General features: G+C 46.3%; 1 protein-coding gene across 9 annotated transcripts; it reads right to left on the reverse strand.

Moving 5' to 3' along the window:
* Window positions 1-17,328: 17,328 nt before the first annotated feature.
* Window positions 17,329-58,842, reverse strand: ELF3 (E74 like ETS transcription factor 3). 9 transcript variants are annotated; one of them, XM_085643119.1, is made up of 9 exons: window positions 58,554-58,842; window positions 28,897-29,037; window positions 28,388-28,618; window positions 27,580-27,675; window positions 26,780-26,905; window positions 26,157-26,246; window positions 23,409-23,522; window positions 19,840-20,035; window positions 17,329-18,564 (listed from the first exon to the last, which is right to left on the reverse strand). In XM_085643119.1, exons 2-9 carry the CDS (start codon window positions 29,027-29,029, stop codon window positions 18,450-18,452), a joined length of 1,101 nt encoding a protein of 366 aa, XP_085499245.1. In that variant the 5' UTR covers window positions 29,030-29,037; window positions 58,554-58,842; the 3' UTR covers window positions 17,329-18,449. The 9 variants fall into 9 exon arrangements, with proteins under 9 accessions (XP_085499245.1, XP_085499252.1, XP_085499247.1 ...); XM_085643126.1 differs by having other exon boundaries at window positions 27,580-27,663; window positions 28,388-28,615; window positions 58,554-58,751; XM_085643121.1 differs by having other exon boundaries at window positions 28,388-28,615; window positions 58,554-58,741.
* Window positions 58,843-72,089: the final 13,247 nt, after the last annotated feature.

The following is a 72,089-nucleotide window of genomic DNA, read 5'->3' on the forward strand; positions in this document are numbered from 1 at the left end:
ATTTGCGTGATATTCATTACAAGGCGACTATGCATTCAATGAATCCACGTGAAATGTATTTACACCGCTAGTGAAGCTCTGACATGTCCGACGCTCTACCATGCCTAATCCCGGTGCCCCCGCCGGTGGGTACTCTCCAAGTAGACACCCTTGTCGTTTATTTATACAAACATGGGTAGCTATTGACGGGCACATTTAATACACACGCACACCAAGCCATTCAAAGGGGATTTGACAAAAATTCGACCAAACTATGCAAGAAACCCCCCTCACGGTTAATAAAACACACATCCACCGCCGGATGTGTAATACTTTTTATTTTACTCTCTGGAAAGGAGACGAACCTCACTTGAGAGTCACAGCATGCTCCTGGCTGAGCCCAATGCTGTGTTACACCCACCAGTGCCCGCCGAGTGCCACCAGCTATTGCGTATTCTATGACACTCTCTAGCCCATGTGCACTGTAACACCACCCCATGAATATGTCATGCCACACTTGCCTTTGCACGGGTTATATTGCCCCATCTAACGTGCCTTCCTCGATGCCTATGTTATAACGCACACCGCTATGCCATACATATTACAATCTGGGATCCATATCTTTGTCACAGGACATATGAAACGTTACACTCCCTAGCACATATTTTATATTACAACTTTGGAGACTAGTTAGGTTACACAACACTGCCATGTGCATATTACACTCCAAGACGCATATCGCATAGCACGCGCTAGTGCCTGTGCTATCTCGCGCTCTCCAATGAATCTGTCATTGCGCACAATGTATTGCATATTATATTTCACGCCCGGTTCATCTTATATCACACTTTTTGGTGCATAGTTTATACCATATACTATATCTAGTTTTCATTTTCAATCATGCTCTCAGGACTAAGTTCTATATAACACTGGGTCCACCTACCCTTTTCACAGGCATTACATTTTGCGATGGGGGATGGAGGGTCATGGGGTGTTTCTGCCAAGTGAGCCCAGAGTCACAGTCACAGTCACAATGGTCCTCTTCTTCCTGAATAAAAGTGAGATTATGCTGCATACTTGGTCATATTTTAAGTAGTTCGCACAGACACACATTTTAAAAACAATAAAGTTCCTAATACCCACCTTCTCTGAACAGTTAGCTTGCTGCCCCATCCACCTCCTCCCTATCCTCTGTTGTCTGAATCCATGGACTAGCCTCCTCCCTCCTGCCATGCATGGTCTGATGTGCTGCCACTGCCCTCCATTTAGCATGATGTACCAGTCCACTCCTCCTGCCCTCCGTTGCCCAATTCTATGGCCCATCATTGACCTCCTGCTTAGCCACTGTGCTTAGCTTGCTGCCCCTATTCTCCTTCCCCCTGCCCTCTGATGTCTTTGTGCATGCCCCTGCTCCATCCTTTTTGCCCACCATGTTCCATGGACCTGCCACTCCTATCTACTCTTAGTGTTCTGTTGAGCTGCCACTCACCTCCCACCTGCCTAGCATTGTCAGATGACTGTAACCTGTCCCAGCCACCTCCACCCTGCCTGTCCCTATGCCATGCCCCTATCCCCTTCCTCCTGTCCTCCATGGTCCATTTTACTGCCACACCCTTCGGCCCTCCCTGGTCTGTTGTGCTGTAATTGCTCCACCTGCCTGCCCCATGTGGTCTGTCGTGAGGCCCCTTCCCCTGAACTCTCTTCTCTGTGCCCAGGTCCTGCCCCTCCCTTCTATCCTCCATGGTCCTTTGTGCATGCCCTTGCACCCTCCTTCTTGCCCATCATAGCCATTGTGCTGACCCTAATCCTCCCGCCTGCCATGCATGGTCTTCTGTGCTGCCATGGCCCCTCCCACCTTCCATGTGTGGTCAGCTTGCTGCCCCTGACCCCCTCTCACCTTCCCTCCATGGTCTGTGTGTATGCCATCATATCCTCACTGTTGCTCTCCATGGTGTGTCTTGTTTCTAGTGCCCATCCTGCCTGACCTCCATGGTCATCTTTCTGCTCCTGCCCTGCCCCCTTGCCCCCAGCCCTCTGTTTCCATGTGCAGACCCCTATTCCCTCCCTCCTGGCTTGTCTATTCAATTGTAATGCCCCTAATCCGTCCCTCCTGCCCTTTATGGTCTGTTATGCTGCAGCTTTCTCTCCTGTCTGTCCATTATGGTCCGCTAGCTACCACTGCCTCTTTCCCTTCTGTTCTCTGTTGTCCATGTGCATGGTCCTGTCCCCTCCCTATTGCTTTCTATGGATTGTTGTGCTGCACTCCCGTCCCGCATGACCTGTGTGGTGTATTGTGCTGCTGCAAACCCTGATGCCTGCCCTGTAGGGTCAGTTTGGTGCACTTCTCCATTTCCCTCCTGTCCTCTGTTATCCGAGTCCATGTCCCTACCCCAATTCCTCCTGCCTACCATGATCCAATGTACCATACTTGCGAACATTTTGAACTTGGTGAGAGGGAGATTTTGAAAAAAAACTGGGGTATTGATTTTCCCCTTTGAGTTACATTGAAAAAGAGATTGTAGACAGGAGACAGATCAAATAAAGCCCATTTGAGCTTAAAAACATTGGAAGTTTCCTGGCTGAAACAGGTCTGTTGGCATGTATGGTTGTACTACCACTGCCTCTTCCTTCTGCCCACAATGGTCTATTATATTGCCACAGCCTCTCTTGCCAGTCCTGTATTGTTGGTTTGTTGCCCCTGCCCCCCTTTCCACTGCCCTCCATAGTCTGTTGTGCTGCCACTGCCCTTCCTGCCTGCCCAGTGTGGTCAAATTGTTGCCTCTGCTCTCTCCTACCTGCCTTCAATTTTCAGAGTCCGTGCCCCTGGCCTCTGCCTCTCAACAGTATCCCAATGAACAACTAGATTGCTAACATTCTATATTTATTACAAAAGTGTGGAACGCCTGACGTCATCTTGATGTAATCAAAACTGTAATACCTAGAGCATTTCCTTTCGAAATTACATATATGAGAGGGTCTTATTTGCATCAAAATTATGGTTAGTGCTCTAAAAAACTAAAATGAGGACACATTTTCTGAGTTTTCAAATAGCGACAAAGAACTTTTAAATTATTTGTAATCTTTATGTTTTTTTATCCACTTGACCACTTGATTAAATGTTGCACTTAGGGGAGAGGATGTGGTGTTACTTCCAGAGCTGCAGACTTTGCAACTGGGGAACCAGGTTGGAGTTTCTTCTTCAGCTCAACATTCTGTGATTCTGGTCAAATCACTTAATCTCCCCATGTCTACAACCAAAATGAATTTGATCTTGTGTGATGTAACCAATGCTCATGTAAAGCACTCCAATACCTGACAAGTCTGCACTATATAAAACTGCAAATACACCAAAAATATGTGTTTTGCACACTTCTGTCATTGGGCTACATGTGGGCTACAGATTTATTTGTTATGAAGTTTCCTAATTTCCTCATTTACTGCAGTCTCCTCAGTAGGAAATGCTTTCAGTTTTTTACTTTGATTCCATCAAGAAGGTATTCAGATATGTCACACATTTGCCATAAATTCTGAATGTTAGCACTCTAGTTGCTCATTAGATCACTGTAGTAAAGCTACTGCTCATCACGGAAGTCTGCTGCTGGTATTAAAAGTGCATGTTTCAGTCTGCATATCAGAAATTTTTTAATGAAATAGAAGAGGATTTGAGAATTCACTCAAAATGTGCCCTAATTTTTCTTTCTTCAGCACTAATCATAATTTATATGGCAAAATGAACCCCCTCATTGTGTTCCTTTTTAAATTAAATGTTTTAAGTGTTACCAGTTTATTTCAATCAAGATGGCTTCAGGTGTGCCATACTTTTGTCATAAGTAAGACTGTTAGCGCTCTAGTTGTTCGTTAGAACACTCTGGGACATTCTGTCATTGGGCTATACTTGTGCTACATCTGAGTGATATTTGGGCTACATTTGGGCTCTTTTTTTAAAATGTATTTATTTATTTTTTTATTTATTTTTGTCCTCATTTACCAATTACCCTCATTATAAGAATCACCAGCCACCAAGTGTGTCGCAAACTGAGACAAGAACTCAGGTTCTCGGGCTACCTCGCATACCAGGACACAATTCACCAAATGGCGGAAGATAAATCCATGATGAGGGAAGCTAGTTAGCTTGATTACTCCATCGAAGGATCTTTTCAGCCTGAAGGGGCGAAATCATTGAACAGTGAGACCAGCGTGCAAGATCCAAAGGGTAACATAGGCATAATCATAGGACCCGGGGAGAAAAAAAAAAAAACCCGGCGTTCCTATTTCCAGTTTAACAAAAGGTCCCAGAAAGCCAAATTTTTTTTGTTAACACGTCTAGCCAGGTCCAGCTTGGATGTAATGTATAGGGATGTCAACCAGTCGCCATGTGATGGAGCTGAGGCATCTACCCAAAACCTACAAATTTGACGCCTTGCCAGAAGAATAGCGTAAAAAAGAAAAGATCTTGCCTGGCCCAGTATATCTTCGTCAATGCCAAATATTACCAGTGACAGGGTAATGGGCACGGTGTGATTAAGTATAGACTCCAACGTGTCCTTTATTTTGTCCCAGAAAGTACAGATGGAAGGGCAATCCTTAAACATGTGTGTATCTGACGCACCGAGGAGGTTGCACTTGTTACATCTCTTTCCTGGCTGACATTTTGATAGTCTTAAGGGAGAGAGGTATGCACGGTGAATGGTGAAAAGATGGTTGCGCCTTAGCCAAGCGGGTTTAACTAATCTATGTAAAATATTAAATGAAGTAAGCCATATTTGCTCACACTGTCGCCCCATCTCCTCTGCCCATAGTTGGTCCGGGAGGCTAAAATCTCCATCCACCTCCTTCAAAATACTCCAGTACCAAAAAGTCACCTCTTTACCGCCCGCCTGCCTTACGACAAGCTGTTGTTCCAAATTACTAAATTTACCCAGCGGGACAGCTTTCCTAGCTAGAGCCCGGGCCCAACTATCGAGCTGCATATATTTAAATCTTGATAGCCCAGGGCCGACCTTGTCGCGTAGTTCATCCCATGTCAGCAATGCGTCATTTACCAGCAGCTCTCCCCACCTTACGATTCCAACTTGTTTCAAGGGGGACGCCAACCCATCCCTCAAACACATTGGTGTACCCGGGGAGTCCCACACCAAATAAGACAGCCCTATTTTCTTTTTAATCTGGGCCCAGATTCTGGCCATAGCTTGAAGAGACTTTAATTTAACCTTCTTAAAAAACTTTTGGTCTCCAAACTTAAACATAAATCCCTGAGAGGGTAGTTCCGCCCAAACCAACATGGCTCTAAACATTAAACCTATCGAGGAGTTAGATGGGGCTTTCAGAAGCATTCTAGAGTAAGATAATTGGAAAGCCCAAGCATAGTACTGCAAATCGGGTAATGCCAACCCACCCTTTTCCCTCCTCCTTCGTAATTTCTTCCACGCCAATCTGGTGGATTTATACTTCCAAATAAAAGAATTAATTTCCCGCTGAAATGTGTCTATTTGTTTTGGATCAAAAGCAAGGGGAATAGTATTACATATAAAGGTAAACTTAGGAAGGATGGCCATTTTAACTAAATTAGTTCTACCCAGTATAGATAGTGGGAGATAGGACCACGCTTTTAATTTTTTTTGGCAGTCTTTAAAGACCCGATCCAAGTTGGTTTGCGCTATGTTCCCCACATCTTGGGTGATGTGGATACCGAGATACCTCATTGAGGGCGTCACCTTAAGATGAGTTTATATTCCACACCATTATTTCGGTTTTGCTCGCATTAATCTCGTATCCGGAGATCCGCCCGAATTCTTCTGCACGCTTAATTATGGTTGGAAATACTAAGACCGGGTCAACTGTGAAAATAAGGATATCATCCGCGTACAGAGCTACCCTCCTTTCCCACCCCTCATATTTAAAAGAGGGGATATTAACTTCCTCCCGTAGGACTTGAGCAAAAGGCTCAATATACAAATTAAAAAGAAGGGGAGAAAGGGGGCAGTCCTGTCTTGTCTCCCTTGTAATATTTACAGGTTCTGACAAGGTATTGTTTACTAAGAGTCTAGCAGATGGAGCCTTATACAAAAGAGAGATCACTTGACAAAAATTATCACCGAAATTAAATTTTTTCAGTACTGCAGCCAAATAATGCCAACTCACCCTGTCAAAGGCCTTAGTTGCGTCTAACGTGAAAGTAGCTAACGGCAGAGAGAAGCTAGAGGCAATATCAATGGCCCCAACTAAATCATGCATAAGGTCAGCCAACTGACGGCCTTTTATGAAACCTTTTTGATCTTGATTTATTATTGAGGCTATGACCTTCCCCAACCTGGTTGACATAATAGCCGCAAAAATTTTATAGTCGTTGATAAGAAGTGATATCGGGCGGTATGATCCGCATTCGGTCGGGTCTTTCCCAGGTTTAAGTATCAGAACTATGGTGGCATCACTCCATGATTTAGGAGGGTCATCCCCTTTTAAGAGAATACTATTAAAAAGAACCGTCAGCGTTGGTATTATAGCTTCACTCAAGGCACGATAAAGTTCAGGCTCTACAGATAATGTTTCCTCTCCAAAATGCCTTCAGAGCATCCCAAACAGTGGGAATTGAGGTGGAGCCTAGATTTACTTTAAAAAAAACTTAGTTTTGGCTATAAGAAAACTAATTTCCTCCTCATCTTGAAGGATGGACCGGTCGAATGACCAAGACACGTGTCCTGCCTGCTGGCCAGCATTCAAAGTAATACTAATTGCGGAATGATAAGAGAGGTGAGAGGGGAGATATGAAATCTCCGTTAATGAGTCATTAAGGCAGTAACTAAACAAAGCATAGTCGATTCTTGAGCTGTGCTTGTATTTAAGATTCTGAAATGAGACTCCCGGTTTATTACCCGCCCTCTCCCTCCATATGTCGGCTAGACCCAGTTGTGCCATTATTGATAATAGCATTTGCCGAGATTTAGAGGCCACGCTGGCCCTCGAATTTGGGGACTTATCGAGTTTTGGGTTGAGCACGACGTTAAAATCTCCACACCAGATAATAGGGTCGTTGACATTTAACAAATGATTCCGAATAAGGTCTAAATACGAGGGAACATCTTGGTTTGGGCCATAGTAGGCGACCAAAGAGTATGTACTCTCACCTAATGAGGCTCTTAACATAAGCCATCTCCCACTCTGGTCCTCCTTATGCTCTAATATTTTAACATTGACATTCTTTTTAAAAATAAAGACGATCCCTCTTATATTTGCTGATTGATCGGTAACAGCAAAATTATCAATCCATTTCTGATTTTTTAATATATCCGTAATCTCTGTTTTGAGAAGATGTGTCTCCTGTAAGGCAATGACCTGTGCGGGAGAGTCCCTTAGATATTGTAAAATACGATCTCTTCTAGCCTTACCGTGCAGGCCATTAACATTCCAGGATAAGTAATGCAAGGAACTCATATCAAGCCTGTCGCCCCCTGTAAGCCCCGGGACCCGCTGGCCAAACCTACAACACAAATCACTGCCTCAGAAAACAAGATTATCTGAAGGTAAAGTAGTGACACCTCCCCCTTACCTGCCCAAAAAAAACAGCCAAAGAAGGTTGGCTTTTGAGGATAATTTTGGTTTTTTCCCCCTTTTCCCATTGCACCCAGTGCCCCCATCCCTCTACCCCCTCCCCCCTTCCCCAAGAGAACCCCTCCCAGCTTGGACTGGCTAGCTGTATGGCCAGTTTAAGGTTGTCTGTTCGTCCTACCCCCCCCTAACACACCCGACGATACTAAGACTGCTTGTCGGAGAAATGAGGAATAATGAAGAATAAAAAATCGAATGATGGGAAAAATGAGAAGGCTACACTTCACTTATAACTTTTAGCTTTGCTGTAATATGCATTAGGTGTGTGTTTTTTTCTTTGTATTCTTTTTTTTTTTTTTGTCTCCTGCATATACTATAAATAGATTGTGTTCGTGTTTTCCCCCTTTTTTCCCTCTTTTTCCCATCATTGCTCCCTTCTAATCTAAATGTATTTTCCATTCTCCTTATCCCAACATTTCTTTGTTGACTTTTCCCTCCCTTTTCACCCAACTATACTTACAAGACAACCACCTCCCAAAAAAAACATTTTTTTTTTCTTCTTTATTTCTTTTCCTTCTCTTCTCTTTTCTTTTGAGTTTTTTTTTCTTTTTTTCCCCTTATAAAGTGACCCCAAATGTTATACCTTAATCACTGATACTCTCTCTTTGAGCATCCCCTTTATTTTTTTCTTTGTAATCTTTACACTAGGGCCCTGTATAGGAAATAGATAGATGGTTCCAGCATCTAATACAAAACTAAAAAAAAAAAAAGAAAAAAAGCTGACCCTATACCGGACTTACACCGAATATTACAGCAACCTGCTAAGGTCCACCATCAGAAGCCTTAATAGAGTCCAGTAATTGATCTGCGTCTGCTGGCGATCTAATATTATACATTTTGTTATTGAACATGATCCGCAGAAATGCGGGGAACCTCATTTGCACCGTTGCGCCCAATGATCTGAATTTGTCCATCCTTTGGCCAAGCTCCCACTGTCTCTCCAACGTAGATTTGGAAAGATCGGACCGAGCTTCATAGGATAAATCTGGGCCCTGTAATGATTTGACTTTAAGAGCCAAATTTAAGATCGTTTCTTTCAAGGTATATGTATTGAAGTTAATCAGGATCTTCCTAGGTTTGGTTCTGCCGGGGTTTAGCCGAAAAGGGTCTCTATGTATCCGCTAGATATCTTTCAGCAGAGCCTCCGGTGTCTCATCTAGTTTTAAAGAGTCTTTTAACAAGGAGACCACAAAGGATTTTAGATCGCCCCCTTCTTTACCCTCCGGAAACTTAAGGAGGCGAAGATTGTTACGGCGGGAGTAATTTTCCAGTGATTCAACTCTTTTCCCGCAGAGCGTCCCCTTCCTTATGGAGATCTTGAATCTTTGCCTCTGCTGACACCAAGGTGGCTTTAAGAACCCCCACCGAGCCCTCTAGAGATTCAGTTCTTGTATAAAGTTTGTCAACTTTCCTCTCCAATATTTCACAAGCAGCCCTGATCTCATTCTGATTTCCATTGGAGATCTGAAACCGTTCCTGATCTCTTCCCTCATAGAAGTGAGAATATCTTCTAATGACGATTCCCCCCCGTTCACCACCCCCGCCGCTGCGACCTCACCGTGCATATGCTGTCCCTCTGTATTGGCCGCCTCAACCGGGAAGAACGTTGGGGCAGATGCCTGTGCCGGTGAAAATGAAGAGGCTGGGATAGATTCGGCCATAGTGATGGCTTGGGAAAGAGAAGGGGTGGAGGAAACAAGAGGGCCTATATCTAATACCTGAGGCAGCACATTAAAGAAAGAACGCAGTGAGGGGGTAATGCGACCCACAGTATCGTCCTTTTTCGCACCTCTCAATGGCCCCCTTCTCTGGGATGATCGACACGAATTTGAACCTGGGACTCCACGTTCCTGAACTCTTGCCTTCGGCTAAGACTATGCCTACCCACCTCCTCCACAAAGTCTACATCAGCCACAAGGTTAGGACGTTGTTCTTGCCCGGAGAGCCCCCCCGAACTTTGTTGGATACTTGAGCCTCTGGAACCCTTTCCCTTCACCTTGCCATTTGCTGCCTTCTTAGCCACTTGTTTCTTTACTTGAAGCTTACCAAAAGTCGGGGGAGCACTCACCTTTCCTTTGACTTTATCACCCGCCCTACTTACACCTTCCACCAAGCAGTTTTTATAAACAACCACCTCCGCCTCCGTTGCAGCGCCTCCGTCCTCCGACGACCACGTCCTCTCCGCAGAGTGAAAAAACGAGCTACGAAACGCTGGGCACTGACCGGCTACGGTGCTTGTTCTGCCCCCGCCGCTGGTTACCCGGAAGAGGCCGCGAGACGCCACTCTGCGGCCGCGCCTCAGCTCCACGGCTGCACGCAACCAGCGAGGCAGTGAAGCGGGATAGAGGGGCTGGAGGGGCTGCAAACCCGTACCGGGACACATTGATGGCGTGCTGGTGCTGGTGCAGATGACAGAGTACGCGGGGAAATGCTCCGGTATCCTGGAATCGAGGAGGGGCCTGAAGCTTGTCGAAACCTCCGACCTAACAACACGAAAGAGAAATGTGGTAAGAGTGGGAGAGAGGGTGCGGACACAGACGTGCACACCGCCTAGCCTGCGGCCGCCATGTTCTCCTTCACTTGGGCTCTTTTGTCTCTGGTGGCCATCTTGAGAGATTTATTTGTTATGAAGTTTCCTAATTTCCTCATTTACTGCAGTCTCCTCAGTAGGAAATACTTTCAGTTTTTTACTTTGGTTCCATCAAGAAGGCATTCAGATGTGGTCACACATTTGCCATAAATTCTGAATGTTAGCACTCTAGTTGCTCATTAGATCACTGTAGTAAAGCTACTGCTCATCAGGGAAGTCTGCTGCTGGTATTCAAAGTGCATATTTCAGTCTGCATGTCAGAATTTTTTTATGAAATAGTAGAGGATTTGAGAAGTCAAAATGTGCCCTAATTTTTCTTTCTGCAGCACTACTCATAATTTCTACAGCAAAATGAACCCCCTCATTTTGTTCCTTTGTAAATTAAATGTTTTAAGTGTTACCACTTTATTCCAATCAAGATGGCTTCAGGTGTGCCATACTTTTGTCATAAGGAAGACTGTTAGCGCTCTAGTTGTTCGTTAGAACACTCTGGGACATTCTGTCATTGGGCTATACTTGGGCTACATCTGGGTGATATTTGGGCTCCATTTGGGCTATTTTGTCTCTGGTGGCCATCTTGGGAGATTTATTTGTTATGAAGTTTCCTAATTTCCTCATTTACTGCAGCCTCCTCAGTAGGAAATACTTTCTGTTTTTTACTTTGGTTACATCAAGAAGGCATTCAGATGTGTCACACATTTGCCATAAATTCTGAATGTTAGCACTCTAGTTGCTCATTAGATCACTGTAGTAAAGCTACTGCTCACCAGGGAAGTCTGCTGCTGGTATTCAAAGTGCATGTTTCAGTCTGCATGTCAGAATTTTTTATGAAATAGAAGAGGATTTGAAAAGTCAAAATGTGTCCTAATTTTTCTTTTTGCAGCACTAATCATAATTGCTATGGCAAAATGAACCCCCTCATTTTGTTCCTATGTAAATTAAATGTTTTAAGTGTTACCACTTTATTCCAATCAAGATGGCTTCAGGTGTGCCATACTTTTGTCATAAGTAAGACTGTTAGCACTTTAGTTGTTCGTTAGAATACTCTGGGACATTCTGTCATTGGGCTATACTTGGGCTACATCTGGGTGATATTTTGGCTACATTTGGGCTCTTTTGCCTCTGGTGGCCATTTTGGGAGACTTATTTGTTATGAAGTTTCCTAATTTCCTCATTTACTACAGTTTACTCAGTAGGAAATACTTTCAGTTTTTTACTTTGATTCCATCAAGAAGGCATTCAGATGTGTCACACATTTGCCATAAATTCAGAATGTTAGCACTCTAGTTGCTTATTAGATCACTGTAGTAAAGCTACTGCTCACCAGGGAAGTCTGCTGCTGGTATTGAAAGTGCATGTTTCAGTCTGCATGTCAGAATTTTTTAATGAAAAAGATGAGGATTTGAATAGTCACTCAAAATGTGCCCTAATTTTTCTTTCTGCAGCACTAATCATACTTTCTATGGCAAAATGAACCCCCTCATTTTGTTCCTTTTTAAATTAAATGTTTTAAGAGTTACCACTTTATTCCAATCAAGATGGCTTCAGGTGTGCAATACGTTTGTCATAAGTAGGACTGTTAGCGCTCTAGTTGTTCTTTAGAACACTCTGGGAAGCTGCAGTAGAACACAAAGGAATCAACTGACAGTCTCTGCCCTTGTTGGATGTACATGTTTTACTGAGAATGTCAGACTTCATTCTCACATGACTGAGAAAGATAATGTGAATTTACCGAAAATATGCTCTCAGTTTAGCTTATAGATCACCTTCCAAACCTCTGTGGGAAAAGCATGAGAAAATAGTTTTCTCTCAAACATGATTCATGATATCACAGCAGAAGTCTTTTTCACATGGTAAAATCACCTTAGAACACACCACAATTCCTAAAATGAGTATGGTACCATCAACAAATGATCTATAATGTAACTAAAGTCTTAAAACCTTCTATTAACTGCAATGCTTTTTAATGAGGTGCTATCATGTATATTTGTCCCAAGATGGCTGCCAACACTTCTTGGATGAAGTACTGACTGCCAATCAGATCTCACGATGAGATGTGTGGTTAGGCTCTGCCCAGACATATCTATCTTTTTAACTCTAATTTTCTCAGGAACTACTGAACGGATTTACACCATTTAAGCAAAAGGCACGAGTCTGAACTGAGGACTACCTCTTTGCCAAATTTGGTGTAATTCCGTTCAGCAGTTAGGGCTGTAGCTGCGTCAACAGGTCCTATGGGAAAATGCATGGGGAAAACCTGTTTTGGGACCCCCCTTTTTTCTCGGCCCCCGCTTGACAAATCACTGTGAAATTTTCAGGATAGGAGCGGACCGGAGCTGGTCAAAAGTTTGGAAAAGTTCGCGAAGATTCGTCGATCGGCGCCAACATTATTCCAAATAGAATGTTGCGGATTTTCTATGGAAAATTGGTCCTAACTATAACTGCCTACTGGCGACTTCCAGTAGGTATATATATATATATATATATATATATATATATATATATATATATATATATATATATCAAACACAGTTTGCTCAGCAAAACGAGGGCGCACTCTGACACAAGAATCATCCATCAAGCACTGCAGACGCTTTATTCATTGTTGTTGCCTGACGCGTTTCGGGAGAACATTCCCTTAATCATAGGCATAGTCCCAAAGTCTCGCAATGCTGCAGCAATTAATTTAAATACCCGCCCTCCAATGGGCTCCTCGAATGAGAACCCCAGTGTTTGCTGGGATATGTAGTGCTGCAGCCTACCTTCAACCCAAATGGGATGGGAGAAAAATGTTGCAAACGGCCCTTCAATGAGCCGCAAAAGTGTCCATCAGTGCTTGTAATCCAAGGCTTGTTTGTCCCCACCTATGGAGCAGCGGAAAATTCAGCGCCCCGTGGCCCCATGCAATCCGCTGGGTGGTGCGCCCTCCACGCCCTGAAGCCGGCGCGAAAACATCAAACACAGTTTGCTCAGCAAAACGAGGGCGCACTCTGACACAAGAATCATCCATCAAGCACTGCAGACGCTTTATTCATTGTTGTTGCCTGACGCGTTTCGGGAGAACATTCCCTTAATCATAGGCATAGTCCCAAAGTCTCGCAATGCTGCAGCAATTAATTTAAATACCCGCCCTCCAATGGGCTCCTCGAATGAGAACCCCAGTGTTTGCTGGGATATGTAGTGCTGCAGCCTACCTTCAACCCAAATGGGATGGGAGAAAAATGTTGCAAACGGCCCTTCAATGAGCCGCAAAAGTGTCCATCAGTGCTTGTAATCCAAGGCTTGTTTGTCCATCAAGCGTCTGCAGTGCTTGATGGATGATTCTTGTGTCAGAGTGCGCCCTCGTTTTGCTGAGCAAACTGTGTTTGATGTTTTCGCGCCGGCTTCAGGGCGTGGAGGGCGCACCACCCAGCGGATTGCATGGGGCCACGGGGCGCTGAATTTTCCGCTGCTCCATAGGTGGGGACAAACAAGCCTTGGATTACAAGCACTGATGGACACTTTTGCGGCTCATTGAAGGGCCGTTTGCAACATTTTTCTCCCATCCCATTTGGGTTGAAGGTAGGCTGCAGCACTACATATCCCAGCAAACACTGGGGTTCTCATTCGAGGAGCCCATTGGAGGGCGGGTATTTAAATTAATTGCTGCAGCATTGCGAGACTTTGGGACTATGCCTATGATTAAGGGAATGTTCTCCCGAAACGCGTCAGGCAACAACAATGAATAAAGCGTCTGCAGTGCTTGATGGATGATTCTTGTGTCAGAGTGCGCCCTCGTTTTGCTGAGCAAACTGTGTTTGATGTTTTCGCGCCGGCTTCAGGGCGTGGAGGGCGCACCACCCAGCGGATTGCATGGGGCCATGGGGCGCTGAATTTTCCGCTGCTCCATAGGTGGGGACAAACAAGCCTTGGATTACAAGCACTGATGGACACTTTTGCGGCTCATTGAAGGGCCGTTTGCAACATTTTTCTCCCATCCCATTTGGGTTGAAGGTAGGCTGCAGCACTACATATCCCAGCAAACACTGGGGTTCTCATTCGAGGAGCCCATTGGAGGGCGGGTATTTAAATTAATTGCTGCAGCATTGCGAGACTTTGGGACTATGCCTATGATTAAGGGAATGTTCTCCCGAAACGCGTCAGGCAACAACAATGAATAAAGCGTCAGCAGTGCTTGATGGATGATTCTTGTGTCAGAGTGCGCCCTCGTTTTGCTGAGCAAACTGTGTTTGATATATATATATATATATATATATTTTCACTTAAAAAACCATATCCACCTAACTATAACATGTGTGAAACTTATGGTTTTTTAAGTGAATTTGCAAGGTTTTTTAAATGCTAATTCTTAACTATAACGTGTGTGAAACCTATGGTTTTTTCAGTGAATTTGTACGTTTTTTTAAATGCTAAGTTATGTATGTATTATTATTTTTTTTATAAATTTTTTTTACAATAAACTACGTATTAAATTTTTTAATTTTTTTTATGGTTTTTCACCGTGCGCACGTTGCGCGAACCCCCGCGATTTTTTTAAAAAAAAATTAAAATGTTTTTTTCTGCCTTCGGGGTCCTTCAGGGACCCCCTGACAAAGGCTAGGGGGTCAGGAACTCTCTACCCTGCCCCCTTTTCACGTTCGCCACCTTCCTTTTCCACTCTCGCACTGAAAACAAACAAAATGGCGGCCGACACTTCCTGATTTCGACAGATTCGAACGTTGACTGACATGTAACCACCAATCAGAATTACGCTCGCGCACGTTAGGTTGCACGCACCGTGCGCGCACAGTGCGTGCACGGTGCGCGGCTATAGATATGTATGTGCTTTTAACTGCAATTTTCTCAGGAACTACTGAACAGATTGACTCCATATATGCAAAAGGCACATCCCTGACCTGAGGACTACCTCTCTGCCAAATTTCAAGTATTCTGTTCAGCCGTTCGGGCTGTACCTTCGACTAAAGGTCCTATGGAAAAATGCATGGGGAAAACGTGTTTTGGGACCCCCCTTTTTTATCGGCCCCCGCTTGACGAATCTCCCTGAGACTTTCAGGGTAGGAGCTGAGCGGAGCGCCCCATTAGTTTTGCAAATTTCGCGAAGATTCGTCAACCGGCGCCAAAGTTATTCAAAATAGAATTTTGAGATTTCCTATGGAAACACGGTCCTAACTATAACTAACTACTGGCGACCGCCAGTAGATAATATATATATATATATATATATATTCACTGAAAAAACCATAGGTTTCACACATGTTATAGTTAGCGGAAATTTTACTGATAAAAAACCAATGAAATTCCCCCGTTATAGTTAGTGCAGGCAACTATAACTCACGCGACCGCAATCCTCTGCTGATGCTAATACTGTATTTAGACACTTATTTGCCCATGTCTTCTTCCATACATTTTTAGCTATACATATATTACAAATATTTTTTTTTCATAAAGACACATATGTCATCAGCAGAAGATTGCGGTCGCGTGAGTTATAGTTGCCTGCACTAACTATAACGGGGGAATTTCATTGGTTTTTTATCAGTAAAATTTCCGCTAACTATAACATGTGTGAAACCTATGGTTTTTTCAGTGAATTTGCAAGGTTTTTTAAATGCTAATTCCTAACTATAACGTGTGTGAAACCTATGGTTTTTTCAGTGAATTTGTACGGTTTTTTAAATGCTAAGTTACTTTACGCCATTCGTGGCGTGCGCACCCACTTAACGCAGTTCGTTCCGTGCGCGCACGGTGCGCTTTGCGCACCGTGCGCGCACAGTGAGCACGCGGTGCGCTTCGCGCTCCGCGCGCCCACTTTACGCAGTTAGTGCCGTGCACGCACGGTGGGCACGCGGTGCGCTACGCGCACCGCGTGCCCACGTTACGCTAGATGGGCCATGTACGCAAGATGCGCTTCGCGCACCGTGCGCACATGGAGGACATATGATGCACTTCGTTTTGAAAGGTAATATTTTAATTTTTCGTATATGTTATAAGCCATGCACAAATGGTGCCCTTCGGGCACCATTTGCACACGGGGTGGAGAGAGTGTGGATAATTTTTTTTTTATTATTATTTTTTTTAATATTTTAATTTAACTCATCTTTAATAATCCATGCACAATTGGTGCCCTTCGGGCACCAATTGCACACGGGGTGGGGAGAGTGTGGATAATTTTTTTTTTTTTATAATTTTTTACCGTACGCGTACGGTAAGCGTAATCGGCGAAATTAGCGAAAAAATTAAAATTCCGTTTTTGGCCTTGGGGGATCTTTGGGGACTCCCTCAACATTGCTATGTGTGTGGGAGCTGTCTAAACAGCCCCTTTACATGTTTTTGTGCTTTATATTTTAAACATCACTCTCAGTGCGAGAGAGAAAATGGCGGCCGCCGCTTCCTGGTTTCGGCCGATTCGAATGTTTACTAAGATCTAAGAGCCAATCAGAATCGCGCTCGCGCACGCCACCGTACGCGTACGGTAAGCGTACCGTAAGCGCACCGTAAGCTGGCTCAGATATATATATTGATTTAAAGGCTATTTTCTCAGAATCTACTGAACAGATTTACACCAAACCTAAAGAAGGCACTTGACCTGAGGACTACCTCTCTGCCAAATTTCTAGTAATTCTGTTCAGCCGTTCGGGCTGTAGCCCTGTCTAAAGGTCCTATGGAAAAATGCATGGGAAAAGCGCGTTTTGGGACCCCCATTTTATCTCAGCCCCCGCTTGACGAATCCCCCCGAGACTTTCAGGGAAGGAGCGGAGCGTAGCGCCCCACATATTTTGAAAAATTCGCGAGGATTCGTCGACCGGCGCCAAAGTTATTCAAAATAGAATGTTGCGGATTTCCTATGGAAACGTGGTCCTAACTATAACTACCTACTGGCGACCGCCAGTAGGTAATATATATATATATATATATATATATGTTTCTCCAAACACTCTGTGACACAAAGGTGTGGTGCACACTCGAGTTGAACAAATCCAACTTTACTTTATTTTCGTACCTGGCTTGAGAAACACGTTTTGGCCATGACGGCCTTCGTCAATCTGTGATATATATGTATATATACATATATATATATATATATATAAATATGTGTGTATGTTCATGAATAAAACCCTCACGACCCACATCCCACAGAAATGACAATCAACATCTTTTTTTCTGTTGTCTTTTCATATTTATTTGCAAATTCTTCATTTAACTACAGAGGAGAGCCTGTACAATGTGTCTTCGAACTTCATTAACATATTACCATGTTATCACAAGTTTTTAGATGCATAGTCTGTCCTGTATTTGAGAAAAAATAATTAATACAAAATTAATTAAACAAATTAATTACGCCAGCCCAGCTGTTTACAAATGTTTTCTTTACGTATAGGTATACACATAATCCGAGAATAGGTAGAATCTCTTAGGAAATGATAAGTGCCTTCACAGAATAATAAATCATAAGCAAACAATGATATATTTTAACAAAAAATAACTATTTACAATATGCTTACTCTTTTTCAGAGCGGGTCAACCCCATTGATGTTCAATGTCATGATCAGGAATTTCAAAATAAAACTCCTCAACACACTTCATGTCCCCTGGCCATGCTACATTCTAATGGCCACTGACGCACTGAGCACAAGGTATGGGATTGATGAAAGAAAGTGGCCCATAGTCTTTACCTCAAGTATGTCAATGAGCCTCATTTCTACCAAATGACAACAAATACGTTTAAGAATTTGTGGTGCACTCCAAAAGGCTTGGGAGGAGGAAATACAAAACATATATGTCTTTGTAAGGCAAAATATGACATGTTATCCTCTCACACATCGTTAGCTCGTCCATGGAAGTCCCTGGTTTGATAGCCCTGCCCTGCCAGTGGTTGCTTTCTCCATAGGTGGTTAATGCACAGCCTCATCTCCTGCCCCACATACATAGCTAGTGAACAAATCTATTTACAATGCTATTTACAATATTAACAATAAAAATAATAATGGTTTACAACAACCTACGTAAGCCAAAATATCAGCTCAAGGTAAAAGCGCCTCAATAAGTGGCGCACACAATGCTGCCCTTAAGAAAAGGCGAGGAGTCTGAGAAACACTATACAGGAGGAAGACAATGCAGCTCCTTATTATGTCTTCTATACCGGCACAGTCACTGCACTGAAAGACCCGCTTTCGTTTAGTGCAGGCTATGCCCTGTTTCCGTTTTATGAGTGTGCTGAGTCTGATCAGCTGAGTCCATGTGGCGCACGTACTCCCGCGCCCTGAGTGCTGCCCACTCAGCTTTGGTTCAACTGTGTCTCCTCCTCTTTCCAGCCGCTAGAGTTCTTGCCGAACTTGTACACCAGCCTTCTTCCATCGACTCGCTCCAGGATTTCCCGCTTGTAGTAATACCTATAAGTGTCAATAAAGCAGTGCATTAGAAGGGTGGTTTCAATTTCTAATTTGTTTGGTCTGTGGTGGTATTCTAGTAGCACTTCATGAACCTGGCCTAGCTCCAAAGACAGTATTCAGGTAATCCCATCCACCAATATGGTGTATTTGAGGATGTAAATGGGTACCCTGACCATTTACAGTCTCACTCATAGTGGCAAGTTTAGGTGTTTTTTAATATTCCAACTGCCCTGGTTACCACAGAGAATAGAAAAGATGGAGCGAAAATGGTTTTGCAAAACAATTTTCAGATTCCAATAGAGAAATTAGAACATAAAAGCAAAACTTACAAAGTATCTTAATTTCTGTGCAATCTAAACTGTTATTTGAAAATAACCTGAAAAGTTCCTCACTAGTGCACATTACCGATAGGATGTTGTTGTTTACTTAGTTACAAGGTGGACACCAAGCCCGAGCTTCAAAGCACAGAAGGTAAGAGAATGGTGTTTTCTGCTAATTTTTAATGAACAGAGGAAGCTTTCCGAAAGGATTATCACGAGCCAAGTTTTAAAGCCAGTTTTCATTTAATTACATATTTATTATTTTGCTAATTTGATGCTGTGTTTTTTAGGCGAGTTTGGGCCAAATGCAAAGGTCGGTATAATATTTTGCCCTACATCATCTTTTATGACAGAAAAAGTGCAAAAAGTTTCACAAATACCATTTATAGGCATAGTTGCCCTATTGCCAGGGTCCAAAACGACCCCAGAAGTTACTTCATGGTGTATAATATGAGGACTACTTGTAAGGGCAGACAATGGGTTAAAGAAATGACAGAGAATACGTGCCTGATCTATAATTGACAGTGGGTGCATTTATGAGCTCTTCCACACTTTGCCGCTACAATTTTACAAGCTACCTGGTTATGTGTGATTGATGTGTCATTTACCCAGCGTGCAACTTTGCAGCCCCATAAAAAGACAAAACTGACAGAAATAAAATATTGGCGAATGACTTGACATTTTAGGGCACAACTTGTCTTCTTATTTCAATTTGACGGCATTGGCCTAAAGTATCCCACACAAATTATACTCTGTGGGACAATACAGAGGTATTGGGTGGGAGAAACTGATACGAAGACAATACTCGGCCAATCACCTATAGGGTAGGAAGCTATGCGTAGGTGATATAAACCCGCCCCATTGATATACAGCAGGTTGTGCTGTTTAAAGTCCTCTGTCTACAAACCAAATGGAAGGGAGGCGGGAGAACCAATGTAAGGTTTTGTGATCTTACCTCATGGCCCGGCTTAGTTTCTCGTAGGTCATGCTGGTGTTCTTTTTCTTCTGCCCCCAGAGTTGAGCAACTGCCTCCGACCTCAGAAATTTGAAGATGCCATCACTGCGATCCTCCCACTTCATTAACCCCTCGTTCAGTTCGGGGTGAATGAGAATGTCGCGTATAAATTCCCAAAGGTGTGACCCTCTGGCTGCTGCAAGATGAAGAGAAGATGCACACGTTAAGACTCATACAAAAGGCATATATGTGTCACTAAAATATAAAAACGAACACCTCACTACAGCATAATGGGCAGAAATCCCATAGGATTGCTTCTAGAAGGCTTTATGGGACATCTTTCTGCTTCACAATGCCAGTTTGATAAAAGCTGTATTTAATCCAACACTCCTACACTCTCACCGTGATATTACATTGGAACCTGATTTAGGATTAGTGATACCAGCAGTACAGGAAAGAGTAAGGCATGCTCATATGACATGTTAGGAGAGTCAAAGTTCGAACCCAGGATGATAACTCATTGAGATGAGTAGCCTACAGAAGAGGCTAACACTGCAGGTTACATGGATGAATTCTGGGTACTGACTCAAAATGTCATGTTTTCAAAGTCGACGAGAACGAACTATGTAGCATCCTACTCCAGACTTTGCACGGCAGTGAAACGTTTTGGGAGGAGAACTGTGCATTCCAATCTGACCAATAGCAGAGCCTTGATTTAGAAACAAAAAATGAAATGCTAGGATTGGAGGTAACTAAACAAGGCTCCGTGCATGTATTGACAATCTTTTGGAAGAACTGGTATAGGGAGCTAAATACAGAGGAGGACCTTTCTCCCTCTTTTAGCAGAATGCATCTTTCGTATGTTACTACAGAATAAATGCGCCCTATGTTTCAAAGCTGGTGTAGAGACCTGAGTTTACCTAGATGTCATGGGACTCAGTAACCAGTAAAGCCCTGCTCCAAGGTTCCTATTCTCCTAGATCAGGGGTACTCACAAACTTTCTCTCGGGGGCCAAATTTACAGTGTGGTTTGTGGCCGAGGGCCGCACCTGTGGGGGCGGGGTCAGTGGTGGAGGGGGCGGGGCTAGAGCAACTAAAAAAAACTGACCATGAGGTTGAACACAGACCCCTGCAGCGGACGCAATCGTCCACTGAGCCACCAGACCCAGCATACACACACACACATATGTATACAGTTCATTGGGGATTTGTCCATCAGAAGAACCGCACTTGAACACAAGCTGCTTTTCCCCACAAGCTTTTATTAGGTATGGTTCGTCGCGCTTGCCTGTAATTATTCACACCTGACTGAGCCCGACGCGTTTCGATGACTCTCTTCCTCAGAGGCTCACACAGTCAGTAGTATGCGAATGAAAGTTCCCCGAGTCCTTGTTTGGCAGTATATCGTACGCAACGTGCTGTCTCATATAGAGCAGCCCATTTGGTCATACGACATACTGCCAAACAGGGACTCTCTCTCTCCCGGTCTCACTCTCTCTCGCCCGGTCTCCCTCTCTCTCTCTGTCTCCCTCTGTCTGTGTCCCTTTGTCTCCCTCCCTCTCTGTCTCCCTCCCTCCCTGTCTCACTCCCTCACTCTCTGTCTCACTCTCTGTCTCCCCCTCTCTCTGTCTCCCCCTCCCTCTGTCTCCCTCCCTTTGTCTCCCTCTGTCTCCCTCCATCTCCCTCTGTCTCCCTCCATCTCCCTCCCTTTGTCTCCCTCTCTCTCTCCCTGTTTCCCTCTCTCTCTCCCTGTTTCCCTCTCTCTCTCCCTCTCTCTCTCCCTGTCTCCCTCTCTCTCTCCCTGTCTCCCTCTCTCTCTCCCTGTCTCCCTCTCTGTCTCCCTCTTTCTGTCACCCTGTCTCCCTCTGTGTCCCTCTGTCTCCCTCCCCCTCTCTCTCCCTCCCTCTCTCCCTCCCTCTGTCTCCCTCCCTCTCGGTCTCGCTCTCTCTCTGTCTCCCTCCCTCTCGCTGTCTCCCTCCCTCTCGCTGTCTCCCTCCCTCTCTCTGTGTGGCAGCTCGGGATGAGACAGCTTCCCGGGCTTGGGTGGGTTTGGGGAGGCCGCATTGTGAGGCCGCAGGTAGGGCAGCACCAGCGATGCTAGCCTGTTCGCCACAGAGGGGTAGGAGCAAATCGAGGCTCGTGGGCCCTGGTGAGAGGCATAAGAGATGCCTACGGTGGTGTGCGGCCCGCAGAGGAGAGACTGCTGAAAAAGCAGGTCCTTGCGTTGCTGTTCACTCGTCTTATCTCCCATCGAGTTTTAAGGGCAGAGGATCTGCGAGAGGTTGCTTGGGTAACACAGGCCATCAGGCGCGCAACACCCATTGGACTCAAAGGGCTTCAGCCCCCCCCCCCACCCCCGTCGCGTGTGGCAGCCGGGATGAGACAGCCTCGCTGCGCACACACAGCCGCACCCGAGCACTTCACAGGTCTTTAAAAGACCATTTGCATGTTAATGAGGCCTCGCTGTTTCACCCCTTCTAAGAGGCCCTGCAGCGCCACTCTGCCTATTGCTTAAAGATTCAGGCCCCCCCCCTCCCCCGAAATCAGCTCCACTCTGCCTAAAGCTTAAAGATTCAAGCCCCCCCCTCCCCCCGCCGCCGAAATTTAGCTCTAGTTGCGCCTCTGCTTGCAAGGCACTGGTTTTGCGGATGCTTCTTTACCCAGTGAATGCGGCCCCCGAGGAATAACAACAGGCGGAATTGCAGTTGATTGCCAACGAGGGCCGCATGGAAAGGGCTGGCGGGCCGCAACTGGCCCGCGGGCCGTACTTTGAGTACCGCTGTCCTAGATGATCCCCAGTTCAGCGGCCCTCTTTGTTTCACTTATTCTGTTGAGTAGTTGCAGCATTTGTTCACTTCAGTCCAAACGATTGTGGTAAATTCTTATGGCATGAGGCCCAAAAACCAGTAATAAATATACATGTGCACATGAGGACAGATGGAACTTTACTGCCAAGTGTATATGAACATGCATGCTTGTTTCATTTTTCTCTGCCGGGATTTTTTTCCCTCTTGTAAATACCTTTGTCGCTATCAGGGGTGTTCCCGTCCCTTTCTCACGCTGGATACAGATTCACTCTTGCCCATCACAAGCATAAATATCCAGGTGTATTTTCAAACGTTTGGGAACACAGACACACTCCAAGGTTTGTGGGTGTTCAATTCATCTACTTTGCAAGGGATTCCTCACCCAGGAGCATCAACCGTTTTCCCGGGCTCATATTAGCTCCCACACAAGATCACATCATACTGGTGCAGGATTATTGGTGAGTGCATCAATTTCTGAGTATACAGTCAGGTTTTGAATTGCAAATATGAATTTTGCTTACAAATGTTGACATTTGCAAAACTTGTCTGAACTTTGGTGGGATATGGTTTTGTGAGTCAAGCCGACAGTGTTCGATGGTTTGCAAAAGAAAGACCAGATTAAAGGCTTTCGTGGTTGATGACATGGGACCCTCCAATAACGCAATATGGGCTTCGACTTACTGCCACAATCTACATCCTCATACACTCCCTCATGAACCCCAGCAGTAGGCACAAGCACCAGACACCGGAGGCATCACTTACAGTGCTTGTTTTTCTTGCTCTCCAGGCAGTCCCGGTTATCCTTGATTATCTTCCTTGGTCTACCCCTCTTGCGTTTCTGTTGCTTCAAGATATTTTCATCAAAATTTGACATATCTATTCAAAGAGGAAAGGAAAGGGATGAATGTTAAAATAAAACTTCCCATCTTGGAAATTCAAATAAGCACCACTAACAGTCAACATTTCATACAGGTGCAATATATAGTTATGGGGTGTATTTTTCATTGTCAAACTGTTATTTTTAAATTAACACTACTAAAGACTATATATTTTTTATTTTTACTGCATAAAACCATACAGTTTTCAATGTGTTTGACGAAATAGGCAATCCTAATATATAGGGGGAAAAAACTAAATGATTATTATTATTATTATTATTATTAAGCATTTGTAAAGCACTTAGCTACCCCATTTTCATATATGTCAATTCGAAAACATGTAGTCTTTCTAAACAAAATGACTGAAAATTTAAGCAAGGTTTAGAATTATTGTGATGTTTAGGCCAGCGTTTTGGCTTTAGTCTTAGGGTCAGGGCACAAAACGTGTGGCAGTTTTATGGTAAGTATTAGGCTTAAGTCAGGGCTACATTAAAGTTTATGGTTAAGTTTAGCATTAGGCTTATGCACAGAGCTTAAATTTGGCTTAAAGTTAGCTTTATCTTTATGTTCAAAGCTCATGGTTAGTGTTAGGCTTCTGGTATTTTGGTTTAGTGTTATGTTTAGAATTAGCATTAGGGCTGAGATAAGCTACACTGTTACTGTTGGGTTATACTCAAAGCTAGAGTTAGTTTTAGGCTCAAGATTACCATTAGTCTTAGGATCTGGGTTTAAGGAGAACTTTAGCCTCACGATCGCATCATTTGTTTCTTCATATTGTATGTATTCTGAAATCAAATTTTTTTGTTTTTAGTTATACTCGTTGCTGCCGTGTTTTAGGTTCTTTCAATGTTTTGCTTCAATATATATCTTTGTAAGCTTTTCATTTTAGGTATTGTGTCCTACAACTGTTTTACAAATAAGCTGAATAAGACCATTTTGTAATCATTTGATCTCTGTAAACGTGAGGGGCAATGAACCGACTCAAACTCAACCCTGTACCTATTTCCTCTATTATAGCAGAATTTCCCTACTTTTACAAGACCAAGAAGTTGTCTTTCAGTCAACTTTTCCTGAATCATTTAAAGAGGGCCTTCAGTAGAATTCAAATGTGCCAAAAAGTGTTTTAGATTTATTGATTATTCCAATGAATGTTTGCATTGTACATATAAGATATTTATTTAATTTACACTTCTAAATTGATTAAATGTGAAACTATAAATCCAGTGATGAAATTAATATATTGTACATGGGTAATTTTTAGGTGGTCTTGAGTAGAGGTAGGTGTGTTACGATGTGCTTTCCTAAGCCGTGCTATGTTACGGACCAATATGTGTGCCAATGGTACGTCCCTCAACCACCCCTACTGTAATTGGTTTGTCCGAAGTCCCTGAAGGCGACATTAGAATGTTGGTGTGAGATTGCATGCTAGTGGAGAGAGGAGTCAGGAATAAAGGACATTACTCTTACCTTCTTGGAGTTTTTATCTTCATTGTATCAGGGTGTAACTCATGTAATTCAGTATAGCATAATCACGCAGAATTACCTACAAATTACTGAAGATTACGTATGAAGTACGCAAAAATGCCCCTTGAGTCCAAAATGGATGCAAGGATGCAGTTTGCGCTAAGTAATAGCACTAAATGCAACTGAACACAAATAGTGAGCCTGAGTGGCTGCTCATGCTCACTAAATGTACTCTTGGGGTAGGATTTTCCCCCAACTTACTAATGACATTTAGTGCTGTTTTCATAAAGCAAAATGCACCCTTGCGTACAAAATGAAAGCAAAGATGCAATTTGCACTAAGAAGTAGTGCTAGATGCAGCAGAGCACAAATAGTGATCTCCTGCTCGTGCTCACTAAATGTGCCCTTGCTGTACTTTTTTCCCCAAAATTACTCTTCAATACTTGAGAAGGAGTAATTGTGTAATTATTGGTATTTCCACATCAAAGAGATTTGCCGAATTACTGAAATTACTCCCATTACACTGGCGTAATTGAATTTCCGCGCAGGCCCAGTCTTGAGGCTGCTGAAGAGTATGTGCACTGTTACAGGGGAATTCTTTTTGACATCCTTAATAGGTTCCTTCAATAGACATAGTAAAATTGCTAAACATTTGAAATGATCAATTACAACGTTACTAGTAGTGCTTTATAGTGTCACTCAGGCCTGGTATCAATGGGGTGCCTCTTCTTGTATCACAATCTGGGGGACGTGTCCATGCCTAATGTTATACTTAAAATAATGGATACCTGCAGATCAGTGTTTTATTGCGGGGCTTATGTCGCAGTTGGATTTGACACTCTTTTACAGTTGGGTGATAATATAAAATCCTCAAATGTATGGGAGAAATGCCAAATCCAGGCAGATGTCAAATTCTGTCAAGACCATCTCGAGCTGTATTCAAGCACACGATACAGATATGGCCTATTTATACAGCATGTTGTAGGCTTTTACTGGACTGGAAAAGTCCCTTGGCCACATGTGGAGACAATGAGCTCCATCTTATTTGGTCTTTCTTTCCCTGACTTGAGTATAGATTCCGACTGCTCTATGTCCTCGCACTGCTTTACTTAGATGGAACATTGAGGATGCCTGGTGTTACCTTGTGCAGATATTGGAAGCCACTCACCTACTGAAAGGTCAGATTTGGAGTCAGCACGTTCGAGATCTGATTCACTTCCACCAGAGCCATCAGAATGGGGACTGTTGATTGCCACGCCTGTTAAGACACAAACAGCCATAGGCTCAACTTTATGACTTCTTCAGCAGTGAACGGCAAACATTACAAGACATTGAAATGGCGACTCCTGCTCTAGAACTCACAGTTCTGCCTCATAAACTCACAAGTTGAAATATCGCATTTTCATTTGCCCTTTTACAGCTTTCTGCTTTCATCAACAGAACTTTCCAGAAGAACTGCGAAAGCAAACAAGATGTTCAACCAACATGTGGCTATTGTAAACTGTTTTACATGCCAGGCCCATGTTTTTAATTAAGCAAGCATGCAATAGAAAATGTGAATCTTGGCTGGTTCCTCTAAGCCATGCATGTGATAGCACAATATAAAGCTATGTATCCATTTTTGGAGCGTCTGTTGTCTAGAGTCAAGTCAATATTACTTTAGGTTGTATCAACGACGTCTTAAGCAGCACCAAGAACTACACAAAATGCAGAGCAGCATAAGAAGATAAATGAAATGACAGGCCTAGAGAGTAGCAGTTTGAAGGCAAGCATAAAGGAAGAGACACTTACTTGAGCTGGAGCCGTCAGAGCTTGAGGAATATGTCTGAAGGTATTCGTTTTCAAACGCGAATTGCAGATGCATATCCCATAATGTGGAGCCATTGGTGGATGTCTCGATGTATGAAAGTTCCCCATCTGCAAATAAAAAGAGAAACAACATGGAAATGGTAAGAAACAAATTCCAATAAAACAACCTTGTAGAACAAAAACAAAGCTCTTGACTTACAACTGCACTAGAGAACTGCACAGCGCAATAGAAACATCTTTACTGTGCATGATATCATTATCTTATAGGTACATATGTAGCTGTGATACACTTAAATGCTTTCGCAGGAGCAAGTTCACACTCAAAAATATTTGAAATGGCTGTGCAAATATTTAACATGCACAATGAGCAGTCTGTGTGAGGTAAATGTCCATCAAGGGACCAATTGGGCTGTATCCATGGGAGAATTTGCGATCATCCACATAACATAAATGTACAAACAATGAATTCCATTGGGTTCCTTTATGCAGTCAATGGTTACCCCAAAAATCTGACAAGAATCTAGCCTGTTTGTACATACTTTGGACATAGCAAAATACACACTTAAATATGTCATTCTTTCAGATGGGCAACTTCAGCTGCCCAAAAAGGTTGGGCGGAGCCTTGAGCCAGTTGGAGTTCTGATGTCCCTATGTAAAACCACATGCGGCAAGTGACCATAGGATATTTCCCCTCAGGCAACAAACAGTAATAGAACTTGCCAGCTCCCGTCACTCCAGTGACAATGGTGAACGCTCTGCTGAATTTCAGCCGGTGCACTCACCTGAACTGCTGTTTTGGCTAAAGGTGTCTTGTGGTTTATCAAATTGTACATCATCAGGGAAGATGTCAGACAGCTGCTTCCAATCTGAAAGGGAAGCTGACAATGAACACAAATATAGGTACACATCCCAACTTCCATTACTGCGACATCTGGCTTGCAGACAGGTGCTGAGAAGTGGTATCAAGGAGACAGGTAATGCTCAGCAAATGACTTACATAATATATGAGCACCATACAAAGCGTTCTGTGAGCAAAGATGGCACCGTGACCCTAACCATTCTGCAGCATTGGTAAGAGCAGCTGTGGCTGTCCTTAGGCACCACAAAATAAGACAGCATTGCAGTGGATGTGAAGACAACTCATACGTGTAGTAGGATTTCAACTATGAAGACCCTCAATTGCAGACCAACCTTATACAAATACTACATACATATATACAAACATACAATCCTACAGTGGTGCTAAGCTCCAGGCTTCCCATCACAAAGGGGAAGAGCCATGCACACATTCTAGTGCAGATATCAGGTAAAGCGGAAATCTCCAATTGGGGTACAGTAGTCTTGCTCTATAGGCGCCAATAGAAGTTAACATTATGAGCAAGGCGTGACCACTACACAAGGTAGAACTACGCAAAGTCTATGTTCACTGATGCCAGTTCAATGCCTTTACACATTTTCCCACCACCCACTCAGGCCCTTAACTCTAGTTAACAAGCACATATTGCTTGGAACACCTGCTTCTGCAGTCAAATTGAATATCACCAACTTTCCTTCCACATGCCTTCAGGATCGCTTGAAAAAAATACTCACAGCTGTTGAGCTCCCAAAGGTGGCTGTAGAGCTTTTCCCCAAGACCTCTGAAGAGGGTGAGAAAGTACTCGCGGCTCAGCTGGCACAGCAGGTTCCCATCCATGTTGCAACAGGTGAAGTCAATGGTGCTGGCGTCCCACTCACTCTTCTCCACGTGATAACCGATCCATTCCAGCACATGCTGCCTGGTCCAGAGCATCGGTAGCTCACTCGACCAACTGGACTTGTCTACTGGGGCAGCAAAGCTCTGATTAGTGTAATAGTTCTCTTGCACTATTGCAACTTTCATATTGAGTATTTGGAATAGTACAGGCATAGGGACAAGAAGCAGTAGAACTCTTTACAGATAATTTTTTTTTTAACTGAAGGAGTGGATGCTGTACTTTAAAATAAGCACTGGTTGAGACCGGATTACAGAAGCAATGGAAGGGTGCATGCAATTGGGGTAGTACAGTTGCTTTTCATATATGTGCACTAAACACGGCTACATGCTGCCATCCGGCACCTACCTGTCAGTTCAAAGGGTAGATCTGCGATGGACAGTGAGAGGACATTCTCTGCCTCGTAGGGCGCCTGCTCCTGCATGTACAAAATGTTTGCATAGTTGTTTAGGATATGGCTCATCTCACAGGTGGTGGACATTGAAGCGCCTATCAGAGAGAAAAGGACACACGTCAGTACGTGAAATAAATGACCAATGCTGCATCTTCACTCTATATTGTCACTAGCTCTCTAATTATGTATTGAGCGAAAAACGTAATGTAGATCGGTTTCTATATCGACCAACAAAAACATGTATATCCCAAAAATTAACTACAACGGTATCATTAAGGTAAATACACTGTCTAGATTCAATATTTTTATAAGTTGATAAAAACTGAATGTCTTGACGTTATACTCGAGCTGATCTCTACTGTAACAGTGGACTTAACAGAAGTGACAATGTTTGTTTCTCTCAATCCCTACAGGTATGGATAAAATATCTGAACGCTCCTACAGCTGCCTTCAACCTCCCCAAAGAGTTCCTTCTCGCAATTTGTTTTTCGTTCGTAGGGCATTAGTGTTGTGTGTGGCTCTCATCCAATCCTGCTATTGTCACCAGTGTGTTTCTGATTGCTCATGCTTGTGACGTCACACCATTGAAATACGTAACTGAGGGTCCCCGCCGTTGTGTTACAGAGCTCTGCTAGATGCCAGTGGAAGAATGGCAGGTGTTGTCTTGCCGTCTCTCCTATCTCCCCTGACCTCCTGGATTCCTGCATGTCTACTACCTCATGCGTACAACATCCTATGGGGCATATTAACAAGCCAGGCGATAAAATTATCGCCGCTTTAGCGGCAGTTACTGGTCTTGATAATATGCTCTATGGAATTCCAAATGAAACCCATGTTAGATGCGAAGGACATCTAACATGGGCTTCAATTGGAATTCCATAGAGCATATTATCAAGCCCATTATCGCCGTTTTAGCGGCAGTTTTCTCCCGCTAAAGCGGCGATAATTTTATCGCCTGGCTTGTTAATATGCCCCTAGAGAAGTAGTGGATAGGGTCTGCAGTAGCGTTTCTCATAAACATCACACAGAATGAGAGTGGGGAGCAGCGTGCCTAGGGAGGTGCGGGGGAATCAGAGTGCTGCGTATCACTTTCGTTGTGAGGAAGGGGCGAGCAGGTCTGAGGGAGGTAGAAGAGGATGACAGCACACTTATTGTATTAAATAAATATATGAAACTTTGAGGGATGGACGGGGAGAGTCTCACGGGAAACAGGTATATTTTTATAAATAAAGCAGAAAATAGGTTGTGTCTTTTTTGGAGTGCATTATATTTTGTCGAGGTATCCCATTGCCCGTCTCGCCTCCATGTGACTTGAATCCCATTACTGGGAAACATGACAGCTGCCATACCTTTCCATGTTCCTTTCTACAAGTTATGATAGGGTCACATACACAGTCATTTCCAAGTGCACAGTTTTGTAAATCCAGTTATTCTCTGCTCTGGCACCTCAGCAGTCATGGTGGTAGAGCTGTAGAAAAAGGGTGTCATTTGAGAATGGGTTGAGAACATGGGGCCCTATTTATAAAGGCCAGTTCGATCATGAACAAATGTTGATGACCAAATTGAACTCTTTTACACCTGCCAGAAATTCACAAATGGATTCCTAGCAGGCGTAACCACATTATAGGGGTGGAGCTCTCCACTACAACTGCAGAGAACTCCACAGCCAAAAATCCTACTCAATGGGTGGGAAATAGGAATTTGAAGGAGTGGTTTGCCATGGAAATTTTGGAATGCACACAAACAAGCACATTGGTGGTCACTCCCAAACTCCTCTCCCTCCTATTTCCACACTCGAAATTGTAGCAATTGTACTTGCAGAGCGAGAAGGAAAACGGGCCAAATGCCCACCACCACCTCTCCCATTTGGTGGGGTTGCAGGATAAAGGCTTTCTCTACAGGGAAAAATATTTTGCCTGCTGAGAAAAAAATCACACAAAACGATGCGTTTAAACAGATAATTCTGTTCTCCCATCTCGACCCTGGAGACCTTCACACTGTGAGAATGGAATCAAGCGTAAATGTCCACTTGACCCTACCAGGTGTACGTCTTAAACCCCGCACCAGGTACAGCGTTCAAGGCATACTCTTTGGAATGTTGGTGAGAAGGTTTTTGGCGGAGGAAGATGGCGACCGACTGACATCACCGCGAGGAGGCTCCGCTGAGTCTCCCCCTACGAGACGGCATCGAGATGCTGAGACATTATTGATGATCTTTTTAAGCAGCAGATGTACGCAGAAAACTAAAGGCAGCAAACTTTACTAAGAAGGGAAAAGAATGTGGCAAGAAAACAGGCTCGTACAAAACTCACCTCCGCTTCTTATCGTTGTAATCTATCCCTACCGCGAGGATGCTGTTGCCGCTCGGAGATCACGGATGAGAGCTGACCTGCGTGAATCTCCCTTGGTACAGCGGGGCAGCGGAAGGCGGCTTCACAGGTGGTTTGAAGCGGAGAAGACTCGCCCAGGGGCTGCGTTGTATTCATCCCGGGAATAGAGAAGGATCAAGGTGCAGGATCAGCGCGGAGATACTTGGACGCATCCAGCGCGCCTGCCGACAAACTGCCCAAGTAAGGATGACCGTCAAGGGGGCGAGAGCAGTCAATGGTAAGACTGCCCTGGCACCCATACAGACAGCGCAGTCAAACTCCTCACTTGCACTTACTCGTCTAGGGAAGAGGATAGATGCTGTGAGCATGAAATGCAAAAGTGGGGGTGAGAAGGGTGATGGTGTGAACAAGAACCCACAAGAGAAAGATCTAACTTCCAACCCCATGGGGAAAAGAGGCAGCACTCAAACACTTAAGGAAGCTACTGGCTCACAACCCCTAATCTCCAGTAGCTTTGCGGTAGCAAGTGGGCCTGTAAACAGTGTGCGGATCGACAGGCAGAATTTTGCCACCTCAGCAGGCTCCGATATTCCTACTTTTGATGGCGTAGATCAAATAGATAAAATCCTTACCAAGGTGCCAGTGGTCTCGGCGGCAGTTGACATCAATGGCACTGATGGCACCGATGGGATCATGATTAGCACACACTTATGTCCCTCTATTCTAGCAAACACCATGCCCACCCCTAATGATTTTAAGGATACTACCGGCAGTGCCACTCTTCCTCCACCCGTACCACACGACAATCGGACACTTACAAACTGGAGCCAAAAAACGCCCGATAATCAGGATAAGTTTTACTCACTAACAGAGGACTCCGAAATGTCAGATATTAGCATTTCACTGTCAAGTGGGGAAGAAGGCAAGAAGTGGTATAGTAGTCCTAATACTGATACCCAGAGATCTAAAATGGGCGCTAAAAAACTACTTAAAAGGAGAAGCAGAGACCGGGCGCAAAGAGGCGATGACTTATCTGAAAACGAGAGTGTTAGAGAGCTGAAATGGGACTACAACAACACCCCTCTCACTCTAGCCCCAGCTGCCATAGCTTCGGGGGGCACCCCATAAAGTAACATTTCAACAAGCATTGGCCACGGCAGCTATAAAGTGGGAGATAATGGTGATCCAAGAAGCGAACCTGCCCTAGCAGTTATTCTGCAGTCCATTAGAAGCTTCCAGTCAGACAGTCGAAGATCCCGCATGGCAGCTCAAAAACTACAAGGGGCAGTCAGAAAGGTTGGTAAAACCTGTGCCGATATAGCGGATTGAATGGCTATGGTGGAGGGAAGGACTGAACAGCTTGAAAAAGATGTGACTACGCTTCAGAAGCAGCAAGAGGAACATGAGGGGGTGGTAAAAGACTTGATGTGGAAAATGGAGGAGCAAGAAAATCGACAGAGACGCAACAACCTTCGCTTTTTGGGAATTCCAGAAGGGGCAGAGAAGCATGACCCCAGGAAGTTTATGATTAACTTACTGAGAGGCGCATTTCCAGAGCTACAATCTTGGGATCTGGATAGGGAAATTCAAAAAGTCCATAGATTCCCCCTGTTTCCTGGCAAACATGCATCAACATCACAACACCCTCGTGCCATGCTCTTATTCTACGGAAACTTTCTTCTTCGCCAAACCCTCTTCGATCTGGCCCGGCCAACAAAGAAGCGAACATTCGAGGGAATAACATTCCTTACTAGACCAGATTTCGCTCATGCCACAGTGGAGCGCAGGTGGAGGCTTCGGCAGCTCTTTGATCCATTTAAAAAACTGGGGGCCGAAGTATATCTGCAGAACCCTGCTAGGCTGAAAATAATTTTCAAGGGGGTCATCCGCAGTTTTGTTTCTGAAATCCAGGCGCAAAAATATCTTGAAGAGCTCTCGAGACATAATTAATATAACTTGTGACTTATGAACTCTTTGATTATACGGGAGGACGCATTTCTCAATGTCCCTAGTTAATAATGTGTTAACTATAGCTATAATAGCTTACTGTTATTACTGTTATTAAGAGTGGGTTGTTGGGCTCAGCGGCTCAGCGGATCTCTTTTTTTGGTATGAAGCGCTCTGTTGTTCAGTAAGGGTGTACCTATCTTCTCTCCTTCTTTTGCTTCGTGGTTCCCTTTTATTCTTCTTTTCCCTCTTTCTGTTGAATGGAGGGGTGCATGCCCGCTATTTCATTTTTTTTTTTTCTCCCTTTAAAAATTTTTTTTTCTCTCTCTCTGTTTTGGGTTTGGGGTTACTGCTGCCTGGAGATATGACTCTTTTTCTGCTCTCTTCTTTCTCTAGATTATGGTTATATGCGGTGTTGGGGGAGGGCCCGGCGGGCTCGCGGGGCTCTGCGCGTCGGATGCCACACTCCTGGCTCTGCCAGGTAACCTCAAAAAGTGGTGGAGGGTGGGGGGGATGGTCGAGAGGGGTGGGGGGGAGGGGCGGGACAAACAGGACAAAATGCAAAAAAAGGGGGCTCAAAAAAACTAAAACAAAAACAAAAAATGGTGATTATGTATACGGAGCACTTTAGTACAACAAGATGGGTCTGCTAAGAATTCTACCGATGAATGTCTGTGGCCTGAATGATATCAAGAAAAGACAGATGGTGGTGGTGGGTCTTCAAACCTGGGGCACGAATATTGTTTGTTTACAAGAGACGCACATTGAGAGGTCACAGATGCATATTTTAAAAACACTAGGATATTGATTGATATGCGCTACATCACAAGGGGCCAGGGTAAGAGGGATTGCCATTTTAGCTAAAGGAAGTGGGCTTATCTTTAGTCACTCTAAAGCTGACAAATTCGGTCGCTGGGTAATCACAGAATGTCAATATGGGGGCGGGCAAAGGATGACTCTATGTGCCATATATGGTAATAATCATGATAAGCCTTCAGTTTTTGAAGAGATTTCAAATGAATTGATGCATTGGTCCTTGCCTCTAATGGTCTGCGGGGATCTCAATATAAATCTCCCCAACAATTGGTCCTTAAAAGAAGGCTGGCAATACACCGGTCGTAAACCAAAAGTTTTTAAAGCACTAAGACAAATGTGTAGTATTCATGGCTTAGTGGATGGCTGGCAGACCTCAAATCCTGTTGATCCAGGGTTCACATACTTTTCTAACCCTCATCTCACCCATGCTAGATTGGATTATTTTTTAATTTCTAACTCAATTAAATCCAAGTGTCAAACTATGAAACTTCCCCGGATCCTATCGGATCATAATCCTCTCATTTGCTCCCTAGAAATCAGTAATTACAATTGCACACCTAATTCATGGACCTTCGAGAAATCTCTGCTCTTAGATGAGAATTATTGCAATCATATAAGGGAGTGGATTCCAAATTTTTTATCTGACAATGAGGGGAGTGCTTCAGTCGAAATAATATGGGATACGCTAAAAGCCGGGATCCATGGGGAGACTATGCAATATTCTTTAAAAACTAACAAACAATCTAAGGAAGCCATGCAGCGGCTACAAGATAACTTGAGGAAGACTGAGGAAGGTTTATTAACTATTACCATGGGCAATAGTCTAGCTAAGAGAGAAGTAATCGAACAAGCGCAACATCAACTGGCAATCGCGAAAGCTCAAATTACAAATATCTTTACAGAAAAACCAATTAAAAAGGCACTCACCCAAAAAGAGAGGGTATACGAAGTCAATGAACAACTCGAACACCAGTTAGCCGTTCGTATGAGGCAACAGGCCACCTCAAACCTAATCTGGGAAATTCAGGATTCTCATGGAACCCGCTTAGAGTACCATAAACTTATAAGAAATGCTTTCTGGCGATACTACCAAGACTTATACTCTGAAACGGGGGGAGGTGATCAGACGAGTATTGAGGATTACCTAGATAAATCCAGTCTGGTAAAATTTGAAGCTGAAGATGCAAATATATTAGAAGTGCCCCCCCACAAAAGATGAAATCATTGGCATAGTTAAAGACCTACCAAGAGGGAAAGCTACTGGGCTAGATTGTATTCCATTGGAATTCTATGCCCTTTTTCTAAATCAAATTAAAAACACTCTGGTTAATCTCATCACGCATATTTTTAAACGAGGTCATCCCCCGGAGTCCTGGTCTCGGGCTAAAATAATAATTTTCCCTAAAAAAAAAAACCTCCGGAACAGCTCGGGTCATATCGCCCCATCACTCTCATTAACACCGACTCCAAAATTTATGCGAAAGTTCTGGCAAATAGATTAGCCCCCTTAATCCACAAGGTGATCGCTCTGAGCCAACATGACTTTATTCCCAGCAGATCTACTACTAATCACATCCATCGAGTAATCACCTTGTTTGATGGTATGGAAGTATCAGGAGACCCTATGGTTCTAATTTTACTCGATGCGGAAAAAGCTTTTGATAGGGTCTGCTGGCACTTCCTATGGGCTGCTATGTCCAGAATTGGGATTCAGGGAGGGTATATTCAAGCAGTTCAAAAATTAAACGTTGATCCTAAAGCTGTAGTGATGGTAAACGGTAGTCTAACAGAAGAGCTGATAATTTCGCGCAGAACACGGCAGGGTTGCCCCTGCTCACCATTGCTCTTTGCAATTTATATAGACTCTTTTATTAGACGATTAGAGGAGGATAGAGTGATTAATCCTATAATATCAAAAGGCTAGTCCACTAAAACTCTGGCCTATGCGGATGACATTGCTATTGTGACCACCTATCCAAATTCGGCCATTTCCGCAATAGAGAATGAGGCGAAACAATTTGGAAATGTGTCAGGATATGCACTCAATCAGGGGAAAACCCAGATTGTGTTAAATAAGAAATGCGTGATGAGGGATACTCGGGTGGTGGAACAAGCTACCTATCTAGGTGTCTGCATTACATCTGATCTGGATAACTTGGTTAATATAAACTTGAAACCAATAACAGCTGCAATCAAGAAAGATCTGCAACGTTTGGATAATCTACATCTCTCTATCATTGGCAGAGTAAATGCGATTAAAATGGTATTCTTCCCCAAAATTCTATATTTGCTTAGAGCAATCTGCTTAGAATTTTCTATACCTTGGCTTAAGTCGATAGAACGGATATTCTCTAGTTTTATTTGGGCTTACTCACAACCACGGCGGGCCTATAAATTCCTTACTCTCCAGAAGGACCGTGAGGGATTAGCTCATCCAAATTTACAGGCGTACTACTGGGCAACCGTGTTATTCTATAGTAAGGAATTACTGCATAATGACTCGGAAGGTCGGGAGGGGGAGGACTATACGCCTTCTACTTTTCAACTACTCCTGGGTAGTGAGAGCAGAGGGTACTGGTGGAGACATCTTCACGACAGCTACCACAAAAAAGTTACGTTTAAAACATTACTTAGTGGATTTAAGGTTTGGAAGACCGTCGGGAAATTGCTCGGGATTGGAAGATTCTCTTTCTATACACCCATAAAGAACAATCGAGATCTTCACGAAATTTTTAATGATAAATATATGCACAAATGGCACAATACAGGAATCAGTCATATAGGTTACTTCTTCTCCCCTGCCGGGATATATTCTTCTGAAGAATTAAAAAATACATTTGGATTAGATTGGCGGGATTTTTTTAAGTACCTGCAAATTAGAGACTTTTTGTTACAGAAAATAAGCGGGACGGCGGGGGTGGTAAAAGTTAATCTAGTAGACACATTGTTATCTGACACAAGAAACACGATTGGGGGCATTTATTCTCATATCAATGCTATGTTTCCTGATAATATGGAGAAAGTTGCGCAGAAATGGCTAGAGAAGGCTGAAATTTCCAACGAAGAGTTTAATTACGCTTATGAAATGTCACAAACAACTTTAACGTCAACCAAACTCCAAGCACAATTTTTTAAAACCTGCTTCTTTTTATACTATACACTGGATAGAATTGCAAAGTGGGGCAGTGGTCCGAGCTCTTGCTGTCCTAGATGTATGCTTTACAAGGCTGACTGTATACATATCTTCTCTACCTGTGTAGGAGTTTATTTTATTATGATAAGGAACTCTTTATGAGGTCCACATAAAACAACATATACATACAAAACAAGAAATACATAAAATATTATTCCATCACAAATACACGAAACATCTTAATACAGGTCCAAAAAACATTTAAAAAAGTTGTACAGTTTAAAAGCAAACATTTCATTAGGTGGGTTAATCAAGGCTACCTTAAATAAAGAAGCAGATAATATGTTGAGTTGTAAGCAAATTGGTCTTAACCATCTACGCCTGCAAGACATCAATGCAGGACAAACAAACATGACATGATCTAAGTCCTGATCATACAATTGACAAAGATCACAGCATGCCGAATGACCATACCAGCTGGCATGTAGAACTTTCAGCGGAAGCAAATTATGTCTTAATAAGTACACAAGGCGTCTGACGCCATGGGAAATGTTCCAATACATATATGGTTGAGCTTTCCGCAGGGTATAAGATTCGATAACAGGCGTACCACCTTTTTTCGCTAAACAGAAGTCTCTATCCTGACAAAACCCCAATTCCCAGGAGGCTGACTTCAGAACAGTTTTTAATTGATGAGAGGATAATAAAAATAAAGTCTCCTCATCCAATTTCAATTGCAGCACGGCAAATCTGAAGTTTTTTACAATCAGGGAGAAATCATTAAAAGATCCTAATAATTCATTTTTTATAAGATCTCTTAAGGTATTAGGTTCACCTTTAGATAAAGCTACTACCCAACGTATGATACTTGCCAGACCTTGAACCCAGCTGCTACGTAAACCCAGTTCCTGTCTCAAGGAAGCAGTCGAACTTGCTGTACCTACAGACATTAAACTGCGTAAAATTTTTCCTTCCGCAGAGTTTAAAAAACTCCACTTTTTTACATCAATTAACTCAATTCCGTATAACAGGGAGGCCGGAACTTTCGCTCTGAAAACATCTAAAAGAATAGAAAAATGCCTTCTACCTGTGGCTTTATACAGGGAAACTAAACTCTTTCCCTGAGAAATAGCCTTCCGAGAGTTATTGTCAATGTGTAATTTGACACTTAAATTATAAGTGACAATTTTACCTAGGAAGGTATAAGATTTCACACATTCCAGTTTTTTCCCCCCCACAACCCATGGATAATTAAGGCATTTAGGCTTCTTTCTACCAGAGAAGCAAATCACTTTGCTTTTTGCCGTGTTTATTGATAAGAAATGACTTTCCGCATATTCAGAGAGTGCTTGCAACCGATTGTTCAGGCCCTTTGGGGTGAGATCCAAAATCAGGATGTCGTCTGCATACATAAGGCATGCAATTGGAACTCCACCCAAGGACTGGGCAATACCTGCGCAAGCAGAAAGTGTGACGGGTAAATCAACTGTATATAAGGAAAATAGCAATGGAGCCAAAAGGCAACCTTGCTTCAACCCATTGGAAGTGGGAATTAATTTAGATACACCACGTTCACCTCCAAGTAGAACTCTGCACCAGGTGTCAGAGTAAAGGGCGCGAATTAACTTAATCAGGAATGGGGACATACCTAAGTTAAATAACTTTCTCCACAGCAAAATTCTATCTACTTTATCAAAGGCGGTGGAGAAGTCAATAAAGGCGCCATATACCTGACCACCACGGACTTTCACATATTTTTCATTAATAACTTGCAATGCAGTCAGGTTATCTAAAGTTCCATGATTTTGTCTGAAACCTGTTTGCTCCATGGGAAGGATTTTATGTTCAGATACCCATTGATTCATTAAAGTAAGCACACATTTTGCGAAAACCTTACCAATGGCATCAAGCAAAGCGATTTGACGGTAATTTTGCGGTAGATCTCTTGCCCCTTTTTTATATAAAGGGACAATAATACTTCCTTTCCAGGAGGGAGGGACTGTTCCACTAGAAAAACAAAATTTAAACACTGGAAAGAGTATTTTACTCCAAAGTTCACTCTGGTGTTTTAATACTGAAATTGGGATTTTATCAGGACCCATCGCACCAGAGGAGCGCATATTCTTAATTGCACATTTAATTTCCTTTTCCGTTGGACAGTCAAGTATACGTGAGACGTTATCAGATTCAACATTAAAAACTTGAGAATTATTGTTACTGTACAACTTCTCGATATAATGAACCCACACCTGTTCCTCAATGTCAATAGGCATAGGACTGGCTCTGGTACCACAGCCTTTGCCAATTAAGGACCAGAATGTCTTGGCTTGGCCATTATAAGAAGCTTCCCTCAATTGAATCCAGAGGGCGTTTTCCTTAGAACGTTTTAAACGGGCCTTAAGCCTAACTCTCCTTCTTTTTAAGAGAAACAACTTAGACTTAGCTTCTTGGGTAAAGAATAAAAATTGTCCCCTTACCACTTTGTTTATTTCTCTATTTATAGCCCGTAGAGGATGAGGGACTACGAGGGATTGTTTCACACCTGGTTTCTTTTTTGCACTAGCAGTTACAGAATCTAAAAAATTAATAAAACTCAACAGCTCTCTCCCTTCCCAAAGGGGTAAATTCTCAACAGTAAAATACAAAAGAGGCACCACATTTTCAACAGAACAAGGGTTCCAAAAACATTTCCCTGAGCTGGAATCAAAATTCACAGAATCTGTATCCAGACTCCACGAATCCACTTTCTGAAGATTAACGGAGACAGAAAGCATCAATGCATTATGGTCACTAAGAATAGACTCAATGACCTTCATGTCCTTCAGTAGGTGAAAACCGGCATAATCTACCATGATAAAATCAATAATAGATTTTCCCTTATTAGATTTACGAGTATAAGCTGCCGGGGTGTCAGACGGAAGCCTCCCATTTACTATTAAGCATTCAACTTTAAGTAAACCATCTAAGATAAGTTTACCTCTTTTGTTAGTTTTAATTTTAGAGGGAAACTGGGCAGAAGGTATATTCCAAGACTCTTCCAATTGAATATTTCTAAACAACTCCGACCCACAGTTAGATATATTACAATTTAAGTCCCCAAACATTAACACATGCGGAGTTGGGGAAACATCCAACGCTTTAGTTAAAAAAGTGAACAAAGTTTTTACACCAGCATTAAAACTACAATTGGGGGGAATATAAATATTAACCACAATCAACAATCTATTAGGGCAATCCTCAAATACATCTTTTAGGGTTATTGCTTGAAACAGTTTCCCTGGATCTAGATAGTGTGAATAGTTCCATTGCAATCTGTTAGATAACAAGCATGCTAACCCTCCCTTAGCATGGCCTCTTCTAGTGCTGGTTGCGCTATATTCCAAAACAAAATAGTCTTTTTCCAAAGCTAATCTTCCTTCAACCCAGGTTTCTTGCAAACAGATTATATCTGCCTTTTGAGAATGCAAGAAATCCAATTTCTCCTTATAATCCTTGAATCCGGCAGTGTTCCATGAGATAAATTTCAGCTCTCTGTTAAAAATTGGAATGTTGTTTAGAACAGGGAGCAGATTTACTCGCTAGAACTCCAGGTAACCAACTCCATTTAGATTGGTCATCCTTGACTGTCTGCTTAGGGGGAGGGTTTTTGTATGAAACTAGCCTTTCATTCCTAGCCACACAAATTTTTAGGTCCTCTAATCTGAGATTAGACCAATCCGACAACAGCACACCCGTATTAGAGGGAAGTGATAGTGAAGAATTGGCGAGAATACTTTGAGTACATTTTTCCCCAAAGTGTGGCATGACATCTATCCCTCTAACTTGTAATTCCTCTGCCCACTGTAGAACAAGATTTAACACAACTTTCGAATGAAATTTCACCCTTGTTGATCTTATTGGTTTCCCCACGAAGGAGTTAAGGAGAAATACAATATCTAAATCGGACGTTTGAATTAATTTCAAACTTTCGGTCTCTTTAAAACAGATCAGTAGGGCAGATCTATTTAAAATTAAATCTGGTTCAAATAAGGGAGAAAAATCAAGATATAAAGTATCCACATTTATTTTTTCTTTTGGGAGAATAACTGTCCTTGAGGATGGAGCCTGAAAGGGTCTTGCTGAAGGATTTAGGGAAGTATGGGACGGGATGACAGAAGAAGAGGTAACCTTAGAAATAACTTGGCAAGATCCTGCTTTAACATTACAATATGCTGAAAAAGGATTGGCGGAAGGGTGGGAAACCTTGGGGAGGAAAGGATTAGTAAAGCTTATAGGACCTAAACCAGAGGAAGGGGCGTCTTCTTTAGGCGAGACAACCCTAGTTTCTACATGAGAGGTAGGAGACTGCCCCATCTGCGGAGAATCTTCTCGACTTAATTCAACATTCTTATCAAAAAGAAGTTTCCTCTGTCTTTTTTTAGCGAATCTTCGGATAGGTTTCCTCTTCTTCATTCTAATCTTTTTGTGTTTCAGGGGACTCACTTTTCCCATCAATCCAGTATTTACTGTGGGAATCTCCTCTTCTTTGCTTGATGGCAAGGAGAATATCGGAAAGAGAGATGGAATTTCGGATTTGGAAATGAGAGGAGATGTTGCTAATACCTCTATCTTGTCACTGATTGGGGCTATACAATTAGCGCCAGCCGAAACCACTTTGGAAGGATTGGGGACAGCAGGAAGAACTACAGGCTTCCTTTCCTTTTGACCTTCTGTCAAAGGAGAAGACTGAGCTAAATCCAAAGCTGCCGAAGCGGAAGGAGCGCTTATTTTTGGGGGCACCAACAGAGAAGCCGATGGTATGGGAAGATCTGACACTAACTCATTTTTACTTAGCAAGAGAACTTGCAAAATTTGCGTTACAGTGTCAAAAATACATTCCGAACCTCCCACAAACTTTTCAAGTAAACTCAAAATCGAAGAAAGAATTGATTCCAAAGAGGACAAAGAATTAGAAATTAGCCTCCCATTAATATTTGGAGAACCCTCAGCTAAATTGTTCAACACTGGACCTGAGCAAGACGTAAAATTTAATTGTGGAAGGGAAAAATCTAGTTTATTAGAAGGTGTGCTACTTAGAGGATCGGTACTCGAAATAGTTATTGCTTCCTCTAAAGGCACACCTTTAGGGTTCCCATGTAACGATCCCACCCGCGCCCTATGAGCTGTTAAATCAATGTCAGGCAGTGTAAAATCATTCCCTACTACCGGGGATTTAACTAACGCGGCTGACAAAAGATCAGTATTCACTGAAACTTTAGGAACATCCATTAATGCAACTTGGGAGGGGACAATTTTATCAGATTTTGAGGGCATATTACCCGAAGATTCAAGGGGAGCATTCTGTTTCAGATGTACATTGTTTGACGCCGAAGGCGAGCCCCTTAGTACTTCGGGACTAACTAGAATAGGCAAAGATTGACTAGCAACCAAGCTTAAACTAGAGGAAACATCGATGACCCCATTAACAGGCACCGAATCGTTAAACCCTGGGATTTCATTCGGGGGCTGCAGATCAGTGGGTTTATCTTTCCCTTTGTCCCATAAATTGAAAAGCTGATATTGACCTTTCAATTGCATGGAAGTTGCAATTTTGTTCCGTAGGGGGTTAGATTTGGTTTTAGACCCAGATCTCCCTACAATCACTCGCCCAGAGCGTAGTTTTTTAGCCGTCATGAGACTGTATTAAAAGGGGAGTAAGAATCAATTAATAACAATTGTAGAATAAGAAACCTAAGAATCCTAAAATACAATACGAATCTAAAGAGGCAGTGTCACACAAATTTAATACCGGAGAACCAAGGGAGGTGGCCCAGCCCAGCCTTCTTCAGCCTCTGACGGCCTCAGACGGTCCCGCCCTTGTCCCGGGCTTCTCCCGGCGCACTCCCGCGCGCTCCCGCGTTGCGGTGTCACAAGGGAGGGTTATAGCCGCGCTGAGGCGGGGGAGGAGCCAGCAGGGAGAGCGGGTCAGCTGCTGGTGATGCCGAGGGTCAGGCGCTCCTGGGACTTGAAGTCCTCGCCTGACCACGCTCGCAGCCCTGCCCACACCACCGCCACAGAGGCTCTGTCAGATAAAATACCTCGCAGTCACAGCGCACTTCCAGCAGCGCTATACAGAGAACCAGAGGCGAAGCGGGACCCGCGAAGCGGGTTCCGCGAGGAGTAGTTTGAGGAGATTAAAAGAAGAGCAGCTCCAGCGTGCTCGCAGTCCAAAGCTCCCTCTTCAATCCACAAAGGCAACAGGTGAGAAAACCAACAGTGAAACTGACGTGCTGGTTTTAGCCGCGCTGAGGCGGGGGAGGAGCCAGCAGGGAGAGCGGGTCAGCTGCTGGTGATGCCGAGGGTCAGGCGCTCCTGGGACTTGAAGTCCTCGCCTGACCACGCTCGCAGCCCTGCCCACACCACCGCCACAGAGGCTCTGTCAGATAAAATACCTCGCAGTCACAGCGCACTTCCAGCAGCGCTATACAGAGAACCAGAGGCGAAGCGGGACCCGCGAAGCGGGTTCCGCGAGGAGTAGTTTGAGGAGATTAAAAGAAGAGCAGCTCCAGCGTGCTCGCAGTCCAAAGCTCCCTCTTAAATCCACACAGGCAACAGGTGAGAAAACCAACAGTGAAACTGACGCGCTGGTTTTAGCCGCGCTGAGGCGGGGGAGGAGCCAGCAGGGAGAGCGGGTCAGCTGCTGGTGATGCCGAGGGTCAGGCGCTCCTGGGACTTGAAGTCCTCGCCTGACCACGCTCGCAGCCCTGCCCACACCACCGCCACAGAGGCTCTGTCAGATAAAATACCTCGCAGTCACAGCGCACTTCCAGCAGCGCTATACAGAGAACCAGAGGCGAAGCGGGACCCGCGAAGCGGGTTCCGCGAGGAGTAGTTTGAGGAGATTAAAAGAAGAGCAGCTCCAGCGTGCTCGCAGTCCAAAGCTCCCTCTTCAATCCACACAGGCAACAGGTGAGAAAACCAACAGTGAAACTGACGCGCTGGTTTTAGCCGCGCTGAGGCGGGGGAGGAGCCAGCAGGGAGAGCGGGTCAGCTGCTGGTGATGCCGAGGGTCAGGCGCTCCTGGGACTTGAAGTCCTCGCCTGACCACGCTCGCAGCCCTGCCCACACCACCGCCACAGAGGCTCTGTCAGATAAAATACCTCGCAGTCACAGCGCACTTCCAGCAGCGCTATACAGAGAACCAGAGGCGAAGTGGGACCCGCGAAGCGGGTTCCGCGAGGAGTAGTTTGAGGAGATTAAAAGAAGAGCAGCTCCAGCGTGCTCGCAGTCCAAAGCTCCCTCTTCAATCCACACAGGCAACAGGTGAGGACTAAAATCTGTCAAACAAGACATAGGGAAATTTGTATCCACAATCTTGCATAACACTACTGCTCTATCCAGTGGGGTTATTTTACTGGGGGCAGTAGACCCCGGAAACACCAGGGCAGGCCATGAACTTATCTTTATCCATTGCCGTTTTCAGGCTATATATTGCCTCAGCGTGGCAAGATAATTCTGCCCCCACCTTCCAACAATGGTTGGCCAGATTTCTGGCCATCGCAATCACCGAAATTGCTATTTATAAACGCAAGGGCAATAGGCGACGAAAAAGAGGGTTAAAAATGTGGTCCCCGTTGATTTTATGGCGACAGACTTTAGGCTTTCTGGAATGTATTGTAGGTTTAACGTGTAATCAGATGTGGATACCTTAATATGTGTATTTCTTTTTTTTTGTTGATGAAACTTTATGCTTTATAACTGTATGTATTCCTGTCTGTCCGGGGGGGGGGGGGAGGGTTGGGAGGAGTTGGGAAAAACCTAGGTTGTAAAATTCTGAATAAAGATATTTAAAAAAAATGTTTTAAAAAGGAATGTTGGTGAAAAGCAAAAAGTGGGAAAAGTAAGTGCAGACTGAGATCTCCGCCCACACTTTTCATATATTTTCTGTGAGTCTGGCCGAACGTAAGACACAGAGCTCAAAAAAGTATAAACTGTGCACATGGGAGCACCAGCATGCGATCACTATCATGAAGTATTCCAATAATGTCCTAAAACAAGAGCACAGTGAGATGTGTTGGGAAGTCCGCTGTTCATTGAGTGTGCTTTGTAATAAACGTTAGAGAATGTGAGCTGGTGCTCTAGTCCCATGACAAGAAGCAAAGAAATCTGACAGGGTCACATCTGTGAGATTATCAATGCAATATATGCAATATATGCAAACCCAGCATTAAATAACACAATAGAAAGAAAGAGACTCAAAATATGGCAATATATCCAGCAAAAATGTAGCCTTATTAATTTTCCCTTTGCAATCAAGTTGCCCCCTGGTTATAGCGTCAACTTCAAAGTGCTATGTAGACTGGGAGAAATAATGTCAAGAGTCAGACCCTACCAGGTATTATTATAATACCTGAGACCAAAATTTGAACTGGCAAAGCCAGGTCTTCTAAACTAAATATAATCACCTGGAGGTGCAGGCGTTAACAGTAAGAATGTGCCTGATTCCCACAGCAAAGGAGGAACCTCTGAAATTGGCCAAGAGAAATTACCTCCTGCAAGTATCCATTTAAAGCCAACGAGTTGTGCCTTCGAAAGGTCCGGTAGTGGCGGGTGGGCCCTCCTCAGAGAGAGCGAAAGAGACTCAGAAGTTCAAACTCCACAACCAGTCAGCTCCCGAGAGCTCCAGTGAGGCTACTAAGACCCAAGTGAACAGGTGGTGCATGTGGAGGGATGTTAGTTAAACTAGCTCTACTAGTCTTGGGAAATAGACGGGTATTCCCTATAGCTGCTGACCAGCAAAAAGCACAGTCAGTTATGTGAAACCCAGTCTTGTAGCGACAGAGCCACTCAGAAGCAAGATGTAGAGCATTGTGGCCAGGGTGCTGTCCACGAGCACCACAGGTATTAAATTAGGTATGTGTGACATCCAGCTCCCTCATTTTCAACCAAGCCTAAACCAGCAATCGATAATGGGAAAGCACAAACCAACAGGCTAACATGAGAAAGCACAAACCAACATGAGAAAGCACAAACCAACAGGGTAACATAAGAATGCACAAACCAACAGGCTAACATAAGAATGCACACACCAACAGGCTAACATGAGACAGCACACACCAACAGGCTAACTTGAGAAAGCACAAACCAACAGGCTAACATAAGAATGTACAAACCAACAGGCTAACATAAGAATGCACACACCAACAGGCTAACATGAGAAAGCACACTCCAACAGGCTAACTTGAGAAAGCCCAAACCAAGCAGCTACCTTGAGAAAGCACAAACCAACAGGCTAACATGAGAAAGCACAAACCAACAGGCTAACATGAGAAAGCCCAAACCAAGCAGCTACCTTGAGAAAGCACAAACCAAGCTGCTACCTAAGGACGACTGCACTAGGCAACTAAGGTAATGAAGCCTGTTCCAAGCAGCTGAAGGGTGTGAAAGCCTAAACCAAGCGCCAGGCAGTGAGAACGCCTAATCCAAACTGGTACTGGCAAAATAAGGTCAATAGAACAGAGGAAGAGCTAGTCACTTTACAGGTAGGTGCCTGTGAAATTATTTTAGCATGATCTCTGCTAGGCCTCTCCACGCATGCCTTGGACACATGTTTGGTTCAACATCCACCCTTACTCAAAGACTTGCTCGCCCCGCACCAGGAGGGCTCACCGAGTCAGAAGCACCTTGGTCTCGAGAAACACATTTTGATGGTGGGCTTCTCTTTCAAATAAAAAACTAGAGTGCCTGCTGCCTTGGCCCCTCTCCAGACCGATCCATTGCTCTCGCTGAACTCTGGAGAAGGCTATATTTAGAAACACGTGTGTCTATTTCAAAATCAGTCTATGATGGAGAATTCCAAACGTCAACAGAAGCCCGCACTCAACTGTGTCTTTGGCGCCTTTTTTAATGGATTCAAACGCACTGCCACCCCCTGGTATCCCGAGTTAGTCAAACAAAAACTTTGTTTTGGGCCCAGAGTCGCAGGCCCAGCCTTCATTGTAAGTATATTCAGCACAAAAGGTTTATAAAAGAACAGCGAGACAAGCGAAAAACAATTGGACATCTTCCTTTAGGGCTTGCTACCCTTTCGTAGCACTTTGCATCGCACTTGTTACTGTCACTCAGCTCAAGAACTCATGTTATGTACCTCGGAAGGGTGAAAAACAGATTTACATTTTGTGACCTTCAGGTACAAGAGGTTTCACCAATGAACTCAGTAATCTACTGTTCTTGTAAACGTGCATGCGATTTTCAAAACATAATCGTCCAGGAGACGATCGGACTCGCTCGGTACGCTCACTCTGCGTTTCTGCAGGGCAGATATAAACACATTTTCCGAGGCAACTTTTAGCTCCCGGTCCACCACTGCCCCTCCTGGAAGACAGGTGTAACTTTAAGACTGGCAGCATGGTGACTGCGGCAATCTGCTACCCTGAAGTCTGACCATTTGATTTTACCCAAAATTACTGTCCTTTCAGTGGGGCTAACTTGGGAGGGAGGGGTGGGGGGAGGGAGCAGACCACAGACCCAGAAAATGTGTGAAAAAGGCCGCTTTATTGAAACAGGTGCACATAACATAAACATTCCTCGGCAAATGCCTTACAAAACTAAACCTCACTAACCAACCATATACTTAACCCCTGGCCCCGCCCCTAAAATGTTCTTTACCCCGCCCCCCACCCGCACATTACAACATTACAACAATACACATCAATGCAACAAAAATTATATTACCCCCAAAAACCAATCCTTCCGTTAAACAACTTCCCCTGCCTGCCTCTTTACCCTTGACAAACCCCAAACTTGCGTAACCTATATATAACATAACTTGCCTACCCATTCCCTGTCGATACTCCAACTCCAACCATAACCAAAAAACCTCTTTTAAACCTGGCAAACCTCGAATAACCCCAGCCACCCAGAAAGGGGGTGGACGCAGACTACCCCCCCCCTTCTGCCCCCCCCCAACTTGGCCAGCTGCTTTTCCCCTCCCTGGACCGCGCCTATCCTTGCAAACATCTTGCCAACCAGCCGCGGCCCGTGGAGGGTGTTCCATGGGGCGGAAAGGCGGGGCGGGAGAGTGGCAGGGTGGGGGGGGTACTAAAAACCGGAATATGGATAATTAGAGGTAAGTAAACAAATAAATAAATAAAACAAATTTCGTAGCGCGCCCTGCATCGCAAATTGCGATGCATTTTACTTACCTCCAATTATCCATATTCCGGTTTTTAGTACTCCCCACCCTGCCCCTCCCCTGCCTTTCCGCCCCACGGAACACCCTCCACGGGCCGCGGCTGTTGCCAACACCTCCCTAATCTCAAGCAGATAAAGGTCCATGCCCATCCTGGACAAATGCACCCCGTCGTCTCTAAAAAAGTTCAACAGCTTCAAAACAAAGCTCCCTATGCACCACTCGCCCAAAACCAAGGTGACGGCAAAACCGAGAAATTTCTGCGTTCACCTTCCTACACGCCCTGTCAATCGCTCTCGGATTCAAAGCACCTCTCCACACTCTGCGCGGAACCAACTCTGTCCACAAAACATGGCACCCAGCCCATTGCTCCTTCAATCTCGCTAAGTCCTTCTTCATGGCCCTCATCAATACCACGCCTTTTACACCGACCAGATTGTTCTCCCCCAGGTGAATCAGCAACACGTCCGGGCACTGTACCCCAACCATCCATCGATTAAGACACGGAATCAGTTCTTTCCACAACATCCCACCCTTACCCTTCCAAACAACTCTAAACTTTTGTCCATTAAAACCCAACATTACACCAAAGTAACAACTGCGTGCCTGAAACTGCGCCCATTTTACAAATGAATGCCCCACAATCCAAATGGTCAGCTCCGATGCCTGGGGCCCCGCCACAGAACCTGTAACGAGAAAGGAAAAGTGAGACTCAAACCAAAGATGATGACGCATGCGCCTCCTCTGCATTCTTCCTTACGTAGTGCTAAAAGCAATCAGATGACCAGCGCCCCAACCTCATTATCTCCCCTCGTGACCAGCCCCTCTTATGGGCCTCTGTTGCCACCCCAAACCTGAAGGAGTGCGTCCCATACCCTGTCCCGTCCAACCCCATACTGAACAAAGCCTTCCTCAACACCATCCGCAGCTGGTAATCTGTTACCTTCTTCCCATTAGCATGCTCAAAAACCGCTTCTGACCCCACACCCTGCAAAATTGCACGCCATCGGCGCGCCCAGTTAAGGGGGCACGTTACGGCAGGCACAGCCATCTCCAACCGTACTCCCTTTCCCAAACCCCTCTGGTCCGTTTTAGAGCTGGCTAACCAAATATGAATCCCGTCCTCCCCGATGGACACATCCTCCCAGCGCACACCCCGTTTTAGCCTGTTGCCCAGAAGTTCAGACACCCGGATCGCTCCGAAGAACATCCACACCATAAGGGTTGAGAATAGACAGGCCTCAAAATCATCCGTGCAGACTGCTGACAACTCCTCCAATATACGATATAGCTTCTGCCAGGTGAGGGGGGTACGCGCTGCTCTCTTCCCCCCTCTCCCTAGCCCAACCTTCCAACATCCTCCTTCCCACTTCCCCTGCCGACGGAGCATAACCCCATAGAAGTTTCCCCATGAAATCAATACCTGCCAACTTGCCCGCAATGGTAACCTTCGTCAGACCTCTTTCCATGATTACCAAAATGAACTGACTAACATCCTCTGCCCGATGCCAGACCTCGGCCCGTCTGCAAGCCCCAGATGCCAACAAATCCCTCCAAGCCAGATTGTATGCAGCCCATGTCGAAGCCGACAGGGATCATAACACCAGCTGTAGCACCCTACGTCGCCTACATACCAAAGATGCTCTGGCATTGGGGTCGGTGTCCTGTCCGCCTCCTTGGCGAGCCCACGGAATCTCCCCCACTGTGAATGAGACAAAGCATCAGCTATGTCATTGTCCACGCCTGGTATATGCAAGGCCCTAAAAGCAATGTCATGTCTGAGGCAACCAAGCACAAAAACCCGCAGCAACTTCAGAATTTGTTCATCTCTAATGGACTGTCTGTTAATGACCTCCACCACCGCCATGTTGTGCACCCGAAACAAGACTTTCTTATGTGCCAACTCTTCGCTTCACAGCGTCAATGCTACTAGTAGCGGGAAAAGCTCCAGGAAAGCTATACTCCTCCCACCATCTTTCCACTGCTGTGGCCACTGCTCAATGCACCACATGCCCTGCCAATAAAGGCCAAATCCTGCGTCGCCTGCTGCATCTGAAAAGATTTGCCCATCCCACTGCACATCCTCCTCCCTGGCCAATGGCACCCCATTGAAAGAGTGCAGAAAAACTGTCCACATGCGCAAATCCTCCTTTACCCCTGCTGATAGGTGAACATGGTGGTAAGGTAGATGATGACTTGCCAGCGCCCGTCCCAACCGCCTGCAAAATGTCCTCCCTGCTCTGACCTCCCTGCAAGCAAAGTTAAGATGACTGAGTGGCACCTGTATGTCTTTCACCGTCACCTTCTGTTTGGACAGCATACATTTTACCTTTCTTGTCATCTGGCAAGCGAGCCCGCATTGCCACTGAGTCAATTTCAATCCCTAAAAAGGACATAGTCGTACAAGGACCCATTGTCTTCTCGGGTGCCAACGGCACTCCCATGTCACCCATGAGCTCATGGAAGGTGTCCAGGGCTGCCTGGCACTCCGTGGAGCCCGGTGAACCTACAAAGTAGAAATCATCTAAGTAGTGCGTCACCCATGTGTGACCCGTGCGCTGCGAGAAGTACCACTGCAAAAATGAGTTAAAACATTCAAATAAAGCACATGACATTGAACAACCCATCGGTAGATCTTTGTCCACGTACCATTTCCCCTCAAACTGGATACCTAGCAAGTTCCAATCATCGGGATGGACTGGAAGTAACTGAAAAGCCGACTTTATGTCACACTTTGCCATCTCTGCAGTCGCGCCCGGGGTCACCACTAGTGACATGGCCACGTCAACTGAGGAATAAGAAACTGAGGCTGCCTCCTCATCAATGAAATCATTAACTGAAGACCCCTCGGGCCATGAAAGGTGCTGAATCAACCTGTATTGACCCTCCTCCTTTTTGGGCACCACCCCGATCGGTGATATGATCAGGTTCTCTGTTGGCCAATCATTAAAGGGGCCTGCCATTCTCCCTTCGCTCAACTCCTTGCACCACCACCCTGTGTCCGTCTGCTGATTTCAAATTGTCCGCCCACTGTCTCTGTCGAGGTCCCTGATAGCCCAAACGAAACCCGCACTGAAACCCCTCAATCAAAACCTTTTTCGCCCCCAAATCCCCATACCCCTGCAGGCCCTCCACCAATTTCGCCAGCCTAACTGGCGTAGGAGCTTTTGGGCCCAGTACCCTGCAGACCCTTACCCCCCTATTGCTCTGGAATGGGTGTGAGGGGCCTGGGGTGCTGTTACCTGGATGTTGCCATTGCTGGTTCACCCCAACAGTTAACAAGGGGGTGGCGCTTCCCACACTTCGAACATTCATGCTTGAACTTGCAATATTCCCTCATGCACAAGCCTTTATTAAAGTCCCAGCATGCCCCTGTCCCAGTTTGCGTTGACCCTGTGCCTCCCACCCCTCCCCGGGTGGGCTTCCCCTGAAAGGGCCGGTACACCAATGGCAGCCCGCTTGCTGTAAATACCGTCTTCCCACCTGTTGCCGACCCCATGGTGTGCTGTCACAAATCTGTGTCTAGCTCCCCCCATTTGGCCTCCGGGTCCCATGCCATACACGCGCAGCGCTTGGGGAACTTCTCACAGTACACACTGGGGTATATGAGAAATGCCACCATCCAGTTTTCTATTGTCACTGGCACCCTCGGTCTCTTAGTCAGCTCGTATTCTTCCTCCTTGGAGCCCTCTTTGGATCTCACCTCCCTATGTAAGAGCTTCAATAATTCCACGTATTCCCCTTTCCAGATACGCTCCTTGGTAGCCAACATTAAATGCGCCCCCAAAGGCTTTGTCACCCCCATATATGGCAGCTTCTTAATCTTCAACTCCTTGCTCTGTAAGGGCTCTGTGCCCCCCCCAGCCTCCATGTTTGGCCCGCTTTCCACCTTGGTACCCTGTGGCGCCCCCCCGGCAGCAGGTCCCACTCCTGTATCTTTAACGTATTTCCCTTTATGCAGTCTCCCCTCCGGCCCCCCCACCCCTTCACCCCTCCCGTCCCCACAGACACCATTTTCGGTTTGGCCTGTGGTCTGTTAGTCTCACCTGGCTCTAAGGAGGGTGCTCGGACAGGCGCCGACCGCCTTGCCACCGCTTCCAAAGAATCCACTTGCCGAGGAGCCCTCACCATGGAGCCGCAGTCTCTCCTGGACCTAGACTCTGCTATCTGTCTAATCGGCGCCACCGTCGGAGCCTGCAACAAACTACGAACAATGTGAGAGCCCCCCCTCCTCCACCTCCCGCAACTCCCCCTCTTCGGGGGTATCTTCATCGTAATCAAGCACAATGGGCTCCTCCTCCTGGAGCGCTTCAGGGTCAAAACCTACACACCGGGTGTTAGACCTGGCATCTTTTGGCGTGGTTACCCCTGACTTTTTGCCTCTAACTCCTGTATTTTTGATGCTATGCTGGATGCCGTTTTTACTGGTATAGATGATTTGGGCACTTTGCCACTGCTGATCAGTGTCAAAGTGCAAGTGCTCCCTAGGGAAATTGTGATGTAATTGGCTATACATGTTTGGCATATTGGTTCTAGCTGTAAGGCCCTAGTAAAGTGCACTGAGAGGGCCAGGGCTGGTAGTACAAATGCTACTAGTGGGATGCAGCACTGATTGTGCCACCCACAGGAGTAGCGCTAAAATGATGTCTTAGGCCTGCTTGCAGTGCCTATGTGCAGTCCAGGACTGCCATGACGACCTGGCCAGTTCACCCACTGACCAGGCCTTATCCTTCCCTTTCTGTACATGTAAGGCATCCCTTTGGTGGCCCTAGGTATCCCCCTGGGCTGGGTGCAGTGTATCTGAAAGGTAGGGCATGTACTGAGGTGTGTAACATGCCCTGGTAGTGAATTACAGCCATTGTCTCTTGTCACTGCTGAGAGGCTATCTTGCCCATAGGACAGAATGGGGGAGGCTGTTTACATGCCTATCTTCCCCTAAAGGCAAGATAGAAAATCCAAGTTTGGTATCTTTGTGTTCAGAATTTAATTATACATCTTTTTAGAAAGATGGTTTTTAAATTCACTGTGTGAGAATAGAACTTTTTAGAAAGTAGCTATTCTCCTGTTTAACCTTCCTGTGTGCCGGTGTGCAGATTGGCTGACTGGTGTCATGTGATGGGCTAGGTGGCTCCAGGAGTCTGGATGAGTCAGCAGCAGGGTGAATAGGGAGATCTGCTCTAGATGGGTGGGAGGAGTAGCCCCTGGGTTTGAATAGGGCTGCCTCTGCCAGCACAATGCCGGCTCCACCCCCTGCTGGCCAGGCTGAGGACTCTGCCTCTGCCAGCACAAAGAAGGCTCTACCTCCTGCTGAGTGTCTAACGACCCTGCCCCTCACTCTGAAAGGAACCAGGTGCTCCCGGGCAGAGCTCACCCAGGAACCGGTTTGAGCAGGGGAATCCCCCCACTGGAACAAAGAGAGACAAAGACTTGGAGGGGTATAAGAAGAGGACCCCAGACACCTAAACTTTAGATCACTGTGGAACTAAGAAGGAACCTCTGCCAAGGAGAAAGCTGGAAGGAACTGAAGAGGAGAAGACTGCCTGCTTGCTGTTTTGCTTTGCTGCCAAGGAGAGGGGAAGGACTCTGCTGTGTCCCCTTCTTTAAATTCTGATCTCCAAGGGCCTGAGGAGAGCTGGCTCCCTGTTAAGATGTCCCAGGAACAAAAGGACTTCTCCACCAGCTCCCCTGGAACTCTGCTGAGGGAGTTCTGACCTGCCTTGGAGTGCTTGCCTAGTCTCGGGGCCTCAGGAGGTCGTTTTGCTGTGTTTGGGAGCTGGAAAGCAGAAAGCGTGAACAAGAGAAACTGGTACCCATCGCATCATCCGTTTGAGGGTCGCATCATCCGGTTGCGAGTCGCAAGATCGAGAGTGCGCGAAGAATTTCATTGCGGCATCATCGCAGCACCCGGAGTTCCCGCATCGCCGAGTGCGTCGAGCATCGTCCCGGTGCGTGAATATTCCTGACACTGCGAAGGTCGTCGCAGAACCAGTTTGCGGGCCGCACCACTGCCGGTGCGTGAAAGTATCCAGTCGCTGCGTGCGTCGACACAGAGTCCCGTCCCGTGGCGCATCGAGGGTTGCGGCGCCAGAAGTCAATGCCGCACCGCGCATCGCGCCCCATCGAAGAGCATCGCACCGTACCTGTGCGTGAAGCTTCCCCCTAAGAAACCTACGCAACGAAAGCCAAAGTAATCGCATCCTCCCCCTACAGATCGGAACCGGCGCATCCACCTCTGCTGCGTGAAGCAGGGCTGCTGCAAAGCCTCCCCAAGGTCTCAGGAGTATCGCATCGCCTTTGCCATCTTCATTGTTATAGCTTTTGGGAACCTTAGCGCAACTACAGGTACTGTTGGGCACGAGAGTGTCGCATTTTGTGCATTGAGAGTCGCATTGTGCAGGACACAGATTTTTACATCCTGGAGTACTTTCTACAAACTCTTGAACTATCTTTAAAGTAACATTTTTAATTGTATGTTGGTTTTTCTGTAGTATTTGGTCTTGTGAAGTTTTTAGTAAAGATACCTTATTTTTCTAAAACTGGTGTAGAGTAAATCTGTGGTGTTTTCACTGTGTTACTGTGAGTATTGGTACAAATACTTTACACATTGCCTTTGATAGCCTAGACTGCTCAGGCCAAGCTACCTAGAGGGTGAGCAGGGGTTATCCTAACAGTGTATCCCCCTTTCCCTGACTAGAAGCAAGGGTCCCTACTTGGACAGTAGTACCTACCCTGCCAACCAGAGACCCCCAGATCTAACACCGGGCCTTACTGACTCCCACCTGTCCAGCGCTGGCCCCAACGGCCACATGACCCCCATGCGGGGGAACCGACTGTACACGCCGGTGCTCCCCCATGCGTTGAACTCCTTGAAAATCCTTCTCCGCTGGTAAAGCTGACCAAAGTGCTCCACTAGACGTTGGGGCCAGCGAGGCCGTGCGGGGCCTTCATGCGCTGGCCGCGACGGGATCCCCCGCTGATACGGGATGTGCCGTGCAGGGCTCTAGCCTCCCTTCTCCTCGGTGTAAATGGGCCGCGCCCCGCCCTACCGAGTCCGCAGCGCTGCAATGCCCCTTGACCTGCAAAGAAAAAGTTTAGACTGACGTGCTGGGACCCTCACCCCTGCCAGCTAACCTTTCCTCCCAAGAGACCAGCGCACCCTCCCCCGAGAGCTGACCCCCGTCCAGCCCAACCCCGAACGAACGCCCCATCTAGGAAGTGGCCTCCCCATCCTCGTCCCCACTCCAATCCAACATCGCCTGTACCAACGCGGAGGCCGGGCCCCCTTCCGTCCCGCACCTGACACGCCCCCGTGAGCACCCCCTCCCGCGCCATCCCCCCCATAAACCCAGCGGAAACACACGCGTCTGCTGCCAACTCCCCCCGCTGTCGCCAAGAAATACCCCCCTCCTCCAAATCCTCCCCAAACTCTCCCCCAGCCAACTCAGGGTCCCCCCCTTTTCCCATACTGACATGTGGGGCTGCCCAGTCCCCTCCCTGGGCCCTGCTGGACACCAAAGCCTGCCTGTCCTCCCACCCTTCCACCTGAGCCCACTCCCCCTCCCCCAGAGAGCTCTCCACCACGGACCCCCCCGTCACCCCTCAATGACACTGGCGAGGAATAAAGGGGGGGACTGGCCATATACCCCCCACGCGTGTCTCCTGCCCCCAAAGGGCCCAACTCCCCCCCGTCTGCGCGCCCCAAGTGTGACAACATAGCCAAATCCCTCACGGGAACCTGTATGTGCCCAATGTTCAATGCACCTAATCTTTCCTCCCTGCCGCCTGGCTCTGGCCGTGAAAGTGCAAGATCTCTCAGTGGGCCCGGACCCCCTGCCACCAAACCACCAGCTCCCGCTTCCCCACCCACACGGAGAATACCCGCACCCCCACCGTGCCCCCGACTCCCGCCGCCGTTGCCTCCCCCACAAACGGTAAAGCGGGGAAGCGCCGCTTACTGCCTCGTGCTCCCCCATGCCTCCCCCTCCCCGCGGGTGTTGACACCGCCCTCTCCCGATATTCCGCCGCCGGGAGAGGGTCAACACGCTGCTCAGACAACCTCCCCCACCCCGATGTGGCCCTCCTTCCCCCGTGCTCCAACCCACCCGCCTCCACATACAAACCCCCGCTCCCGCCTGCCTTAACACAGCAGGAGCCGCCTTCTTAGACCGCGGGCGGCCCCGCTCACTTACCGGCAAAGTCTGGGTACGCTTCGGGGACCTGCAACCGGTCACCGCCGCCGCCACACGGGGCGCGACTTGGGCTTTCACCTCGCCAACCACGAGGTCCATCCGGCCCTCCTCGCAGAGCAGCCGGAGAGCCTCCAAGACGCGGTAATCCTTCTGCGCCATAACCGCTCGCCACTTTGGGAATACCGAAGCTAATACACCCACTAACCTAACGGTAACCAGACAGAAAAGCACAAAAAACACCAAAAAACTAAGCCTAAGCTCCCAGCCACCAGGTCACCAAACCTAAAATGGTGGCCGGGAGCAGGAGCCCAACCAATTTATTGGTTGGGCTCCATTTGGGCTACAAAAATAAATAGCCCAAGAAGTGAAAATGTCGGGCCTGTACCCGCCACCCCTCTCCCCCCGCGGTGGGGGGGGGACCTCCCAGCGGTCAGCCACGCCCCCCTTAGGCAGAGACACCTTCCATCGGGAATACCTGCATTTTAAAAGCGGTATCTCTACTGGCCATCGCCACGGAATGTATGATTAACTAGGGGAGTGATTCTCAGCCTCGCCTAAGACATTATCCCCTTTAGGATACCCCACCTCCTATCATTGTTAAATGGACAATGGACAAGGCAAGAAAGACAACAACACACCTCTTTGATCCTCGTCGCCACTGTTTTGCATGTCTCACGGGCAGTACACTTTTAAGATGGGAACTTCACACTGTCTCACTCCGGTAGTTGTTAATGCCTGTACAACACCCTGAAGCACACTTAGGCCTGTTTATGTAAAAGAATGACACATTAGCACTTCATACCCTCAATCCCCTTTGCCGCGGAAGTGTTGGCCGTACACAAATACACTCGGGGCCTCTAGACGCCCTCAAATTGACGCAAATTATTGTGCACTATGGGACAGATTTATGAGCCCCTTGCGCCACTTTTGCGTCACTTTTAACATGGGAAAAGTGACGCAAAAGTGGCGCAAGGGGCTCATAAATCTGCCCCTATGTTGTGCGAGAGTAAAGGGGCTTATAACACGAACATCAGAACTTATATATTTAGATATACTGAGGAGCAATTTGTTTAAGTAGGAGTTGTTCTGTGCAGTATTTGTGAGGGCTGTAAGTCAGCATTTTTCATTATCTGGTTTGTAATTGGCGCTTACGTGTGAGCTATAATTCGGTTACTGTTAAGAGTTAGGTATCTCGTGTCACATTTACATCCGAGCCCCTATATTGAATAGCACTTTATACACTGCTTCAATAACACGTAACCAAGAACCTGGATCGGAGAGCACATAATCCACGATGGGTGTGGAAAACTGCACTCTAGAAAGTTCTAAAAAGTGAGATCATCTCTCTCTATGCAGTCCCTAAACTCCTGGCACTGCCCACCTCACATTATCGTAATACATTCTCCTCGCAATCTATACGTGATCCCCAAGCTCTTCAATTTGTCCACCATTCCCGCCCAACGCAGGCACCTCACACTCTCTGTCGAGGAGCCGCGGGCGGCCCATGGTGTTTTTCCATCGTCGGTCCGTCCGCACCAATCACCTCGCGCGTGAGCCTCATTTTTTTTCTAAGTGTGTATGTCTGTGTGGGGCAATGGGTTTAACCATGGGCAACTGAAATCATTCCATACATGGAATGATTTCAGTGGAATCTTTCCTTTTGCTCCCTGCTCCCTCCCAATCCAAAAACCCTGGGCCCTCGAATAGATCCGTCCATGGCAGACCTCCCTGCAGGTGGCAAGCTTAAAAAGCATGTTATCATCACATCCGGCTAAACAACTGGTACATGTGTGGTGCAAAGGAGGCGAATGGCGTTGACACCAATTGCAGAATGTAAGACATTGGCACCATAGTTTTTAATCCCAGCGACCACGACTCACGAATCTTCTTGATCCTGGGCACATCACCCAGTTACTAGCCTACGTTTACCATCTCACATTTTGGATCACTTTCAGTCCATTCGCAGGGTGCGCTAAATAAATATCTTAGGCACCCACGTATCACAAAGGTCTTAAAACTGTCGTACCTGTTCTGATCCGGAGTGCTGAAAAAACAATATATAAATCCACGAAGGACGGGGGCTGAAGACGGTGGCGCAGTCACTTGGAGGCTACATGCAGTCGGACAGGACTAGCCCGATCCAAGGTCCCCGTGTTCAGCTGAAGTTGCAGAATTGTGATTTGTGCGCCACTCCCTCTCTCTACATTTATACCTTAGTACCAAGGTGTGCAAGGGGGTCATCTGATCTGGGCCCGATCCCGCCCAGGCATGGGGAATTCCAGCATCGGCCTTGCCTGCCCAAGCCCTACGATGATTTGCATAAAGTAACACTTGGCCCGAGGCCCGGCCACCTCTGCCGGGAAACAGCAGCCCGGCAGGTTTAATAATTGCTAGGCCCTCCCTGCTCCAGGTATGAGAGTACACACTGCACGCCTACCTATCTTGCTGCTTCTCCTCGCCCTGCCTGTACGTCACCTCAGCTCCCAGGCCGTCTTTCGCTTGCCCTTCTCCAGAGGTGATCTGGCCTAGAGAAAAATTGAGAAGTTCGCAAGAGAACTGTCTCTGCAGGCTGGAGAGAAGGCTGCGACACTCCAGCGTCTTTGGACAGGTGTTTCAGAAAGATAAGTCGATTTGAGACAGGGTCACTCACTGGCCCGTCAACTCTCTGGGTATCTCTCGCAACACTGTACGCTGGTCGAGACTTGTGATGGAGAGGGCCAGTCTCGTTTCAAGCCCTGTAGAGAAATCTAGACAGGTGGATCACACAGTGGAAGTCAACTTAGGACTCCCTGGAGATGTCATATAGAGCAGGTGCCGCTCGAAGGCCAGCAGTGCGGCTAGAGTAGGGTCTCGCGGTCCGAGTCGGTCAGTTTCGGGACCGTGAAAGGCCAGCAGACCTGTGACAAAGCCAGTTATTGCAAATGTGCCACAGAACTCCCACCTGTACCCCGGCCATGTTTGACTCTTAGGAAGTATTACCTTTCAACAAACACCAGTCAGATTTTGTTTATAGCTTTTCCTTCCTTCTCGATGTCATACATAGGCACCATTTAATTCACTCCTGAGTCCCAGTGTACCTCTCCAAATGTGATAGTCTCGTTTTTGGAAGCTAAAAATGACACACAAATTCTGATTTCATCACAAGACCGGAGGCTACAATTATGCAATACCATTTTATTGCTGCTCCAACATGCAGCCCTTTAAAGAACATAGCAAATACATAATAAAGCACTAAATCATTTATAGAATGTTCAAACAATATATATGTCCAGAACACACAATCATCTTCCTCTTTTATTAGCTGCTCCTTACAGATAAGTACATGCATGCTTTGTAGTCAAATTAAAGCAATGCCTTTCTGTATTGTACTGTGAAAATGTATTGCGATTTTTGTTAGGAATCAAACCTTTCCAATTAATGGATTGGTCTGAATCATGACGATTTATTACAATTCGTAATTTATCACCTTATTACATCTATTGATATGGCTAGTAATGTGTGGACACTTGAAAATAGCTTTGATTTTGGTGAGTATTGGTTCTATGGTCCTTTTTCTGACAAAAGCCGCATTATTCTGACTGCAAGGGGGAGTGCTGCACGACAGGGCGTGGCCACTGTGAGGAGCGTGCCCAACTCACAAGAGCACTGGGGGCAGTGTCACACCGCTCCTTTCTGGCAGTGGGAACAGGGCATCAGCACGGCCGTGTGAGCAGTCCGCTCCATGATCGCTGCATTTTGTAAACAAAGAAAGGTGCCTCAAGACGATCTTGGGAAATAAAGGGGTTGGGGAGCAAGCCGGCACGAGACCACTTTCTGTGTGTGAAAAAGGCCGCTTTATTGAAACAGGTGCATATCACAAATTTCAACCCTTGGCAACTGCCTTCCAAAACTAAGGACCTCACTATACAAGAATTTCCTGACCCCTTGTTCCTCCCCCCACCCCTACGATCCCCACATCAGATTCCCCACCCCACACAATACAACATAACATTCCATACCATAATCTTACCCAATCCTACACTGTGAGAAGTTGGCCTGGTATATGATGCTCACTAGTTAAAGTGATCACCTTGTACCATGCCAAGCAACCCTTATGGTGTGGTTGTAAGTCAACCTTTTCGGACTAGCTGCCCTAGTGGTAGCGTAGGCTAAGCAGTCTTTGAGGCTAAACTCGTGAAGCGTGTTAAGCCAGCTGTTTTACCAAATGTAACCCCCTTTTATACCAATGAAAGGACACCACACAGATATATATTCAAAATATATATGTATTTATTTCTCAAAGTAGCCCCTAGTCTCTTTATGAGCACAGGAGCACAAATCGTCAAACAAGATTACAGTAGAATACACAGAAGTTGCACTTTATATGGATACGCCCTGGTGGCCGCTCGAACCATATACTAAAATAGTGGTATAAGTACCACGAACAGAAAAGGGAAAAGGCCTAGGGCCTCTAGAATCGCTGGGCCTACAAGGAGCTAACTTCAGTTAGTGACCAGGAGGTCCACGGGTGGCGTGTGCAGAGCAAATAGTCAAACGCGTGCTCCCATAGGTTTCAATGGGTGCGTAAAAAGTACAAAGTTACTGCAAAGAGGATCTTCCAGATGGACTAGGAACTCAAGATTTGGAACACAGGCACTAGAGATGTAATACTACACTTGGGCACAGGAGTGCCAGCTTTACCTCACCCACAGGAAGCGGGTGCATAGGCCTCGAAGTGCGTCGGGTTTCTTCTATCTGTTCCGTGGAGCCTGTGGACAAAGATGCTGCAGGCGATCGGTCCGGGAGAGATGCGGTGGATCCAAGAGTGGATCGGAGATGTTGAAGACCTGTAAGCAGAGGGGACAGTGTTCACAGTCACTAGCCAGTGACCAGCGTGGCACCAGGTGGGTACCAGGCAATGTCGGGTGCAAACAGGAAGAAAGGTGTAGCTTGTCTCTGCAGCCACGTGGTCCCTGGAGGTCGACGACGTCCAGGAGTCGGTTCACGAGCTGTCCCACGCAGGCTCTCGCTGTCGGCGGTATCGGCGACTTGATCGAAGCAAACAAGCCTTGGCAAAAGTAATTGTTGTAGGAGATGAAATAAGCTGATGGTTCTGACCAGCAAGGTCAGAAGGACTGCTCCTTTGGAGGGGAGCAAGGGCCAGTCTGGAGCAACCAGACCAGCGGTGTATTTTGTTAAGTTCGTCGCCAAGATGGCTACTAGCCAGCGGGCCAGCAACCGGTTAGGCGCGTCGAGTGGCAAAATGCAGAAGGGCCCCACGCAGATCGTGGAGATGCTGGAGGGCTCACCTTTGGTGCAGATGCTGCTCGAGGGTTGGGCTTCTCAGATTCCAAAGCACAACTTGGAGGGAGCCTCGGTTGTTGCACTTGTCAGCTTGTCGTGGTTGTTTCAAGATGGCTGGCTCCACGTGTCTCGGTGCCTCCACGGGTCTCCTCTTTTCAGGGACTGTGGATCGGGCGGTGAGAGGTCTGGAGGTTCAGGTCTTGTCAGTCTCTGGGCTCGGGCTCCGGCGGGAGGCGGCGGCAAAGCAGACGTTGATTCACTGGATGGTGCTTGCGTTAGCAAGGTGGTCACTCCCTGACCACAGGGGAGATTTCCTTCAGTCTTCTGTGCAGCAGAATGTCGAAGTTCCCGTCTTCTTCTTAGTTTCAAGTTGATTCCAGGATGTCTGAAGTCTTAGGACACAGCTCCTACCTTTAAGCGGATTCTAGGGGCCGGACTACCTGCTAGGTCCCTCCCTATGGGTGGGACCAGGAAGGGGGGTGGTTACACCCCCAATCCTTTGTCCAGCTCGCCCCAGGCCCGGGACTGGTGTGCCTCAGGACCGGTTTGAACTGGCATATGCACGAGGCTCCTTGTGAGCCACAGGCATGTCTGGTTTCTTTCAAGCCCTACCTGACCAATACACAAAATCCTGTCTGGGGTGGTGCATGCACCTCCCCTGGCAGGAAACCCTTTGTCCACACCTCCCAAGCTGGAAGGACTCCCAGCAGCAGGAGTGCAGACTTGTGTCTGTGGTGGCAGCATCCATTTTGTGGAGCTGAGGCTATGTCTGATTTTACCCGGGTTTCAGGTACTGTACATGTCGTGTCCCTCTAGAAGGGTGGAATGCTAACCCCGTCGCCAGAATTGGCGAGGGGTTAGTATTCCAATTCGTATGACACCTTACTCGACATGTTTTGATAAAGCCAAACCAAAGATAGCATTTAACCGCGAGGTTCATAATGCACTTAAGAGTATATGGTATGACGATATCTGGAAACAGTAGAAGGAAGTTGTTCCGACCACTGCAGACAGGCTCAGCTCATGCCAGAGCACCATCTCACATGGAACCAAGCACTCTGCCTTCAGGATTGTTAAGGCCTGCCATAGGAGTGACTTATAGGTTACCAGGTGTCCCATTTAAGGTTAGGTATAGGTATACTACACCTAAGTAAGAGGTGATTACACCAACTTTCCCCAGCTGAGTGATCAGCCAGTTGTGTCAGATTGTTAGGCCAAGCCTGGGGTGGCACAATACATGCTTCAGCCCCTGGCAGGCCTTGGGTACACCAATGCCCTGGGTACCTAGTGTACACTGGTACAGGGGCTGACAGGGTGATCCACTTCCAATTGGTTATGCACCTAGGGTGCATAGTTTTAATTTAGTAGAGAGAACAGCAGGCTGGGGGTCTGATTGGCAGGCCCACAGCCTCAATATGTCAAAAACCAGTGAAGCAAAAAGCAAAAATTTGGGGTGACCATAGGATAGCAGACCCTACTCTCCTACACAACCCCCCCCCCAACGCTGGGACATTAAACTAGCCTTGACCAGTCTCGTCTTCATGTCCTAAGTGGAAGTACCTGGAGAGACCATCTGCATTCCCATGGTCAGTACCTGGCCGGTGCTCCACTGTAAAGTCCATCCCCTGTAGGGAAATGGACCACCTAAGCAGTTTGGGGTTTTCACCCTTCATCTGATTTAGCCACAAGAGGGGCTTATGGTCAGTCTGAATCTTGAAGTGAGTGCCAAACAAGTATGGCCTCAGCTTCTTCAGGGCCCACACCACAGCAAAGGCCTCCCTCTCAATAGCTGACCAATTCTTCTCTCTGGGGGTCAACCTTCTGCTAATAAAAGCAATGGGTTGGTCTTGACCATCTACATTAAGTTGTGACAGCACAGCTCCCACACCCAACTCAGAAGCATCTGTTTGGACAATAAACTCTTTGGAGTAGTCAGGACTTTTCAGGATAGGTGCAGAGCACATGGCCTCCTTCAGGTCATCAAATGCCTTTTGACAGCTTACTGTCCACTGAACCTTTTTGGGCATCTTCTTGGATGTCAGATCATTAAGAGGAGTCACAATGGACCCATAGTTCTTAACAAACTTCCTGTAGTACCCAGTCAAGCCCAAGAAAGCTCGAACTTGAGCCTGGGTGGTTGGAGGAGACCAGACCTTGATGGATTGTATCTTACTCTCCAGTGGTTGAACTTGGCCTCCACCTACAAGGTGGCCCAAATATACAACCTTACTCTGCCCTATCTGGCACTTAGTGGCCTTGATAGTGAGGCCTGCCCTTTGCAGAGCCTCAAGAGCCTTCTTCAGGTGGATCAGGTGATCCTCCCAGGTGGAGCTAAAGACAGCAATGTCATCAAGATATGCTGCCCAAAAGTCATCCAACCCAGTAAGGACTTGGTTCACCAGCCTTTGGAAGGTGGCAGGTGCATTCTTCAGACCAAAGGGCATCACCACAAACTGGTAGTGCCCACCTGGGGTTGAGAATGCTGTTTTGGCCTTAGACTCCTCAGCTAATCTGATTTGCCAATAGCCAGCTGTCAAGTCAAATGTGCTCAAAAACTTTGCAGAAGCTAGTTTGTCTATGAGCTCATCTGCCCTTGGAATAGGGTGTGCATCTGTCCTGGTGACAGCATTGAGACCCCTGTAGTCCACACAGAACCTCATCTCTCTCTTGCCATCTTTGGTGTGAGGTTTGGGGACCAGAACCACTGGGCTAGCCCAGGGGCTCTCTGAGGGTTCAATGACACCTAATTCCAGCATTTTATGTACCTCAGCCTTTATACAGTCCCTGACGTGGTCAGGTTGTCTGTAAAGCTTGTTCTTTACAGGCAGACTGTCACCAGTGTCCACCACATGGGTACACCAGTCAGTTTGACTATGTATCAAGGAAAACATATGTGAAAATGATTGTAGAACCTGTCTACATTCAGTCTGCTGATGGGCAGTGAGGTTGCCTCCAAGGGTCACTCCTTCCACTGAGCCATCTTCAGGGTTCTGAGACAACAGGTCTGGGAGAGGGTCACTCTCTTCCTCCTGTCCCTCATCTGTAGCCATGAGCAAGCCCATGTCTGCCCTGTCAACATATGCTTTAAGCCTGTTAACATGGAGTACCCTGTGGGGACTCCTGGGAGTTCCTAGGTCCACCAAGTAGGTGACCTCTCCCTTCTTTTCCAGGATTGTATGGGGTCCAGACCATTTGTCTTGGAGTGCTGCTGGGGCCACTGGCTCCAACACCCATACCTTCTGTCCTGGCTGAAACTCAACCAAGACAGCCTTTTGGTCATGCCAAGCTTTCTGTAAGGCCTGGCTTGCCTCAAGGTTTTTGGATGCCTTCTCCATATACTCAGCCATCCTGGAGCGGAGACCAAGTACATAGTCCACTATGTCTTGCTTAGGCTTTTTGAGAGGTAACTCCCATCCGTCCTTCACCAAACACAGTGGGCCTCTCACAGGGTGCCCAAACAACAATTCAAAGGGGCTGTAGCCAACTCCTTTTTGTGGGACCTCTCTGTAAGCAAACAGAAGGCAGGGTAGAAGGATGTCCCATCTTCGCCTAAGCTTTTCAGGTAATCCTTTGATCATACCCTTTAGGGTCTTGTTGAATCTCTCAACAAGCCCATTGCATTGTGGGTGATAAGGGGTGGTGAACTTGTAGTTGACACCACATTCCTTCCACATAGCTGTCAAGTATCCTGACATGAAGTTGGTACCTCTGTCAGAAACTACCTCCTTAGGAAACCCCACTCTGGAGAATACTCCCAGCAGGGCCCTGGCCACAACAGGAGCTGTAGTGGTCCTAAGGGGAATTGCCTCTGGATACCTGGTGGCATGATCCACTACCACCAGTATAAATCTGTGCCCAGATGCAGTGGGAGGATCCATGGGACCCACTATATCTATTCCCACTCTTTCAAAGGGGACCCCCACCACAGGTAGTGGTATTAGGGGGGCCTTTGTTGTGCCACCTGATTTGCCACTGGCTTGGCAGGTCACACAGGAGCGACAAAACTCCTTTGTATCTTCATTCATGTGAGGCCAGTGAAAGTGAGGGACAAGCCTGTCCCAAGTCTTATTCTGGCCTAAGTGTCCTGCTAAAGGAATATCATGGGCCAAGGTAAGAAGGAAGCCCCTAAATTGCAGAGGTATAACCAACCTCCTGGTAGCACCAGGCTTGGGGTCTCTAGCCTCTGAATAAAGGAGCCCTTCATCCCAATACACTTTATGGGTACCTTGAGCACTCCCAGCAGCCTCAGCAGCAGCCAGCTGTCTGAGGGGTTCAAGAGAGGGACAGGATAACTGAGCCTGCCTCAAGTCAGCCCTTGAAGGTCCCCCTGTCCCCAGAAACTCAACCTGATCAGGTTCAAGCTCTTCAGGGACAGTTCCTTCAGGGTCCTCTAGATCAGCTTCCTGGGAAGGCTGATCATCACTCTGAGGCAGGGGGGAAGGCACAGCCTTGACCCTCCTGTTCTTCTTCTTGGTAGGTGCTTGGTCCATTGTTCCAGGATCCAAGACCTGAGGTTCAGTGAGGCACTTTTTGGCCTGTGACCTGGTCACAGCAAGGACATGTGATGATATACCTAACATCTCTGCATGAGTCCTGTACTCCACTTCTGACCATAGAGAACTCTCTAGGTCATTGCCCAACAAACATTCTACTGGGAGGTCTGCACTAACCACAACCCTTTTGAGGCCAGTTACCCCTCCCCATGAGAAGTTAACAACTGCCACACTATGTGAAGTAGTGGCATTGCTGGCATTGGTCACCAGGTAATTCTCACCTGGTATGTACTGTCCAGGGTTCACAAAGCCTGGTGTCACCATAGTGACACTGGCACATGTGTCCCTGTAGGCTTGAGCCACTTTTTCGTTAATTAAAGGACTCTGTCTGTACTTGCCCAGGTTACTGGGGCTCACAGTCAGGGACAAATCAATGTCCCCATCACAGATCAAGACTGCCTGTGTCAGGGTTCTGTCTAAGTCAGAATCTCCTTCAGTTCCCATAGTGATTCCCACTACACCCTTTGTCTGGGGACCAACACTGCTAACAGTAGTACTGGGAGCAGGTGCCTTAGGGGCAACAGTGTTGGGGGCTCCACCCTTTTTACAATCACTAGTCCAGTGAGTTGTATTCTTGCAATGATTGCACCAGGGTTTCTTTTGACCTTCTTTCTTCTTTCCCTTGGATTGTTGTTGGGACCCACCCTCCTAAGCAGTAGTTTGGGGCCCTGTTGAAGACTTCTGGTCTTTAGATTTCTGATCTCCACCCTTTTGGTCTGTTTTCTTCTGATCACCCCCTTGGCCCTGGTTCTGGTTCTTTTGCTTAACCCTGGTTCTGACCCATTTGTCTGCCTTCTTTCCCAATTCTTGGGGAGAGGTCAGATCAGAGTCAACCAAGTGTTGATGCAGTTGCTGGTTTTGACAGTTATTTAAAATCTGTTCTCTCATCATCAAATTATACAATCCTGTAAAATCAGATACCTTACTTCCCAGCAACCAACCCTCCAAAGCCTTAGTGGCACATTCAACATATTCAGACCAGTCCTGAGTCTGTGTCTTTTGGGTGTCTCTGAACATTAACCTGTACTGTTCAGTGGTTAAGCCTAACCCATCAACTAGGACACTCTTCAGGACTCTGTAATTTCTGACATCCTCTTCTCTAACAGTGAGGAGTCTGTCTCTGCCTCTTCCTTCAAAGGAGAGCCAGAGGATTGCTGCCCACTGGTCTTCAGGAACCTGCTGTACTTTGCAGGCTCTCTCAAGAGCAGCAATCCATTTGTGGATGTCATCCCCACTTTTGTAGGGGGGCACAACCTTAGACAGGTTCCTATTATCAAAGACCCTATCTTTGTCCTTAGGTACAATGCTGCCACCAGTGGGTATAGACCCACTCTCTCTAGGTTGCCTAGCCTTGTTCAGTTTTTCTTCCATCAGGGCTACTTCTAGCTCCTGCTTCCTGATCCTCAGCTGGGCTTCCTGCATTCTGGCCTCATGTTCCCTCCTCTGAGGGGTGGTCATCCTTTTCCTGGAGTGACCTTGAGAGCCTCTAGAGGCATGAGAAGCATTAGAGTCACCTGAGCGATTCCTTTGCCTCCCAAGCCCCTGGTTAAGTCCATTGGGGAGATCCAATGGGATGGTCCCATTGTCAGTCCCCAATAGCCTTAGTTTAGCTGGGCCAAGTATAACACTTGGCACTGGGCTAGTTCTCCCTTCATCATCACTACTTTCTGTATCCTCCCCACTTTCCTCCTCTGTAGTATGGTTCTCATCTAAGGGATGGCTATTGGAAAGGGGTACTTCTGTAGCATCTTCAGAAGGGGGGCCTCCTGTTCCTGTCCCTAAGGGGGCTAATTGGGAAGCTTTCTTGAGCTCTCTCTGATTTTCATCATTCTGCAAGAGTTCTCTGAGCTCAGCAGAGGTAGGGTTCTTGGGCTGTTTAAGGCCTCTAAGAGTTGCCAAATGCCTGGGCTCATTCTGATTAAGGGTAGCAAAGATGGATGGTGCCCTCTGGGGGTCACTCTCAACAGAGATAGGTACAGTGGACCCCTCTGCCCCAGCCATTGCTCTTAAGTGTGGGTGGATGTGTTGCAATCTATCTACACTTGGGTTTACCTACTAAACCTATCTAGTAGTTGTAGTCAGGGTGTGCTACTCCCTTTGCTCTACAACAACTAAGTTCAGTAGAACTTATGTATATCTAATCTTGTTTTATGTGTACCTACAGGTACCTATGTGATCTTTCAATTGGTAACCAAGAGATTACAATGGTAAAACACAGCAAGCTCAAATCCAACCGCTGCTCCCAATGTGAGAAGTTGGCCTGGTATATGATGCTCACTAGTTAAAGTGATCACCTTGTACCATGCCAAGCAACCCTTATGGTGTGGTTGTAAGTCAACCTTTTCGGACTAGCTGCCCTAGTGGTAGCGTAGGCTAAGCAGTCTTTGAGGCTAAACTCGTGAAGCGTGTTAAGCCAGCTGTTTTACCAAATGTAACCCCCTTTTATACCAATGAAAGGACACCACACAGATATATATTCAAAATATATATGTATTTATTTCTCAAAGTAACCCCTAGTCTCTTTATGAGCACAGGAGCACAAATCGTCAAACAAGATTACAGTAGAATACACAGAAGTTGCACTTTATATGGATAGGCCCTGGTGGCCGCTCGAACCATATACTAAAATAGTGGTATAAGTACCACGAACAGAAAAGGGAAAAGGCCTAGGGCCTCTAGAATCGCTGGGCCTACAAGGAGCTAACTTCAGTTAGTGACCAGGAGGTCCACGGGTGGCGTGTGCAGAGCAAATAGTCACACGCGTGCTCCCATAGGTTTCAATGGGTGCGTAAAAAGTACAAAGTTACTGCAAAGAGGATCTTCCGGATGGACTAGGAACTCAAGATTTGGAACACAGGCACTAGAGATGTACTACTACACTTGGGCACAGGAGTGCCAGCTTTACCTCACCCACAGGAAGCGGGTGCATAGGCCTCGAAGTGCGTCGGGTTTCTTCTATCTGTTCCGTGGAGCCTGTGGACAAAGATGCTGCAGGCGGTCGGTCCGGGAGAGATGCGGTGGATCCAAGAGTGGATCGGAGATGTTGAAGACCTGTAAGCAGAGGGGACAGTATTCACAGTCACTAGCCAGTGACCAGCGTGGCACCAGGTGGGTACCAGGCAATGTCGGGTGCAAACAGGAAGAAAGGTGTAGCTTGTCTCTGCAGCCACGTGGTCCCTGGAGGTCGACGACATCCAGGAGTCGGTTCACGAGCTGTCCCACGCAGGCTCTCGCTGTCGGCGGTGTCGGCGACTTGATCGAAGCAAACAAGCCTTGGCAAAAGCAATTGTTGTAGGAGATGAAATAAGCTGATGGTTCTGACCAGCAAGGTCAGAAGGACTGCTCCTTTGGAGGGGAGCAAGGGCCAGTCTGGAGCAACCAGACCAGTGGTGTATTTCATGAAGTTCGTCGCCAAGATGGCTACTATCCAGCGGGCCAGCAACCGGTTAGGCGCGTCGAGTGGCAAAATGCAGAAGGGCCCCACGCAGATCGTGGAGATGCTGGAGGGCTCACCTTTGGTGCAGATGCTGCTCGAGGGTTGGGCTTCTCAGATCCCAAAGCACAACTTGGAGGGAGCCTCGGTTGTTGCACTTGTCAGCTTGTTGTGGTTGTTTCAAGATGGCTGGCTCCACGTGTCTCGGTGCCTCCACGGGTCTCCTCTTTTCAGGGACTGTGGATCGGGCGGTGAGAGGTCTGGAGGTCCAGGTCTTGTCAGTCTCTGGGCTCGGGCTCCGGCGGGAGGCGGCGGCAAAGCAGACGTTGATTCGCTGGATGGTGCTTGCGTTAGCAAGGTGGTCACTCCCTGACCACAGGGGAGATTTCCTTCAGTCTTCTGTGCAGCAGAATGTCGAAGTTCCCGTCTTCTTCTTAGTTTCAAGTTGATTCCAGGATGTCTGAAGTCTTAGGACACAGCTCCTACCTTTAAGCGGATTCTAGGGGCCGGACTACCTGCTAGGTCCCTCCCTATGGGTGGGACCAGGAAGGGGGGTGGTTACACCCCCAATCCTTTGTCCAGCTCGCCCCAGGCCCGGGACTGGTGTGCCCCAGGACCGGTTTGAACTGGCATATGCACCGAGGCTCCTTGTGAGCCACAGGCATGTCTGGTTTCTTTCAAGTCCTACCTGACCAATACACAAAATCCTGTCTGGGGTGGTGCATGCACCTCCCCTGGCAGGAAACCCTTTGTCCACACCTCCCAAGCTGGAAGGACTCCCAGCAGCAGGAGGGCAGACTTGTGTCTGTGGTGGCAGCATCCATTTTGTGGAGCTGAGGCTATGTCTGATTTTACCCGGGTTTCAGGTACTGTACATGTCGTGTCCCTCTAGAAGGGTGGAATGCTAACCCCGTCGCCAGAATTGGCGAGGGGTTAGTATTCCAATTCGTATGACACCTTACTCGACATGTTTTGATAAAGGCAAACCAAAGATAGCATTTAACCGCGAGGTTCATAATGCACTTAAGAGTATATGGTATGACGATATCTGGAAACAGTAGAAGGAAGTTGTTCCGACCACTGCAGACAGGCTCAGCTCATGCCAGAGCACCATCTCACATGGAACCAAGCACTCTGCCTTCAGGATTGTTAAGGCCTGCCATAGGAGTGACTTATAGGTTACCAGGTGTCCCATTTAAGGTTAGGTATAGGTATACTACACCTAAGTAAGAGGTGATTACACCAACTTACCCCAGCTGAGTGATCAGCCAGTTGTGTCAGATTGTTAGGCCAAGCCTGGGGTGGCACAATACATGCTTCAGCCCCTGGCAGGCCTTGGGTACACCAATGCCCTGGGTACCTAGTGTACACTGGTACAGGGGCTGACAGGGTGATCCACTTCCAATTGGTTATGCACCTAGGGTGCATAGTTTTAATTTAGTAGAGAGAACAGCAGGCTGGGGGTCTGATTGGCAGGCCCACAGCCTCAATATGTCAAAAACCAGTGAAGCAAAAAGCAAAAAATTTGGGGTGACCATAGGATAGCAGACCCTACTCTCCTACATACACAATGTAGCATTTCCAAATCCTAAACTCCCCTGACCCTAATCCCTACCTGCCTTTGTGCTACTGTAACTAACCAACCTCTAATCTAAACTTATCCTACCTGGTTACCCTTTTCCTGCTCCTGCTCACAAACTACCAACATATAACAAAAAACTACAGCCAATCCCGGCCAACTGTCAACCACCCTGCCACCCAGAAAAAAGGCGGGAGTGTAGGCGGAGATGCCGCCTCCCCCCTTTTTCTGCCCCCCACAACACCAGACCAACACACTTCTCAACGCCTAAAAACACCAAGTAACCTGGCTAATACCTCTCGCAAATTCAAATAGGTACAAATCCATCCCCATCCGTGATAAATGAACCCCGTCATCTCTGAAGAATTCAGGTGTGTCATATCTAATCTCCTTATGCGCGATCCTGCAAATCCCCGTCTGCCTACAAAACCTCACCATTTCCGTGTTCAACTTACGCCTGGCCTTATCCACCGCACCCGGGTTCACGGCCCCTCTCCAGATCCTGCGAGGAACAAACTCTGTCCCTACAATAGAACAACCAGCCCACCGAGCATTAATCAAAGCCAAATCCCTCTTCCTGCAACGCATAAGTGCCAAGCCCGTCTCCCTGACCATGTTGTTTTCGCCTAAGTGAAGTACTAGAACATCAGGGCACCTACCAGCCACCAAAATCCCGATGAGAACCCGCAATAGCTTATTCCACCGCATACCACC

This window comes from Triturus cristatus, chromosome 1_1 (assembly GCF_964204655.1).
Source record: "Triturus cristatus chromosome 1_1, aTriCri1.1, whole genome shotgun sequence".
In the NCBI taxonomy this organism is placed as follows: domain Eukaryota; kingdom Metazoa; phylum Chordata; class Amphibia; order Caudata; family Salamandridae; genus Triturus; species Triturus cristatus.

Excerpts from the sequence above, each read along its gene's own strand:
- ELF3 (XM_085643119.1), bottom strand. The coding sequence starts at position 29,029 with ATGTCCACCACCTGTGAGATGAGCCATATCCTAAACAACTATGCAAAC. Across the intron at positions 26,906-27,579 it reads TAGCCAAAACAGCAGTTCAG|ATGGGGAACTTTCATACATC; the intron begins GTGAGTGCACCG and ends TTTTATTTGCAG. Across the intron at positions 18,565-19,839 it reads AAACTAAGCCGGGCCATGAG|GTATTACTACAAGCGGGAAA; the intron begins GTAAGATCACAA and ends TGACACTTATAG.